Here is a 72,089-nt window from a genome sequence, read left to right as displayed (position 1 = left end):
TATCAGGTCTCTTACCAGAATAAGCCTCCTCGGGTGTACTCATGCCAAGTATCCTGTGAGGACAACGGTTCTGCACATATACTACAGTATTGCATGCTTCCACCCACAAGTGAAGGGGTAGGCCCTGATCATGCAACATCGCCTGTGCAACACCCACCATCGTTCTGTTCTTCTGCTCACAAACTCGTTCTGCTGCGGGTTATGGGGAGCTATGAGCTCTCTTCGAATCCCTTATGCACTGCAGAAATCCTTGTACTCACTAGAGATGTATTCACCACCATTGTCGCTCCTAAGAGCCTTCACCTTCTTCCCCGACTCCTTCTCGACCAGTGCTTTGAACTCACAGAACTTTGAGTATGTCTCGCTCTTCTTCTGCATAAATAAGATCCAGCACTTACGAGAGAAATCATCAACAAAGATCACATAATACCTGTGTTTTGTTGTTGAAGCTATTGAGAAAGGTCCACACACGTCTGTGTTAATTATCTCAAGGATCGTCGTGGTGTGAATATCCTTCTCGTGAAAGGTGGTTTTCATAAACTTTCCCAAAGTACACCCCTTGCATTGATCTGACTGCGCAAGAGTGCCTTTAGGAAGCCTAGTAGTGATCTGCTGCAGTATCTTCAAGGCTCCATGGTGAAGGTCACCCAATCTCCTGTGCCACAGCTCGCCATCATCTCGGCTCACCAATCCTTCTGCCTTGCATGCCATTGCTGTGCAGCCATCTACATGCAACTGATAAAGGTTCCTGACTCGAACCCCTATCTTCTGGGTTTCTCCAGTTGTCTTCCTGCACAGGAAAGCCTTTCCCTCGCTGAAAACAACATCATATCCCTTGTCTTCTAACATCGCCACAGAGATAAGATTCTTCTTCAATCCTAGAACATGCATCAATTCCTTCAATACAAAGGGTTTACCAGACTCCCTCTCAAAGGAAATGGTACCGATACTGGTCGCATTGTATTTACCATCATCACCCATCTCGATGTGCAATCCAAGATCTTTCTCCTCCAGATCAGAAAAGAAATCTCGATCTCCTATCATGTGAAAAGACGCACCACTGTCCAAGAACCATACCGATCCCATCACACTTGATACCAAGCATGCGATCAATGAAAAATCAAGCTCAAACTGCGAGGCTAAGGCCTCTCCCGCTGCAGATCTAGTAGCTTGCTTGTTCTTCTTCTTCTGCGGACAATTTGTGGCATAATGTCCGTGCTGGTGACAGTGAAAGCACTTCACCTTGGACATGTCCTGATTCTTGCCTTTCGCACTAGAATGAGAAGCTTTCTTGTTCATCCCCTTCTTTGCTTTGGCAATCAAAGCGTAATTTTCTTCATCAGGTGCCTTTGATGAAGATCCGTCCCTGGTATTCCACCTGATATCCTCCTGCACAAGATCTGACCAAAGTATCTCCCATCCTGGCAATTTCTCCCAACCATTAACAGAGTCCTGATAGGAATGCCAACTCTTTGGAAGACCAAGGATAGCCAAGCTCACCAAGTCCTCATCATCGACAGTCACCCCCACACTTCCCAGCTCATCCCTGCACTGAGTGAACTTCGTGAGATACTTGGGCATACTGTCTCCCTTCTCGCATTTAATGTTTCTGAGTTTATCCTTAAGCGTCAGCTTCCTCTGATCTCTCTTGCTTTGGAATAGATCTGTCAACGCTTTCCACATCAAGTATGGAGAAGCCTTTCCATGCAGGTTGGACATAATGTGATCCTTCACGCCCTCCAACGCAATCCTTCGACACTTTGCTGTCTTCTTTTGCCAAGCATCAACTTGCGCAGTATCAGTAGGCTTTGGGACATCTGCTCTATGAACTCCTTCAGCCCATTATCATCTAACACCGCCTCCATCCTGTCCTTCCATGCAATATAGTTCGAGCTACCCTCAAGAGCATACTCTAATCGCAATCCGTTGAAAGACATTGCAACGTTGACACCAAGAAAACACTACTGCAAATTCGAATTCCACCAACTCCAAACTCAACCGCCTCTGATCTAAAATTCGTGAGAACAAAGTATTTCTCATATAGATATTGACTGTATGGGATTTTACCGGATATCTCACCTTCCAAAGGAAGGATGAATCCAGAGGCTACCTGGCTCGATTACAGACTCTGCCTGAAGAAATAAGATGTAAACACTTTCTGAATAATAGATATAATGATCAACATCTCTGATACCATGTAGAAATTTTGAATAATATGACACTTATTCATAGAGATTATCTCGATTATACACTATTGTAGAATACATGCACAATACATAATCTCCTCTACATTGATCATCAATTTAGCAGCATTAAAAACCATGAAACATCAATCACATGCACACATTAACACAGTATGTAACCTGGGGAAAGCATACAGCTGAAAACCCCACACTATCTGTATATTATAATGATGGAGAACATGTAACAATACACAGTACAATACTCCTCACAAGTACTCAGTACTATCTCCACTTGTTACACACAAACTAGCTCAGATCTGATGCCTCAAATCTCCTCCACTGTTTGCCTGCCTCCACTACACAATCCTGCAAGAGAATCAATCACTCTGTGAATTCGAATTCCCTTGGTTATACTACGCAAGCCTCATGGGAAATCTCCATCCATGCATGTGCAAATCTCATGCACAACTATAGTCACAACTGATAGCAATCTCAACCTCTAACACCTGCCTCCACTGAACTGTACATGCACTGAGTTAACTGATGTATTCTATAGTTGATTTATGAGTTAATAATTAGTGAATTAATTAATATTTAATTCACACAACTCATCACTAGTGTATTCTTTAGTTAGACTAAAATACAACTAGTTCAACCAAGTCAAACTGAACACAACTCCATCAACTCAACCGAAACTCAACCACATGAGTTCTAACTGAAGTCTTGCATGAAATAGCTCGACTAACCCACAAAGAAAGCGTATTTCATTTTGACAGCTGCATGTGCCACATCTGTAGCTCAAACTGAAGTGCTCCAAGAGGATAAGATAATGTTTATAGTCCAAATATTATTATGAGACAATAATATTCGACTGTTCTATTTTTAGCCTGGAAGCCTAAAAATAGAAACCGCCCATATGTCTAAAAATAGAATTCCATCTATTTTTACCGACATGACCAATCATCCACAAATAGCATCCTGCAACTCATAGACAATGATCCATATGTCTAAAAATAGACTTTGCGCCAAAAATAGCCTGCGGGCCCACTTAGTGAAGGCGACTTCTTTCCACTAAGCTCCATCATCTTGTTGCATTCTCAACAATACTTAACCTCCACGTGGCATCCACGTGATACCTGACAGAATTCCCTTGTGGTGTTATGCCACTCGAAAAGCCTACATGGAAGGTGCGACTACCTTGTGGTTAGAATTCAACCCTTCCTCGTGAAGCCATCAAATAATGAATCGAAGTCTCTAACACTGACTATATTTCATTCCAACTCCAAAAACTACTTTCTTCCCTTAGAGCCCCACTCTATTTATACATTCCCATGGCCCGTGGACCATGGGTAGGCCGACTAACTCCCTATTATTCTATATTATTTCTTTGGGCAGACAACCCTTTGACTCGACTTTTTACATTTCACGCTTCACATATTTCGAAGTTCTTATCCTAACTTATAGGCTCTCAACCCCAAAACGGTTATGCAGGACCTCCGCTACCCAACAATCCCCCAACATAATCATCGTGACTCGTCTTGAGTCACTCATCGGTGCGGTGAGACGCGATGCCTTGGCTTCGCAGTTCACCTCCCTTTGAGTGACGCTCTTTGTCCTGTTGCTCCTTCATTATAAATATTAATATTGGATGGAGTTCATGAAATAACGCAATGCACACACGATCAACGGCAACCTTGGCGAACGCATCATGGGGTTGACGGCACTTGCCCTCGCCCTCGCGCTTTCCCTTGCCCTCGCCCTCGCGCTCGCGCTTGCCCTTGCCCTCGCCCTCGCGCTCGTGCTTGCCCTCGCCCTCGCACTCGACCTGAACCTCACCTTCGCCCTCTCTCTCGCCCTTGCCCTCACCCTCGCCCTCGCCCTCCGAAGACGACGTTTCCGACATCGCAGCTCTCTGGAGATCTTTAACGACGGCAGACGACGCTCCCCTCCGAATTTTGATATCTCCTCTTCGAATTTCAGGTACACTGACATCGGTTTTCATTTCCAATTCTTTCATCATTTTCATGTGCCCCAACTGTCGAGCCGCGATATAGACAGCACCAACTTGGAGGCCCGGAGCATTCTTGCCCTTTATATAACCCCCATGCTCAGCGAATTCTTTATAAATCTCCACAGCTCTTTCCACCACCACGTCAAGAAGGTTGACGGCTGAGGCGTACTGTTCTATCTTCTCCACGTGATACTCTAGGACCAAAGGCTTCTTCTTGCGTTCGGCGGCCGGCATATTATTGTTGCCTCTGTCGCCTTTGCCTCGGCCTCGGCTTCTGCCGCCTTTGACTTTGAAGGTGATGGACGCAATTTCACCCGCTTTCCCGTCCTTTGGTTGTTGGGTTGTCTCGATCCTCTGGGCGTTTTGATTGTCTTCAAAGATTAGCACGTCATGTGCCTCGTCGATGAATTGGTCTTCCACCACCAATCCGCATTGCGTGCAAACGCAATGACCCGCACCTTCATCAACGAATATCTCCGTCTATGCCTTGCACTCTGAGCAATATGCGACCTCCCTTCTTCCCCCCATTCTCCTCTCTCCTGTTCAAATCTATTTATCTCTTTCTTTCTCCTCCTTTATCACACAACAACAACAAATTACTTGTGATGGTGAATATATTATTATTGACCACTATATATAAATATTAATATTGGATGGATTTCATGAAATAACACGTCTTTCCACAACAACTGCGTCTCATAAAATGGCATTCATTCATAAAACGGATTTACAAATTAAATTATAAGTACATCAATCATTATGTAGTAAGTTGAACTACCGTACTTTCAAATTTTAACGTTTTGCACAAATTTATGCTCATATTTCTTTTTTATTATAAAAATTAACAGTATTACTTGTAATGTTGTTCCTCTATGTTCATTTCATTTTATTAAATTGCATAAATATTGTTTCAAAATATAATGAATGACCAAGATATGAAAGATCAAAGTCCTCGGATCATATTAGTCAAAATTATGATATAATCAAATTGTTATTAATTTAAGTCCATCCAAGTTTTCCCAGACCTTAGAGACAACCAAAGCACATCTCGCAAAAGGATTGCCAATGATTCAAGAACATAGTGATTCAGAGACATGAACTTTGATGATCCACGTTGAAAGGAAGACTTTAGAAGAGAACAATAGTTTGATTCTATAGTATCTTTGTTCCGTAACTAGGGTTTTTAAGGGGGAGTGAAGATAATCATCTTTAACTATGATCACATTGCATCAAGCGATACAACAAGTTGTTTTAAGTATTTGGTTTGCTATTGTTGCTTCCGCAAATAGAACAAATCGAGATGCTTCCTACTTTGTATGGAAGTGACAAATCCAAACCAACAAAAAGAAATCATTGATTGTGTTCCACTTCATTAGGTTAAATGTAGAGGTGTTTTAACTTCTATTCTTGAAGTGAAGGGATAAATATGAAATTGGAGACATCTTATCCAGCGGATCATACTAGATAATTGCAGTATGTTTATGTCTTGGAAATCCTGCAGACATTTATCTCATTGGTTGCGGGGAGTTATCCCACCTTTAGAAAATGGAGCATTTTCTATTGTTTGGTGTGGTTGTAGTCCATCAAATAGCAACCATGTTTTAGAAGATGCTAGGCACTCCCTCAACAGTAGGGAATAAATCAATGGCATCTAAAAATGGGTCTGCAAAAATAGATGCCATTCCAATACCTTCTTCAATCTAAATACTAGAATAGTTTTGTCTCTAAATACTTTGTTTCCTCCTGTTCATCATGCTTTCCCCCTCCATTGTCAACATTTCTGTTCAATTGAGCTTGAAGTGATAACTCAACATCCTTCTCAAAACTCAAAAGTACATGACCAATCATCAAAATATGCCCATTAAATTGCAGTGTAGAAATGCTTATCAGCATAAATAAATAAGAATCTAGTTCGTCCTTTGAAGGAAAGGAATATATACATTAGTTGCATATCTAGGAATTTTGTGAACTAGTTTTTTTTCACCTTTATTTTTCTCCTTTGACCATTTGATTGCACTTTTTATCCTTCCGGTCATGCCTGTGATGAACCATGGGAGCGTCACTCACAAACCAATATTATATCACGTGTGTTCATATTGGGGCATTAAAAATGGAAAATTCAAAAAATAATATATTGGGGTTATAATGAGGGCCTAAAGGGTTTTAATATCCCATACAACAATATATATATCCTAAGGTATTTTTTATACAATTTTTTGGCCAAGCGAAGGGGAAAATATCAGGCTACATCACAGGGGCGGAAGGAAAGAGTTGGAAATGATTCATTTTGGAGTTGAGGTGGAGTTGAACCACTCTACAACCACTCTGCAACCCTAGGAAAAATATCGGGCTACACGCACTTGGCTCACACTCGGCTACACGCAGGGGCGGAGGAAAAGAGTTGGAAATTATTCATTTTGGAGTCGAGGTGGATTTGAACCACTCTCCAACCCTAGGAAAAATATCGGGCCACACGCACTCGGGCGGAGGGAAAGAGTTGGAAATGATTCATTTTGGAGTCGAGGTGGATTCGAGCCTCTTTGCAACCACTCTGCAATCCTAAGCCTTTCTGCTTTTGAACCCTAAGAGGAGTTTCGTTTCTGAGTTTGAACCAGACAGGACCACTCCTCAAATCCTCACCCTACCTCTTGCTTGTTCGAACCTGTGTCCAACTACCCTACTTCTCCATAACAAACACATCAACTACGTCATAGTAGTGAGCTTCTCCAACTACAGTGAGCACATGAGCGATACCTACCAACAGAGACCCAGTAAGCAGGAAGGAGCGCTTGGATGGAAGGATACTACTAAGAAAGGAAGGCAAGGCAGGCTTTTGTCACTGTCGATCGATCCAGAAAATCAAGATGAGGTGGGGATGATCAATGAAATGGATACTCAGTTACAGAAAGAGATATAGAAGGAGATGTGTTGCCATACCGGGTGGGTAGTGAGATTCATCGAGCTTGGTTTTGTCTAACCGCCTTTCTGCCTTTCCAGCTTGAGTGAGACTTACTGCTTTCATTCGAATCTCTGAGCATGTTTTCTTGCTTTTACAACCAAGCTACCTTATTTTCACCCACCTAGATACTCTCTCATTCTCATTCTGAAGGGAGTCCATAACCTAAAATTAATGTGTTTTGTCCAGCTACGGTAACCTTCAAGATCAAGGATTTAAAAAGTGATGGGTTCTACGAACACCCAACACAAACAGAAAAAGAGGTGAGGAGTCGGCTTGTGGAGTGAAACAAGCAGTATTAGCAGTTGATTCAGAGGAGTTGGCTTGTGGAGTGAAACAGGCAGTATTAGCAGTTGATTCATAGGAGTCAGCTTATGGAGTGCAATAGCCAGTATTAGCAGTTGATTCAGAGGAGTCAGCGAATCTCTATAATATACAGGTACATCCTTAAATAATTCTCTTGGCTCCTTCACAAACATGTTAACAATTTCGACTTCTTTAAAGAAAAATTGATAACTTGAGACTTTATAATTTTAGTTTCTTCAATTTCGATTTTGACTTTGCAAAACATTCTCAGAACTTTCTTCATGTAGCTTGAACTTCAAAAATTTGGTAACCTTTGACAGTGGTCTCAAAATAGGACTGATGCCCAACATAGACCTTCAACTAATGCATAGGACTAGATTTTTTGGAGATTATCCTTCTAGGGCTTATGCACAGAACCATACACAAATTTCAAACTATAGACAAAGGGTTTTACTCCTTTATAGGATTGATATAGTTGCCAATAGGAGGGCCTTAAGTGCCTTGCAAAACTAGAACAATCCATTCTTAATAATTTCACTGATCAGTAATGTACATACCAAAGTCTGTGTATATGTTCATAAATTCGGTGATTTGGAAGATTCAGACCTAGGGGGCACCTTTTTGTTTTTTGCTCCAATGTGAAGAGGTGTGGCTTCTATTATGCTGCTAGATAATTCCTTTGACTCTTCACAAATATGGTCCTTACGCCTTTGCTCTAATAAAGAAGGTTTGCAGTCTTGATTGTAGAGATAAGAGGACTTTGTTGATTTCTTCTTTTCATTGTTCAAGACTTAGGGAAATTGGTGTACAAAATAGAAATACTTGTGTTCCTCTAAAGCAACAAATTCATCATTGAGGATTTCATAACTTGTGTCATGTTGATACTCATTATCAGAAATGCCAATGTTTGGTGCAAAATCCTTATTGTTGTCATATTTGGAGCAAAGTCTCTCGTCCTCGGAGGGATATTCTATCCTCAATTCTTGTGACAAGTCTAGGGAGGTTATTCTAACACTTTTATAACATGACATAGTCTCAAAACCCTCATGACGGATTCTTGTGAAGGGCTCATAAGTGGCTCAGAATCAAACTTCCCCTCTTCTTCGTGATCACTAGACATTGATGGTCCATGCAAGTAGTGTATAGGACTTGCCTCTTCCTAACCCAAAATATATGGTCTGATGATTGATCCATACTGATGAGAGGATCATTATGAGTGTCTAGGCTTATGTTTTCATTATTATGATTATCATGTACATAAGCCATAAGAGAAGGGAGTGTTCTTGTTTTTATTTGTGAGCATAAATCCCACGCCAAATTCATCTCAAAACTACTACTACTTTCTTCTTTTGTATCTGCAACATTGTTTCCTATGGGGCAGCCAAAAAAAACATCACCAACCTGATGCCAATCCTCACTAGAAAGAGTGACATGTGTATCATTTGAAGGTGGTGTAATAATGCCATCACATTTTTCATGTTGGTACTCATTTATGTGTTAAGAAATCACTTTAGATGCTAAAATGGCCCTCCTTCCTACCATTGTTTCCGCAAGGTTGTTCGTGTTACAAATATCTAGTGTTTTCATATTCAAATTTTGAGCATAATCCCTCTTCCATAGATGCTCCACTTTCATCCCCAACAAAGTTATCATTTCCTTCAAAAATACCAAGGAGGCCTTCCTCTTGTAGGGTTTTCAACAACTCTTGATATGTACCATCAAATTTTTGAACCTTGGGTGGTAATGCTTGAGGAAGATTTCAACTAGAGATTTGAGAGAATGTATGTTGTTTGGGCTACAAGAATGCTTTAGCTAGCCACCATGCCCTTGTCCTAAAGAAAGCATAAATAACCTTATCATGGAATCTTCATGTCTTTCCATCAATTCTCATATATGCTTCATAGATTCTAGGACATGTGGGGCAGTATAAAAAGTGTTCCCCTCAAACTGTGGAAGCTCCTTGCTATAGCTAGGAGGACAGTTTTTTTGTGTGATAACCTATTATTCTATGATACAGGAAAATAAAATATGCTCAGAAACTTAAGATGTGTATAAACTCATCACATGAAACTCCTATTCTATAATCTCTCATACTGCCATGAAAATTTCATTACAAAGGTGAAATATGTATAGTGTAACCTACAACTACCTTGAGCAATGTATAAGATATTCCTTTAATAAATTGTGGATGGAAACTTCAACCATACTTGCACCTAGAGAAGTGAGGTGATCTTACATCCTAGTTGGAAATCCCATAGAGAAGGAAACCACCTGTATCACTTTGAAATGAGATCTTCTAAATTGTCAATATAAAGTTGAAAGAGTATGGGACCTGGGCAACAATGGACATATTTGCTTTGACATGTATGGTTCTATGTATTCCATTTGTTTTTGATGTGAAAATCACTCGTGAATGATCTCAGTTAATTAATGAAGGTATTATACACCCATGTGCTGGGGTGTTCCTATGTTATTTTAAGCAACAGATCGATAATATTGCGAAATAAACAGGCACTTGAAACAGTAAGAGAAACACATCAAGCAAATACAAAACACAAAAAATTTAATAAGGAGTTCCGCCAATCCTCCTAGGCTACATCTCTTGGTCCAGCCTTCAGTGGTGGCCTTTCTATTGTGTCTTAAAACAGAGATTTTACAATAAAGAGCTCAATTTGAGTCTCACTTAACAAAGAGTGATAAGTAGGATTGTACTTGGATCCCCCAAGTCTCTAGAGTACATAGAATCCCCTTACTAAATCTCGACCTCAAATGGTCTCAGTGGTATGAGTCCAATTTGGTACTCAATACCTGACAAGAATACACAAAGGAGTTGCTTGAACCTCTCAAGCCTTCTTTGGAGTTCACAAACTCTCAGACTCTCTATGTTTTTTCCGCTCAATGTTGCCTTTGCTCTACAGGTCAGCTTGGCTTCTTTGTTCTCTGCAATTCACTTCTTTCTCTACTTCTGTCTCCCCTTGCTCTTTGTCTGTTCATGGCTTAAAGCCAATCTGCTCTCTGACTATTCATTTCCGCTTCTCGACTCTCTGGATCACCTACCTCTGTCCGCTAGAATTCCCATGCTTTGCATCATCATCACTGTGTAACGCTTCACAGAGAGGTGGCCACCTGTTTCCCCACGAACTGAGTGACAGTTCTCTTTGAACGGTCATTTTTTCTGTTACTTCAAGATCGCTCGCGAAACTGATTCCTCTGCCAGCTCAGTGGTCATGTTGGACCTCAAATCTCATGTACCTAACTCTATTTCCCCATCAAATTTGGTCTTCCATCGGGTTGATTCTCTGTCGTTGATCTGGAGCCTCCAAATCTGACAGTCTCCGTCTATATCACGCGGGTAATTTGCTCGAGCATTACTCACGCGATGTAAGTGGTTTTCTCTCTCATCCATTGGACGCGTATCACTCGGTGTGTGGCATCGCTCTAAACTCGACCAAACCCAGTTACTGCTTGAAGTGCACGCGATATCCTACCGGTATTGGGTGCGAGACCCGCCTTCTGACGGTTTCCACACGGTTTCCTATTTTCCTCGTGACCGAGCGCTTGGGGCTTTCCTTTACTGAGAGTTTTTCCCTACGATACATGATTAACGCTTTTTGCGCTAATCACATATCAGAAACTGCCTCTGTTTCTAGATCTGGGCTTCCAATTGCCAATTTGCATCCATGTGTGGTATCCATGGGCCAACAATTAGCGCACTTTGACCAAGGATCCTCGTTGTTCCGTGTTGGCACACATTGTCATTGTCCATATGTCTTTTCTGATAAGCTCATCATTCATAAGATTTTGAAGCCTGACATAATTTGAAACAATCATGGAAATGTTTAAGAATCCAATTCGGATCACAGCCTTCCCATTGAAAAAGCTTTTGTACCACCAAAAGTTGGTTTTCAAGCATCAACTAAGTGATGGTATAGCTGTCTCACTTGTCCAATATCTATCCATTTTGCACTACTTGGCTTTGAACCCTGAGTCCAACCGTGAGGTACTCGACATCTCCCCTGTGCATATTCCTCACCTTCCTGTCCAGAACTGTGTCTTCCTGCAATTCGTTAAGATATTCAAGTAATAGATCATCAATATAAGGCAATTGACTCTGCTCTTTGGGATCTTCAATTAATGAAGGTTCAAATAGTCTCAAGATGTCTGTATTGACAACTGAGTAGTTGTACATGTAAGCTGGTAAATCAAGGTGAAAACAATTCTCACTAATTTTGTCAAGAATCTTGAAAGGTCCATATCTTATTGGCTTAATATTTTTACCTTCACCTTGCATTCTGTCCTTGCTAATATACAGCCAGACTTGATCACCAACTTGGAAACTATTCTCCATCTGATGCTTGTCATGCCTTGCCTTGTATTTGGCTTCGCTCTTTTCCAGTTGTTCTTGTACTGCCTGGTGAATCTCTTGGATTTGTTCAATGAAATTTGCCTTGTCCACATCATTGTGTCCATCAACTGCTATGTCTTTACCAAAGACAAAATCCAAGGGAGACCTTGGTGTGAAACCAAAACAGGGCTCAAAAGGAGATCTCTATGTAGAAGAATGTTTTGCTCGGTTGTAAGCATGTTGTACATAACACAAATGTTCATCTCAAAGTTTGGGATGCTTGCTGCAATAGCCTCTGAGCAACTGGATCACTGTCTTGTTGACTACTTCTGTCTGGCCATCTGTTTGTGGATGAAAGGTTGTGCTTTTCTTCATTTTGGTGTCCATCAGTTCCCACGAACTCGACCAAAATTTCCCAACAAATCGGGTGTCTCGATCAGATATAATGGAAGTGGATAATCCAAAATGAAACCATACATGCTGAAAGAACAACTTTGTAGTTTGTTCAGCTGTAATTTGTTTATTACAAGGTATCAAAATACACATTTTGCTGAACCTATCGACAACAACATATAAATAGTCATGACCTTTCCTAGATTTAGGCAGTCCTCCAACAAAGTCCATGGAAAAACATTCCCAAAAATGAGAAGGAACTCGCAATGGAGTGTACAAGCCTAGTTTTCTATTGCTGGGCTTACTTTTAGCACACATGGTACACCTTCTTACATATCTAGAAATTGTCTCATTCATTTTTGGCGAATAACAAAATATTTGCAGCTGTGCAACCATTTTACTTACCCCAAAGTGACCTGATATTAGAGAAGTGTGCGCTTCTCGAATTATATTTACTCTTTCAATTTGTGGGACACATAGCTTCCCACAATGATACAAGAGCCGGTCTTTAACATGATAATCCAATTCTTCTATTCGTTTGCCTTGATTTAAAGTTGCATATACATCTTTAAAATCTATATCTTGAGCATATTGTTCAATGTAGCTCTCATGCAGTACTGAATTATGCTTAAGTATAGTGGATGCATTTATAATAGGTCTAGATAACATATATGAAACTTTATTGTGTATCTCTTTTTATATATGATGACTAAATGAAACTGTTGTAGAAAACCCATCCATATATAGTGTCTTGATTGTTGTAACTTAGTTTGGGAGTGTAGATATTGAAGTGGTTGATGATCAGTGTGTATAATTGTCTCTTTGCCCATTTAGTAATGTTTCCACTTTTTCACACTCTGTACTAATGCATACAATTCTTTATCATATGTGGGATAGTTAACTACTATAGAATTAAATGTCTCATAATGATAACATATGGGTTTATCATGCTGTATCAACACTGCTCCCATGGAATAGTCACTGGCATCTGTTTGGATCTCAAATGGTATTTGAAGATCAGGTAGTGTTAGTACTGGCGCTGTACTAATATTTTCTTTCAAGGTGTCAAAGGCTTTCTTTTGTTTGCCTCCCCACTGAAACACCTTGTTCAATCCTATTAAAGCATGTAAGGGAGATGCAATTAAGGAAAATTTAGAAATGAACTTTCTCCAATATTGTGCTGCTCCTAAGAAGCTTCTCACTTCTGTAGCAGATTTGGGTTTATGCCAGTTTACGATGACTGCAACTTTAGAGGGATCTATCTTCAGTTCACCACCCCCTACTATATGACCTAAATAATTCAAAGATGTTTTGCCGAATTCACATTTTGAGAGTTCAACATAAATTTTTTCTCTTTTCAAAACATCTAGTGTCTGCGTAACATGCTTTAAATGTTCTTCCCACATTTTGCTAAATATAAGAATTTCATCCAAATATACAATAACAAAATCATCAAGAAAAGGCCTGAGTACATCATTTATTATTCTCATGAAAGTAGCAGGAGCATTATTTAAGCCAAAAGGCATAACCAACCACTCATACAATCCCTGCTTTGTTTTGAAAGTAGTATTCCATGCATCTTGCGCTACAAATCTGACCTCGTGATACCCACTATGCAAGTCTAACTTGGAAAAATAAATAGCTTCTTTTAGTTTATCTAATAAATCATCTATGTGAGAAAGGGCATAACGATTTTTTATCGTTATTTTATTCAGTGCTCAGTAACCAATGCACATTCTCCACAAGCCATCTTTCTTTCTCACCAAAACGATTGGAGACCGACATGGTGATGTGCTAGGTCTAATGAACCCCTTCTCGAGCAACTTCTACACATGCTTCTTCGATTTTTGCATTCTCTAAAGCGGACAACCTGTACAATTCTGATGTTAGGCAATGGAGCATCATGCTACAAATTAATATCATGCACTATTTCCTTTTTGGGTGGCAGACCTTTAGGTTCTTGAAACAATATATCATACTCTAAAACAACTTTTTCTAAATCAGCTTGTTGTTTAGCATCACAACCCTCAAATACATTAGTTTTATCAGGTTTCTTTTCCTTTACAACCATCAGTAAAAAAAATTTGTATGAATTTACAATTCGTTTCATCTGCCCTGAGTTTATGAGTGTAATTATTCTTGAGCTTATGAGCCCTTACAAAGTATTCGATTCTATATTTAACGAGTAGATACCTATTCTCAGATCTATAGAAAATAGCTTTTCTATCATACAAGTAAGGACTTCCTAAAACAATTCCACATATATACAAGGGAACTATATCTAACTCAACCTCATCTACAAATGCTGACCCAAAAGAAAACTGAAGTTTACATTGTCTAGTCACTTGTAGTTATGCTTTATCACTTAACCAACCTAATGGGTATGGTTTCTTGTGAGGTGTAGTCAGTAATCCCAACTTCTTTACAATTGCTTCAGAAATTAAATTTATTTGTGAACCACTATCAAACAAAGTATCAATCTTTTGAAGTTTGGAAATAACTCGAATATGGAAAAGCTCATGTCTTTTTCTCTCATATTCTTCATCATTAATAGATTGTGCATAATTACTAGTAGATGATTTAGAATTTTTACCTTTTATACCTGTGACTGCAATGGTTGTTTCATCTCCTGAGTCCGAACCCAAATCTTTCTGAATAGCTACATCAGTCTTCTTCTTCTTGCCCTCGAACTTCTTAGGTCTCAGCTCTGGACGCAAAATCCAACAATGATCATCATCATGCCCATCCTTCTTACAGTGAGTGCATGAAGACTTTGTCTTTTGTGCAGTATTGGCCTTTCTTTCTTTCCATTTCTGTTTTCTTTTCTCCTTATTCTTGCTTGCAATGGGTTTGGATGATCCTCCCACTTCTGGGTTCACATTCTTTCCTCTAGCTTCTCGATGTATAGCTTGAACAGATACCTCATCTATACTAGTGGGATTAAGTGGTGAGCTCTAGCATTGCAGCAATAATGCTACAACTCCTGGGACTCACTTATTTACTTTTATCAACCTGGTAGTTCGTAACAAACTTGGAAGCGACGGTGTTGTATGCACAAGTACTAGCTCTTACCGCAGCTGTCACCTGGTGAGCTGGCACATGTCTGCTAGGGGCTCAAGCCAACTTCTATGAGCTCTGAGAAGAAGCTTTTTAACCGATGGGCGAAAGCTACTTTGAATAAGGCTGACCTACTTGCATAAAGACAGTGAAAAGAAAGGAAACGCAAACCCTAGCAAACCCTAATTCTACCAACTAACCCTACTGATGCAAGGAAGAGGATGCAAGCTACTGAAAGAAATTCCATTGACTTCTAGGAATGTAAATACATGTATTTAAGCTACTTCTATAGTAACATCTAAAAGAACCATCTTTTTGTATTTTTGAATAAGTTACCAGAGTTATTATACATATGATTTTACTGTTTTTGGGTTGTGCAGAGGTGGATGGGCAAGAGGAAATGTTTGGAGGAGGTCAAGAAGGTTCAGAGAGGGCCTAAGGGGTCCCTAACACCCTTCCCTAGAGTTTCACTGAGTTTGGCTATCAAGAAACCTCATTCGTGAGCCTCTACAGGAAGTTTGCAGGGGTTCTACAGGATGTCTGCGATTTTCTACAGGATGTTCTGTAATTTTCTATAGGATGTTCAGAAATGGGATTTTGGAGGATGGATGGAGGAAGAAGGATGAAGGAGTGGGTATGGAGGTGAGATAAGGGTGTGAGGAGTTCCAATACTTGGGGAACGGAGTTGAGAAGTGGCAAGGATGGTTGGATTTGTTCAAGGAGAGGTAGAGCAATGTTGCACAAAAACTAGGGTTATGTGAGAAAATGGAAAACGTAAGGCAAGAAGCTGAGTTGATGGATGGAGCAGATGGGTTTGATGGAGTATGGGTAGGTAGAGAAGTGGTACAGGTGCTTTGCAAGTTTTTTTTCCAACTGAACCAACGAAGACTTGTAAAATCAAAGACCTAGTTACGTTGACCTAATGTGATCTAGCTGACAGTAAAGAGAATGAACAGGAGTTTGAACTGCAATGAAACCATGTTACTAACTTATGCAACTAATCAAGCAAAAATCTGAACATGTAACCAACTTCTACAAATGAAAATCAAACACTAGTGATTGCATGGCAAAGCAAAGTCAGTGTTTTTGTGGGCAGCAAGGTCACCTTGATCCCAGCTCCTGATCCCACTGAGGGAGAGGTGAAATCAGAGGTGTTTGATGGCCCTTTCTTGAAGATATTCCCTGTTATTAACCTACCACTAAATCTGAACATAAAAATACTTTTTAATCATCAAAAGCAATCTAAATAACAAAGCAAGATTTAAATCTAAATAGCAGATTTTATTCTAAGAATGCAGTAAAAACACATAAAGGTAAAAAAAGGAGGTACTGGGCACTTGAGATGGGCCCAACCCAAAAGCTACAGCCTCCTAAGAGCGATTTACATCTGGTGCAAAGTTGGGTTCATCTTTATTGATCAAAAGAATAGTTACATTCCCAAAACTGTCCACAAGGAAAAGCTTGAAAATGTGCTGAAATGCAAAACTAACCTACTGCCTAAAAAATGACTAAAATCGAACTACAAACTAGCTAACTTCAGCCTACAAAGTGACTAGCTGAAATGAGGCCCTAAGCCTCCTTATTTATACAAATTGAGGACCCCAACAGCCCTCCTAAACTTTAGGAACTCGGCTGCCAAAACTTGTAGTTAATAGCACTTTTACTAGCACTTGCTCGGCTGCCCTTGTGATAATTGATTTGGTGGCCCTTGAACTCCGAGCTGATGGTGGAGAATTCGAGGTAAGGGCCCATAAATGTAGGGGACACCTTCCTACAAATCCTCTCCCTTGTTCTTCCACGAATTTGGCTACCAAGTGCTCATTAAAACCTTTGATTTTGTCTCAAAATTGACTAAAAATCTGCACAAAGCACCCATTAGACTTGTTGGAATAATGACTAACCCAATTCACTCTGCTAGCATAAATATAATCAAAAACATGCAATAACTAATGAGAATGGTGGATTAAGTCGAATTAGGAGGTTGAATGAGCCCATATAATTATCCATTTTTGGGGCTCATCATCACCCCCATATTGAAAGTGTTGCTCATCCTCTGAGAAACTAATCTATCTCCTCATCTTTGATGGCCCTGGTGGCCTCCCTGTCATGCCAAGCTATTGAAGATGTCCTCTTCTCGTTCATGAAACCATGCGTTTCTCTCTACTTCTTCCCACTACCTGTGCTCCTTTTCCTAGAGAATTCTCAGCTTCCTGTAGAACTATCTCAGCATCCTGTAGAGAGGTCTTTGTGTCCAACATTTTCATTCTTTCTCTCTAGGTGGATGTCTTCGGGTTTCCCCATCCATAGGTGATGGATGCCTTGGAGGGAGACCTCTCCTTTTGTGTAGCTAGGGTGTCTACCATTGTAATTGGCTCCTTTGACGAAGGCTGGGGTCTGCCAATCTTAATCCTTACACTCCTTCTTGCCTTAAAATACAGGGGAGGTTCCCTCTTTCACTTTTCCTTTTTCTTGGGAGATGTGCTTAGGGTGGCTAGCACAGCTGCTGCCTCCCTAGCTAAAATTTTCGGTGATTTTTCCCTCTGTTGCTATGTCTTCAGACTTCCTGTAGAAAGTCCTGTGCTGACTGTTTTCTGTCTTCCTGTAGAAGCAATTTTCGGGCTTCCTGTAGAAATAGTCTGCCGACTTCCTGTAGAACCGGTTTTTACTGATTTGTCTTGCTTGGCTGGGGGTGTCTTCTTCTTCAATTTTGTTGTGGTTTCCTTGGATGTGCCCTCACTTTCTTGGACCTTTTCAGTCCTTTCTGCCCTGATTTGCAACCGTTTCTCCCTTGGCATTTGTGCTTTTATCTCACCCACAGCTTTGGCCTGAGTAGCTTGGCCTTTTTCTTGTTTCTCTTCTTGTTTTTCCTGTTGTGGCCTGTCTTGGGTTTTATTACCCTTAATTTCCTTACCCTTAGTTAGCTTCTCTGCCTCAATATGCTCCTTTTCCTCACTGCTGGATGAAGTGAGTTCCTCGGCCAAAATCCGGATATCATCATCCTTGGTCATATTGCGAAAAATCTCCTAGGAGATAGGGACAATATAAGTATGGAGGGCATCTTCTACTAGAAGCTTGATAAGCCCATGATGGGCCAGCTAGTCTGGTGTCCCCTCCTTCAGTTTTGTGCCACACTCAATCAATGACTGTAGGAGGAAGTATGGGATGCTCAATTTTTTTTCTGAGGGCAAATCCATCTTATGCCTGAGCTCAGTTAACAAGCGGAAGTGATAACCATACACAATACTGAATCGCCCCTCACAGGTAATATATTTCATAATCTGAAGGCTGACCTCGCTCCAAAATGGCTGAAGGCTGGCTCTCTGAACCCCATTCTTATCCTCTGAAAACTGTTCTTCCGGTAGGAAGAATTCCTTTTTGGCCTTTTGGCCCAATTTCCTTTCCTCTTTATCCCAGGGTATCCCCAATGGCAAATCAGTGACCCGACTAATGAGTTGTGGGGTGAGTTTCAAGGTCAATCCTCTGAAATTTACAGTGGCCAGTGTTTTTGATTTGGGCTGCAGGGACCTTAGGAACTCCTCCGTTATTTCATCATTGTGACCTTGAATTCTGTCATAGAAGGTCATCCACTTTGCATGGGTAAACAGGTTTACCACCTCAGGAGTTTCTATCAACTTCTTGGAATCCGAGGGTTCCTTTCTGATAAACCCTCCTGGCATGGTGAAAAATACTCAAATACTTTGCTTTGGCTTGAGCTCTGGTTAGAATGGAAATTTTGATATGGTTTCCTCCTTTGATTCTTAGGACAGGGTTTCTCAGCTGTCTGTATCTCCCACTTCACCAATTTCCTGGTTATACTACTACTGTTGCCCAAAACTCGACTTGTCAAAATGAAATTAGGCTCTCATAGACAGAGTGCAGAGCTTGATTTTTATCCCCAACCACATGAAAGTCACATTTTTTTATGCACAGGTTAGCCCTTACAGTGGTTTATCGTGTATTATAGGAAGAATTTGTTAACAGGAACCGTGGAGGAGAATGTGACGTAGAACCAACTGGAAAAACTTTGTGTATCACACAGGAAAACTACTATTCTTGACCCACAGGCAGATTTGCTTCTAATTCTCCTACTCCAGACAGTTTAATTCACCGCCTTTCGAAATATCATGCATGAGAATGGTGTTTTCGGGCCTACCTCTTTCGGGACTCCCAATTTGTTGAAGAAAAATCTAGGCTTTTCTGCTCTGGAAGGCTTTGATGTACTTTCCTGTAGAACGTCTTCCTGTAGAATGCTGGCCGGCTTCTGTAGGACGTCTCTGCACCTCTGAACGATCTTGGTATGCGGGAGAATTTTGAACAGGCCGAAAAACATGGAAAAGGACGTCGGTTTAATAGAATTCAGAGGCAGAGGACGCGTACTTCTTCCGAAGAGGTTTGCAAGTGTAAATGAACAACAATTAACGTGAGTCTTCAGCCAAGCATTTTGAATTATGGCGCAATTCATGGCGAGGGGATGAGGTGGAAAAATGTGTGTTGTCTTTATTCAAACTACAGTGATGTTATGAACTGTATGTTCTCTTCTATTTGTTAATCATTTGATGTCATGTGCACTGGAGTTCAACACGTCTACCACTACCTGTGTTTTTCAAATTTCACGTGAATGACTATACACGTATGCTGCGTGATTTTTGCCCGAGCACTAGAGAACTGGATGAGGCTGGCCAGTTAGCTGGCCACCGATTTTTTAATCACAACCATCTCATTACTCATGCAGTTTTCAAATTACATTCATGCAATCAGAGAAACGAGTTTAGTCACGTACCTGGAAGTCAAATGGTTGTTGTGAGGTGCTTTTTGCTGCTACATGCATTTTTTTCGGTGGTTGCATGATGGCTTGACTGCTGATTCATGGCTATTTTCTTGTGCAGGTATCCCCTGGTCGGATCCACACTGCAGGAGTTGGCTTCATGTTCAGATCTGCACCCTCAAGCTGCTGATGTCGAATTTTCACAGGACCGAAACTTGTTTTCACCATTGCTCCCGAACGATAGATCGGATCGATCTGAAACTTGCTGAGCATGTTCCTATCATAATTATGCACCTCCCATAGAAAAATTTCGATCAATGGATGCACAGATTTTGAGAAAAACGGAAAATGGCTGAAGATTTCAGAGATCAATTTCTCAGAAACCATGCATCGGAATCGGCTGAAACTTCTTGGGTAAGTGACTATCACCCATATGCATCTCGCCATTAAATATATTTTTAAACAAATGCACAGATAGGGAGAAAATGCAAAAATGGCTGGAGGTGATGGAGGTTGATTTCTTGGAAACTGTGCACCAGAATTGGCTGAAATTGCTTAGGCATGTTGCCATCATCCCTGTACAACTCCCTGTGAAATGGTTTTGCAAATGGATGCACGGTTTTCAAGCTAGGGAAAAAACAAATTTCAGCACTAGGTATTTTTGCTTCAAGGCATTCTGTAGTTTTGTTGCATGGTAAGAAAAATGAGCTCAGTTATAACGTAGACTTGAAATTCATTGATGGAGAGTCTAGATGGAGCTTGGACAGGTAGAGCGTGCAAGACTTTGTTGCTTGAATTGTCACTTAAGAATTCTTGCTGTCAATCTGAGGCAAATAGGGTTTCTTGTATGACTGTGAAGGAACACATAACCAGGAGGGTGCAATGGAGGTGGAAAGAGATGGAACAGGGCGCCACATGGTGTTGGATTGCATAAAGGTGTGGCTGTAGGCCTAACAAACTGATCCCAACCATCATATTCCCTTCAAAATTGAATTTGGCTCGTCCGAAGGTTCTATAGGATGTTTCCTGTAGAAATTCAAAACTTCCTGTAGAAACACCTAGAACTTCCTGTAGAAAGCCCAGAACTTCTTGTAGAAAGCCTAACCTTGACCTGAATGTGACCAAATCCTAGGAGAGGTGAGTGGCCATGGAGGGAGTCCGAAGGGATGTCCTAGAGCCTGGTACAAACTTCTTTCCTCATTTTGCGCACCCCTCTTTTCCTGCAAAGTATTCACTGCAACCTGCAATTTTCCACATAGATTAGTCCTGCTTTATTTTTTTCTTTTTTCTCTTTTTTTTTTGAAAACAACTAGGGCGCCTCATGGAGGTTTTCACCCTAATTACCTGCCTTGGGCGCCTCCAAGGGAGGTTTTCACCCAGGGATCTTATTTTCTTTTTCTTTTCTCTTTTTTCTTCTTCTTTTTCAACCCATTGACCGCCTCATGGAGGTTTTCAATCAATGAGCCAATCTAAGGCGCCTCTGATGAGGTTTTCACCTTAGATTTTTCCTCTTATTTCCATTTTTTCATTGTTTTCATTTTTGTTTTAATTTTTATTTTTTCTACCCTACCCTAATTGAAAAACAAAATTCTTTTCAAGTATAAGAATACTTCCAATGGAGCCATGTGCACATCGAGATTAGAGACAAAATGTTGTGGAGGCTTGAAATGCATGCTTTGACAACTATCAGGATTTCAGAGACCAAATGATCTGACTTTGAAGGGATCAAACATAGCTAAGGAAGAGATTACTGCTGCAACTTAGTGACCGTCTGAAACCATATTTCAATATAGCTCTGATATCCTTGGTCCTCTTGCTGATCTGGATCATTCTTCATGTCACCTTCTATCATGACCTTCTCATATTCCTCTTTTTGCTGATTTTTCTCTTGACTACATGGAGGGTTTGATGGTAACCATGAGGGAGCTTTCTTGATTTCTGCTTCTGATGTTTTCTCTTCATCAAGTGCAGCCCATGGTTCTTTGATCTTTTCTTTTGAATCTTCTTTTACCTTTGGTCCTTCAATGTTGTCAATATAATCTTTGTTTTGCAATACTCTTCCTGAGCTATGGTGAAGATCATTGAGCTCAAGAGGAGTCATTTGGACATGTTGTGCCTCAACTTTACAATTGGGTTGAGCTACTGCAATGGGCAGGTGTGGAAATGGTGGTACGGATAGTTGAGTGGGGGTGTATATTCGAGATGGATGTGGATGGGGTTGTGGTTGGGCAGGAATTTGGGGATGCCTTGGTGGAGGAAGAGGCAATGGTTGCGTTTGAGCAGGTGGTGGAGGCAAAGGAGTGGGAGGAGAGTTGTACTGGGGCCTCCACCCTTGATGAGGTGAATTCCACTGAGGCTGTGGCTGAGCATAAGAGTGATATGAATGAGCAGCTGATTGGGCATAATATGGAGATGGATCCGACCAAGGAGGGGGTGTGGACGAGGAAGGATGAGCAGGGGGACCCAAAGAAGGCATGGAAGTGGCTGGATAGGGGTCGTAATAGGTCTGGGATGTCCCTTGCATTCCCTGCTGGTAAGGTATGGGTCCATGTGGCCTCCTTTGGTTCAGATAATAGAGTGGTTCAGTGGCTCCTTTGGCTCTCTGGTATGCAGCTTTAAGTCCAGGCACGGAAGGGCACTGATTCGTAGGATGGTATTCTTCACAGACGAAACACACTTCTAGAGAGTGCATTGGACATTCGTTCCTAGGATGCTTTCTAGTGCACCTAGGAAAAAAAATGGCCAAATCCCTCTTGGCTTCTTCTTGCTTCTTTTGGATCCGCAAGGTATCCATTTGCATGGCAAGAAACTGCCTTACCTCGCTCTTGAAATCTTCCATCTGATTTGCAAATTCATTTTTGGACAAGGTATTTCTCCCAACATTTCTATTAGCCATTTGCTCCAGAGGAATGTTTTCTTCTTCTTCTTCCTTTAAGGTTCTTCAAATATGTCTTGCGGTCCACCTAAGGGTTCTTTAATCACAACCATTAAAGAAGAGAGAAGGTTGGCTGTGTGAAGCAGTGGGGATGTTGTGCAATCATTTTTTTGAATTATCTCTATTCCTACCAGGCATGAAATGAAATCTTTTTGGTTGATTTTTGTTTCTTTTTTCTGCTTGTACCTGCAAAAACTAAAATAGATTGAACTGCAACTAACTATCTTGATGAAATGAAAATGCGAAATTGAAATGAAAGCAGGAAAGGACTAATCTATTTTGCTCAAATGAAATTGCAGGAATGAAATGCTAGTCTATGCTTGCAGAATTGAAGTTGCGGAATTGAAATGCTAATCTATGAAAGCGGGAAATGCTAATCTACTTTTGCAGAAACGAAATTGCATAATGGAAATGAAATAAACTACTTAGCAGAAGGTTGTAGTGGAAAATAGAAGAAAAGCAGCAATCACCAATACTCTGACGCTTCCCCGGCAATGGCGCCAAAAAGAGTGGTGAGCTCCAGTATTGCAGCAATAATGCTACAACTCCTGGGACTCCCTTCTTTACTTTTATCAACCCAGTAGTTCATAACAAACTTGGAAGCGATGGTGTTGTATGCACAAGTACTATCTCTTGCCGCAGCTACTTGGTCAGCTTGCACAAGTCCGCTAGGGGCTCAAGGCAATTTCTATGAGCTTTGAGAAGAAGCTTTTTAACCGATGGATGAAAGCTACTTTGAAGAAGGATGACCTACTTGCAGAAAGACAGTGAAAAGCTAAAATGAAACGCAAACCCTAGCAAACCCTAATTCTACCAGCTAACCCTACTGATGCAAGGAAGAGGATGCAAGCTACTGAAATAAATGCCATTGACTTCTAGGAAGGTAAATACATGTATCTAAGCTACTTCTATAGTAACATCTGAAAGAACCATCTTTTTGTATTTTTGAATAAGTTACCAGAGTTATTATACATATGATTTGACTGTTTTTGGGCTGTGCAGAGGTGGATGGGCAAGAGTAAATGTTTGGAGGAGGTCAAGAAGGTTCATAGAGGGCCTAAGGGGTCCCTAACACCCTTCCCTAGAGTTTCACTGAGTTTAGCTATCAAGAAACCTCATTCGTGAGCCTCTACAGGAAGTCTGCAGGGGTTCTACAGGATGTCTGCGATTTTCTACAGGATGTTCTGTAGTTTTCTACAGGATGTTCATAAATGGGATTTTGGAGGATGGATGGAGGAATAAGGATGAAGGAGTGGGTATGGAGGTGAGATAAGGGTGTGAGGAGGTCCAGGACTTGGGGAACGGAGCTGAGAAGTGGCGAGGATGGTTGGATTTGTTCAAGGAGAGGTAGAGCAATGTTGCACAAAAACTAGGGTTATGTGAGCAAATGGAAAACATAAGGCAAGAAGCTAAGTTGAGGGATGGAGCAGATGGGTTTGATGGAGTATGGGTAGGTAGAGAAGTGGTACAAGTGCTTTGCAAGTTGCTTTTCCAACTGAACCAACGAAGACTTGTAAAATCAAAGACCTAGTTACGTTGACCTAATGTGATCTAGCTAACAGTAAAGAGAATGAACAGGAGTTTGAACTGCAATAAAACCATGTATACTAACTTATGCAACTAATCAAGCAAAAATCTGAACATGTAACCAACTTCTACAAATGAAAATCAAACACTAGTGATTGCATGGCAAAGTAAAGTCAGTGTTTTTGTGGGCAGTAAGGTCACCTTGATCCCAGCTCCTGATCCCACTGAGGGAGAGGTGAAATCAGAGGTGTTTGATGGCCCTTTTTTGAAGATATTCCCTGTTATTAACCTACCACTAAATCTGAACATAAAAATCCTTTTTAATCATCAAAATCAATCTAAATAACAAAGCAAGATTTAAATCTAAATAGCATATTTTATTCTAAGAATGCAAAAAAAGCACATAAAGGTAAACAAAGGAGGTATTGGGCACTTGAGATGGGCCCAACCCCAAGAGATGCAACCTCCTAAGAGAGATTTAGAGCTAGTGCAAAGCTGGATTCATCTTTATTGATCAAAAGAATAGTTATATTCCAAAAATTGTCCACAAGGAAAAGCTTGAAAACGTGTTGAAATGCAAAGCTAACCTACTGCCTAAAAAATGACTAAAATCAAACTACATACTAGCTAACTTCTGCCTACAAAGTGGATAGCTGAAATGAGGCCCTAAGCCTCCTTATTTATAAAAATTGAGGACCCCAAAATCCCTCCTAAACTTTAGGAACTCGACTGCCAAAACTTGTAGTTAACAGCACTTTTACTAGCACTTTCTCGGCTGCCCTTGTGATAATTGATTTGGTGGCCCTTGAACTCCGAGCTGATGGTGGAGAATTCGAGGTAAGGGCCCATAAATGAAGGGGACACCTTCCTACAAATCCTCTCCCTTGTTCTTCCATGAATTTGGTTGCCAAGTGCTCATTAAAACCTTTGATTTTGTCTCAAAATTGACTAAAAATCTGCACAAAGCACCCATTAGACTTGTTGGCATAATGACTAACCAAATTCACTTTATTAGCATAAATATAATAAAAAACATGCAATAACTAATGAGAATGGTGGATTAAGTCGAATTAGGAGGTTGAATGAGCCCATATAATTATCCATTTTTTGGGCTCATCATTAAGCATGAGGATAGTGTTCCTCATGTAGCTGTGTAGACCCCCTATGTACTTCAACAAAGTCTCAGGCGAGTCTAATGAAATTCCTAGAATCAAAGCTCTCTTCCTAAATTCTTGGGTGTAACCCTGTACACTTTTCCCTTTCAATTGGCGAAGAGTTTTCCATCTCATCATGGCTTGCTGCATGTAAGCCAGTGGATAGAACTTTTTTTTTATTGCAAAAACAAATTCACTCTAGACAGAAAGAATCTTACCATGTTTCTTCATGTCAGCTTGGGTCCTACCTTCCCACCATACCAAGGCAGTGCCTCCGAGGTGTAGGCTGGCCAGCTGAATCTTACTCTTGTCTGAGTTGATACTCTTCACTCTGCAATAAACATCAATTTGTCTTATCCAATTATCCAGCTTCTCTGCATTCAGCTCTCAATCATATATTGGTAAATCAAATTTAACATCTAATTTAATCAAGGAAGTCTTCTTTTTATGTTCAGGGCTATTAGAAAGTGTGAGAAAGCTTTCTTCTTTCCCTTTTCCTTTTGAGTGGTCATGGAGGAGCGATTCTTCTTCTCCTTTTTCTTGTTTGGAGTCTGATGAATCTTCATCGTTATGTTTCCTGAAGTCCTTATACATTTCCTCTACCATGGACCTCATGGCCAGGAAATTATCTATAAATTGGGGATTTGGTCCCAAGGGAATTTCTTCTGAAATTTTATTCTGAAGATAGACTCCTCCAATCTCTGTGTTAGTTTCGACCAACTCTCCTTCTCCTAATTTAAGCTTTGATCTAGTTAGCATTCAACAACAAAATCCAGCACAAGCTTGTCTAACCTTAAACAACCTAGAAGCTCTGATACCACTTGATCTGAAAATCACTCGTGAATGATCTCAGTTAATTAATGAAGGTATTACATACACATGTGCTAGGGTGTGCCTATGTTATTTTAAGTAATGGATCGATAAGATTGTGATCACTTGAAACAATAAGAGAAACACAGCAAGCAAATACAAAACACAACAAATTTAATAAGGAGTTCACCCAATCCTCCTGGGCTACATCTCCTGGTCCAGCCTTCAGTCGTGGCCTTTCTATTGTGTCTTAAAACAGAGATTTTACAATAAGGAGCTCAATTTGAGTCTCACTTAACAAAGAGTGATCAGTAGGATTGTACTTGGATCCCCCAAGTCTCTAGAGTACATAGAATCCCCTTACTGAATATCGACCTCAACTGGTCTCATTGGTATGAGTCCAATTTGGTACTCAATACCTGACAAGAATATACAGAGGAGTTGCTTGAACCTCTCAAGACTTCTTTGGAGTTCACAGACTCTCGAACTCTCTATGTTTTGTCCGCTTGATGCTGCCTTTGCTCTGCAGGTCATCTCGGCTTCTCTGTTCTCTGCAATTCACTTCTTTCTCTACTTCTATCTCCCCTTGCTCTTTGTCTATTCGTGGCTTAAAGCCAATATTCTCCCTGATTGTGCGTTTCTGCTTCCCGGCTCTCTTGATCGCCTGCCTCTGTCTGTTGGAATTCCCCTGCTCTGCGTCATCATCATTGTGTAACGCTTCATAGAGAGGTGGCCACCTGTTTCCCCACGAACTGAGTGTCAGTTCTCTTTTAACGGTCATTTTTTCCATTGTTCCAAGATCGCCCATGAAGCTGATTCCTCTGCCAGCTCAGCAGTCATGTCGAACCTCAAATCTCAGGTACCTCAGTCTATTTTTCAAATCTAGTCTTCCATTGGGTTGATTCTCTGTCGTTGATCTGGAACCTCCAGATCTGACGGTCTCCGTCTATATCGCGCGAGTAAGTTGCTCGACCAGTACTCACGTGATGTAAGTGGTTTTCTCTCTCATCCATTGCACGTGTGTCACCCGATGTGTGGCATCGCGCTAAAATTGGCCAAACCTGCTTACCGCTCGAAGTGCACACGGTATCCTGTTGGTTTTGGGCGCAGGACCCACATTCTGGTGGTTTCCGTACGGTTTCCTGTTTTCCTCGTGACCGAGCGCTCAGGGTTTTCCTTTACTGAGATTTTTTCCCTGCGATCGCCTATCAAAAACTACCTCTATTTATGGATCTAGGCTTCCGATTGCCAATTTGCATCCATGTGCGGTCTCCATGGGCCAACAGTCAGCGTGCTTTGACCGAGGGTCCTCACTATTCCGTGCTGGGCACACATTACCATTGTCTAGAGGTCTTTTCTGATAAGCTCGTCATTCATAAGATTTTGAAGCCTGACATAATTTGAAATAGTCATGGAAATGTTTAAGGATCCGATTCAGATCAGTCTCTCTTCCTTTCCACTAAATAGTTTAGTATGTATGATTTATATATGATAATTTTATTGGTTTTTGTGGGATGGAAGTGGCACACCAACTTGGGTTTTTCTCACAGACACCAGCAAAGGGACAATGTAAAGATAAGCAAGAGAAAATTATAGTTTCCAAATAATTTACATAGCATAGGTCCAAGGAGATAACAGTGTCCAAATAGTTCAAACAACGAAACTCAACATCCAAGAGAAATATGCTCACCCAGAGAGAGACAGAGTAGTAGCCATTTTGTTGAACACCAACATTATGAACCCTGGGCTGGAGTAAAATCATAATGAGTTTCTTTTGATTTTCCTGTGGAAGTTTGTTCGAGCTTTAGTTCTAGTCACAATCATCATTTTCAACAACAGTTGCATCATCCTGCTCTACCATCGTTTGGGTCTAGGATTTTGCACCTAATTAGATCTATTTTTCTGTAGAGGAATATACCGATCTCTCTTTATGATTCACCTTCATCCTCCTTGTTATAGAAATTTTTGTGCCCTACAGCATGAAGCATGAAATGTCAATAATCTAAGGGATCCAAAGTCCCTAAACATGTTGTTCTTACCCCTAGAGGAACAAGGTCAGCAAACCACAGCACTGAATATCAGTTCTCCACCTGAAAACACTCAAAAACAAGCTAATTCTGGATCATGTCAACTTCTCCACTGAGCATCTGCGCTGAATGTCAACTGCTCCACTGTCTACCTGCGCTGAATGTCAACTACAAGGAAGGCTACCTGCGCTGGGTGAGTTGGGACATGTGGCACAGTCATTCCTCAAGGTGTCAATGCCCAGGAAGCTTCCAAAATGACACTTGGATCAGAGAATTCGATTGGTGATGAGTAAGAGGGTCTAGATCTCCAAGTGGAAGCAAGAACCTCCAAGTGGACTCAAGAACTGAAGAATAACTGAAGTGGGAGAGGACACTAGTCAGCTTCATGCCAGCTACAAGCTGACTCATCCTTTCTCCAAATCTCCTATATATAGAGCTCTCTCGTGAGGTCTATGGAGGCTGGAATCTTGTGGATGTAAGGAAGTGTTGTTGGTTTAAGTATAGAACTATTGGGTGATTTGATTTGAAGGCGGTGAAGAGGAGATTTCTTTCTGCTGGGAGGTGATGCTGGATTGGGCCTTTTATGGTTGTATTACTTCCTGAACTTTACTTCTTCCATTAATAAAGCATTTGAGGTTCTTCTATATGCATGTGTCTCAATAATGTGTCGTTATACTTGTGTATTTGATTTATTCTAATCCTTGAATCAATTATGAATGTATGCTTCTTGTAGTTTCCCTCTATTGTCATTTTGCAGGATCTTGGTGTAGCTGGGCCAGTGAAAGAGCAAGGAGCTGGGAGCAAGCAAAAAAGAGAGAAGATTGGATCAATCATTAGCGGAAGACATCGGTTAGTGGATCTCTTTCTCCCCTCTCTTACATCTCATAAAGAAGTAATCTCAAATAGCTTTGCTTTGATTGTTGCTGAGGTACTATCACCCTTAGAGTTGGATAGGGTCATTCCGTATTGGATACTTTTCCCAACAACACTCCTCTATCTCCAGAGAATTTATTGCATCTAATCAATCTCCTGTTAATGACTGTGTTGGGTGTTAGAAAATTATATATTACAGAGCAATGGAACACATAAAATATTGCAAAAATATAAACCCAAAAAATGCATAAAACGAGAGAGACACAGATATACGTGGTTCACCCAGTTTGGGCTACATCCACAGAGAAACAGCTAGTCCTTCTTTTTATATTATCCAGCAAAGTGAAGAGATACAATCTACAACAAATCCGTTGTAACTCCCTCTTCGCTCTCAATCTCCTCTCTCTTCCTCACTCAAAGTACAGATATACATAGACGCAATACAATTCCATCATATATAGTGATGGGTGGCATTCTAGGGCAAAAACCATAAATTAAACATAACTTCTACCTTCAGATCATCCGCCTAATGAACAACCCAGATTGACTAGAAATTAATATACTTTTACAAGGCAATTTTACATCTGTTTTTAGCTTCGGAGGCACTGCCCCCGAACCCTCGTCGGGGGACTGCTGGCCCGCGGACCCCCCAGCCAGTGGGGATTAGCCCCCTCATGTGGAGGGGTGTACAATCTTCCTAGGGTATACATCCAGCTAAAACCTTTGAATACAGAAGATAATCAGGCTCCACACCCAACATTGGGAGCTCTATGGGATATCTTTCAATAAGCCATTGTCATTAGCACTGTCTAGGGAAAGTATTGTAGCAAACTTCACTGCCCAATAGAAAGACATTAGCTTTTGATTCTTCCACCTATTTTATTTTCTTAATTCTTTGAAAAATCTTTGGTTGGAATTTACTCTTCATATCACTTTTCCTCTCATTGCCCAAAATCTCAAAAATTTTATCCCAGGGAAGCCTCCCTTGAGCAAGGGAGAGGCAGCTTAAAGTGTAAAGGAGAGAGGGTTAAGTGATAATAGTCTCCCTCTTAGTTACATGAAAAAAATTCTTGATCTTTAGGACTTTATGACAAACAATGTGGGTTTATGTGATAAAAATATCTAATGAAAGTGTTTCAACAATGCAATTTTGGGGCAATTTATTTTATTTTTAGATAATTGTATCAATGTAAACAATTGTGCTTTGTTGAACACTTTTAACATATGTATGGTGATTGGTTTAGCACCCATTCATTATTCATTGATTTCAAACCCTAAGTATATGATGTCAAATGAGGGCTCTTTTCAACCCTTGACAGCTCTCTCCAAGCCTTTACTTCTAAGATAAGTCTCTATCCTTGCTAGAATTCTGGTACCTGTAATGACTGCTAGAAATAATTTGCTAGAATTTTAATAAATCCTCTCTCATGGCTCTACGCCACTCTGATTCCTTCAATAGGTCAGAGTTAACCTCTAATTCCTCGCGCTTTGTTTCTAGCTGTAGGGTGAAATTTGTAGCACAATTATATATAGTTCAAGATTTAGACTTGAATTATGAAATTACTATGACATCGGCTTTAAATACTCTGATATGTCATATACTTATACTTATTCCTAGAGTATATTTAACTATTGGATACCATCTACTTACATGCTTCAGCTCTGCTTTTTCACTCTCACACACCTTAAAAGAAAAAGGGTTTGAAACCTGATATTTAAACATTATGGAAAATTTACATTATTCATCTACAAGGAATATGAAAAGTGATAAATGAACTTGAATAGTCTTTGCGAATCCCAAAGGCCTCTTAAAAAAATAAAACTCAAAAACTAAAAGTCACATAATATTATACTATATTTGAATCTATGTATCTAGTTAAGACTTATCCTTCCATTTATGTCTGCCCAACACTTTTCTTATCCAACATAATCTCAAGGACTCTGTGAAAATTAAACATTTTGTATACTCCAAGAATAGAGCAGCAACTGAATGTCTTTAATATAAAATTTCAAGCACGTTTATCTCATACACCTTCACTTTTGAACTCTGAAAATGGTGGAGGCTCTCTCACAGGTTTTTGAGTTTCCAAACTATTTGATTGAGGAGATGTTAACATGTGTACCAACAGAATATATTTGGAAAATGGGCACCCTCCACGAGGAATGGAACAAAATTCCATGGTTGATTGTAGGTGATGTGGACAACAATCGAGATTGTTGGGCATACTCCACCCACTCAGGAAAATGGCAGAGCACCCCTCTATCCCTTCCCTTCATGAAATTTTATCAAGAAGATGCAAAGAAAATTCCTGCTCCCTTTAGTTACCTGGCATCAACCACAGGCTTGTTCTTGTTTCAAAGAAATGTCAGCCGCTCCAAATATAGTTTTAAATTTTGGAGAAGGCATTTATCTTAGCAAGTGCAGATTCTGAAATATTTGAGAACTTTCAATTACACCATCAAATTTTCAAAAATTCTCTTTTTCAAATTTGGATTTTGAAATATTTTAGAAATCCAAAGTATATCATCAAATTTTCAAAAATTCTTTTTTCTTGATACAAATTCTGAAATATGTCGAAAATGTTCAGTACACCATAGGAGTTAAACTTCCTCCAAATAGTTCTCTGAACATCATGGCTGGCTAAGACTTGGTTTCCATAGGAGCTGCAATAATGCTACAATAATTTTCCCCATAGGATCTGTCCAAAGTGGAATTTGGCCCTAGTTGTCACTTTTAACAGTTATTTACATGGTTGAAACAATTTCAATATGCACAGATGTTTGGCCTATCTAACTTAATAATGGGCATTTTTAGAAAAGCATTTGAAATTCTTGTTACAAATCATGTTAAGATTATGAATTAAAAATAGTTGTGCAATGTTTTTCTGAGTTCTGGTGCAACAATAAATCAACTCTCAAATTTGCTTTTGTAACATGTTTTATTTCTAGTTTCAGTTCCATTTGAGGAATCCACCGATGGTACATTTTGAATCAAAGTGTTTCATCCAAATAGTAATATTTCTTCATGTCTTTTGGAGCACTAAATTGAAATTTCATACTTTGCTTCCTTGCTCTTTTTTTTATAATAACTAGTATACTTGTGGAGTTTTACTTACTTTTTCATTTATTTATGTGCAAAAACAGATGGATTTGTTTTATAAAAATGCTACCGATGAAGAAAATTCTATCATTGGCGTGGTCAAGTGTCAAGAAGGTTGTACATTTGCTGAAATTTGTGATGAAATTATCGATGATGAAATCGTTGGATATCCTTTTGATTTTATCCAGGATGGAACATGTTTAAATCCAAAGCAAGAGAAAAAATGGAAAGTTTGTACAACACTTGTAGGCATCAAGAGGAAACTAGGCACATTTGATGTGGAAGAATAGTGTTCAAATGTAGTGAAAACAATATCGATATTTTAAAACATTGAAGTGAATGTGGAGGGACCTATGCATAAACAACCAAGAGTTGAAAATATGTCTTTGTCAGTGGAACAAGCCATATTTGTTGATCCTATTGTATTGGCATCTTGGGAAAAAAAAGTTAAAAGTTTAATGGAAGAGTTTGTCAATGAGAAAATTACTCTCAAAGTATATTCAAAAAAGGGAGAATCTAAAATAAAGATCCATTGTGAAATTTGTGGCATTGATTATGGAACAGGTGATGTATCCTTGGCACGCAAACAACACGCAACTTCAAAAACCATCATATGCAAACAGGGGCCCATCAACAACGCCTATCAATGCCAAGTGGTAGTGAAATTCCTTCATGTAACGAAGTACAATAGACAGTGATGGTTGGAGATCAATTTCATATTGATCAAGCAATCAAACTTCTAGATGATTTCAACAAGACACAAGAGCCTAATTTGTTCAAGGTGGTGGAAGCAACACTTGCTGACTATAAGGACATGAAAAAAGTGAGAGTGGAATGTACACGATGCAATAAATGATTTTGTTTAGTGCTGACAAGTGGTAATATTGTTAGTTCTATAAATGAACACATGAAATCAAAGAAGCACAATGCTACTACTACAAATGAGGGTTCACGTGAGAAGATTGGGTTGAGGAGTGGCACAGTTGGGAGACCAAAAAGGCCTACCAATGATAAGTCCCAACAAAGTTTGACTAGGTTCTTGGTCCCATTATCACCATCAGTATTACATAGGGGTTCTACAAGTTCAAATCCTTATACTTCATGTATGTTAATTAACAACTTCTACTAAACTTGAATATGAATTTGTCTATTATTTTATTTATCTTACTTCAAATTATTTGTTTGTTGTCATCTTATTACAACTCAATTATCTCCCTTGTTACTACAACATTGGGGGTATTGGTATCCTTATATTGATAGAAATGGGGAGAGATTGGAAACAAAGGTCCTAATGGATGATCAAAGGGGTGGAAAATTATGGGCCATAAAGAAGCATACCAAGATCATGTTATGTTATGAGGGTATTGAATGTTGTATTGATGGTACATATAGGAATATTCATTGCTAGAGGGCTTCTGAAACAGGGATCCCATTTGATTCATTAACATGCGAATTGTGTAAGTTGGTTCTAGAATGTGATGACTTCAGGATGCGATTATATCGTGAATCAATGTGCACGAATAAAAGATGTGAATGAGATACAGGAAAACGTAGAAGACTCGACTATTTGATTCACAATGAATTGAAGAATGATACAAGGGTTACAAATGCTAACCATAGATCAACAATGCGAACTCTTTGGTGGGAGAGGACAAAGGTTGCTACACTCTCTATTAGAATGAGATCCCTAAAGGAAAAGTTGTTTGAAAACAGAAAGGAAGGATGTCTTTAGGTTTTGCAAGGATGTGTGTGAGGCACATAAGCAAGGAAAATTATAAGGTAAAGATGCAGTTTGGGAATTTTTCAAGGATATTTTTCATAGCTTGATGCATGCAAAAGCAGGGAGAAGGTATAGTAAATCCACAAAATCCCTTTATGAGATGATCAAGTTATGGGGAGGCCCTAGATTACATAGCTTTATTAGCTTGAATCTAGATGGTCCTTCAATATCTACAACTTTAAGGAAAGTTAGAAATTCATTAGCATATATCCCAGGGGAGCACAAGCATATTTTTGAGGTGGTCATAAAATTTTATGCTTCTTATAAAGCCAAGCATGGTATAGATAGCCCAATTCCTGTGTTTCTCGCTGAAGATGAAACAGTTGTGAAAAAATATGTTAGGTGGGTAGCAAAAAGTGATACACTAGTGGGGTTTTGTGGTACGAAAGAAGAACATCAATGCCAATCACATTTCTTGGTGAGAGTTGGTGATGGAGTTGTAGGCTATGAGATTATAATAGATTCTTTTAAGAATAATGTTATTGGCTATTACACACGTGTTATTATTGCAAACCCTTTACATGAAAGGCTTTCTCGTTTGGTTGTGGTTGTTCATCCAACATGCAATAGGTTCAATGCAAATTTTGTCTATCAACAATGGGAAAAGGTAGAATCTATGTGGAAGAAACACGTGGAAAATAATTTGGTACCTATTAGTGGTCATTCCTCGGATGGGGATAACAGAAGAAGACAACTTATGTTGAAGGATTATTCTTCAACATCAGGTCTTCGATATCAAATTCCTTGGGAAGGTTGGAGGCTAACCGGGTTGTACAATGGTTGCAATGTAACAGGATTGCATGACCAATATCACATCCACAATGGAAAAAAGTTAGTGAATCCTTAGTTTAGCGGTCAATGAGAATTGGTTTTAGGAAATGATTACATAAGTTTTGTTCATGTCAGAATGGTTTATCACACTTTTAAAGTGGATGATCGCAAGCTTAAGGGTGAATATATAGAGAGGATGGATCAAAAAATTTGGGGATCCACACAACGCATTGCTTCAAGGCATGTTTAGAGGTGTTTGAAAGAGTTGAGAAGTACACCTAGTGGAAAGTTAGAGAAGACACTAGCTACAGAAAATTATCTAATGATTGTTGTTGACTACATTGACATCTTTATGTCTCATAGTTTGAGCCTTTGGGAAAGGGTGCGAAATGATTCACGATTTCATCATTTCTTGACATTATGGTTATGTTGGGTACAGAAACAATCTCATACTAATGTCAACATAAATTTCATCAGCAAAGAAGCATATTAATATGTCAAAATTTCTTGCCGTTTTGCAGTTTTGTTGATGAGATTGTTTCTAGATCATTAATCTAACTTTCCATGTGTTTTGCACTTCCCTGGGTCAGATGTATGTGAGAAATTCTTTAGTAAAGTTGGTGGGATGGTTGGAGTGGAGAGGGCCTATGATTTCACTAACTTGCTTCATGTTGTTGGAACCCTTAATAGAGTTGCTGAAGAAGAATGAAATCCCCAAGGGCTTCATTTTAATAAATCTCATAAGAAGCAAGAAAGCATTTGGAATAGATTGCACCAAGAAACAATACAAAACATTGATATATTGTCGCAATATGATTCAATATCCACATATGCTAAAATTGTAGAAGCCCTTAAGATTGGATTTAAGGATGCACAAGACATTTTATCAACTCTTGGAATGCAACCAGAAAATTACACTCAATCTTCTTGGTGGGTTAAACCATGGATAGAGGAACAAAATTATCCAACATTTCAAATTGTATATGAAGTAGTTGATGCTTCTCCACCGAGTTGTTCCAACTCTATATTCGAATCTTCATCATCATTGGTATAGAATGAAAGTGAATTGCAAATAATGGAAAGTGAGTGGTGACACGAGTTGGATGTAATTTTAGATTCCATTGATGAAAATGGAAGCAAAACAATAAATCTAGTCATGGATCTTGATGGTAAGGATATCTTAAAAGCATTTTTGGTTAGTGAGTTGAATGGAAATCTGACATTATCGAAAGATAGGTTGACAAAGGTGAGAAATGGGGTCTACTTTAGGCGAAATGGGAAGGATCCACAAAAGGGTGTTTCAATTGGCTTTGGAATTGGATCAGATCGTGGGGTGTTGTTTGAAAGCAACTCAATTCCCCCCACTGAATATACTGCAAGAAAAGGTGTTCCTCGAAGTACAAAACAAGGTGTTTCTTGTGGAACGTGGTACATTGGAAGGGTTCAAAGAATAAGGAAGAAAGATGGTAATAGGGTGTTTGATTACCATAATGACATTGACCTTTTGGATAGATTAGAAGGCATCGAGCTTCAATTATGTTGGTATAGTAGAATAAAGGGGCAACGCATGTATAAGTATGATTTTATAAATCATGCATTTGTACAACTTGAATATGTTATAGCAATCAAAAACTTATCATACAATGCTAGGAATGATACATACAAATTAGAAGAATGTGATTGCAAATTTTTTTTTCAGATTTTGTGAAATTTTTGAATAAGGTGGATTTTCAAAACATTCTACTTTCTCTTTCCTTATGTACTTCCATATGTTGGATCATTTATAAATAATTATTGATTGTATTTTTGTTGATTTGTTTGTATGAATATGATGTTAATTTTGTCTTTTTGGTTTTAGGTCTAGTGAATAGTTCAAATGGTGAATGTTCGAGACGTGGTTTAGGATAACTCAACCTTTTTTTTGGTGTAAGTTTCTTTCACTAGTCATTATCCTTTTGTAGTTGTGCTTCATTCAAATCTTAATTTGGTCCCTCTGAAGTTGGTCCATTTAATCATGAAAAACAAGAAGAGGTGGTTCCTTTTTCAGGAATATGTTTTGTGGATAAGTATGTGGTTCTTCTCATTAATGTTAATATTTTCTTTGAATTTTTATATTAATGGTTCGCTTGATAGAAAGGATATCAAGGATATGATGGCACAAGCTTCAGGAATGATGGTTTTTGCTCACTCAAGTCAACAAATTTACACCATAGCAACATCTAGCACATGAAGTTCATTTTATTTTGAATTTTTATGTGGTAGTTGGCTTTCCTATTTTTTAAATTGGACATATAAATCAGAGCATGTAATTCAAATGTTCCATCAAAGTCTTTTTGGAAGTATTTATGTTTTGGCCATCCACACGGGGTCTACAACAGTTAAACTGCATTTGGTTATTATTGTCAATTGAGTCCTCAATCATATTTTGGGCATTTCCTTTTAGTGCTTTCAGTAAATGACATTAACGTTAATTGCAATCTATAAAGGCTTTTGGACATGTGATGGTAGTTTGTTTTTAAATTATTTGCAACTTTATTGAGATATGTGCTTCTGGTAGATTGTTTGAGTGATGGCACTTTGCTTTCTTATTTTTGCCTACATTGATATACATGTGTTTGATGGGACTTGTAATGTGTGTGTATGATCCAAGGTCTATTTTAAGGTGAATGATATCTGATTTTTTGCAACTTTTGGATTGACAATAATTTGATAGGGTGAATGGTATGCAAATTTTAATTGATTTTATTTTTCCAAAGAAAGATTGCATACGTTTTTATTTCATGGTTTGGAAAAGGAAAATACATCACAAAGTGTTTATAGCATGACATATCACCTCCAAAAAGGAAAATAAGACCACTTGGTGGCCACTTTTTAGAAACTTTCATACAAAATATACCTATGATCTCTCCTAGGAACATAACTAGAAGAAAAAAATATGCATTGTTGAGTGAGGCAGGTTGTCAATGGGAGGTGATGTAGAGCGAGTTCCCAGTTTTTTGTTGCTTATTGGTCTCTCCTATTGGCATTAATATGTATGTGTTGTACTTGATGGCAACTCTCTTGTAGCAGAACAACTCTTGTGTATATGGGAACTAGATGAATCTACAAAAGAGATATCAGATGTGATAGAATGCATGACAGTAATGTTTACAGATGAGATGAAATGCAGGGTAGCTTCAAGGAATCAGTTCAGAAGGAAACTCACTCAGATGACAGATCAAAGTACTACAAGTTAACAACATAGCGTTATAGATCGGGCTACTCAAAATGAAGAAAGAGAGGTATACGCAAGTTCACCATTGACCAAGTCACATATACAGGCAGGTTCATTGTATACAAGTCGCGAATATGTACACACACACTTTCACAAAACGAAAAGCACGTATACCATGGAAAACTAAGTGTTTGGTCTGAAGTATTTGGTCCATGGTATTTTGATCCATGGTATTGGTCCAAGGTATTAACCCTAGATATTTGGTCCAAGGTATTGGTCCTAAGTGGTTTTGGTCCATGGTATTGAGAAAAGCCTACAAACTATAAAAGGAGGAGAATATCATTAGGCCAAGATGTGCAAGTATTGAATATCTAATGAAGTGTGAGATCAAGTATGTAGGTTATGGGTTTTTGATTTGAAAAAAGGATACACCTATATGGTGGATGAAGGTTGATGGACCGAGATCATGAAGACTTAAATGTATTATCATTATGTGGTTTGATCTTGAACATTCTAGATCTAAATACTGACACATGTTTTCATTATGTAAATGTGATGATCTAGGTATGAGTGAAGTCTAAAATAGTTGTGATGCTTTAAGTTAGCATTTCCATATCTGTACGCAGGTTGGCTTTGGTAAAATAGCGTATACACATTGGTTCAGCATACAGAAGTAACGTATACATCACAAAATGGAATTTGTAGATCTATACGCTGGTTCCCCTTGGTAAAAGGGCATATACATGCTGGTTAGGGTTATGGACGTAGTGTATATCTTCTGAAGTATGATCTATAAGGTTTATGTGTGTTGTTGTAGTGTTCAAGGTTCTGCATTGTGTTCTAGTGACTATTTTTTGGTGACAGTATTCTGCATATTCAGATTGGTTGATTGTGATTTTCTTCAGTGTTGATAAATGAAATCTAATGATGGATCAAGATCATAATGACTTATCATTATGTGATCTGATAATGGATTTGCTAGATCTAATCACTAATGTTTTATCTGAAGTCTGAAGTGCAGCGAAGTATTTGCAGATCTATACGCTGGTTTGCTTCAGGGAAGATGCGTATACACACAGGTTGGCTTTTGCCAAGCGTATACACTCTGAAGCATGGTTTTAAGGTTACAACTGATTCTGAAGAATAATGTAGTGATGTAAATTCATATCTGTGTACTGGTTATAGTGATCTATCTATTGATTGGTTGAAGTTGATTAAGTATGAATGGTTGATTCAGTTGTGTCAGAGGTTCAGAGGTTGTAAATGATTGATTGAGTTTGGTTGACTCAGAGAGTGATGATTGAGTTGCAGTGATTAGTTGATGCAGATGTATTTGATGGTTGTATTGCAGTTATGATTTGGAGCTTCAATGCTGTTTATGGGTCCAGTATGAAAATTGGATGAAACGTGGCCTTCAGATTATGATGTTGTTGATGGATCTAGTCTGAAAATTTATGAAACATGGTCCCTAGAGGAAGAGACAAGGTTGTAGCCTTCTGTAGGTTGGCGCCTACATATTAGTAAACATATCGTCTAGTACAAGAGCCAAGGGGTTGCAGCTCCCTTCCAGTAGAAGCTAGAGAACGAGAGAAGGTAGTAAACTTCTGCAGGTAGAAGCCTGTGTACTAGTATGATTCTCCACCAGTACAATGTTGTAAACATTTTTTTCTTATTATTAAAAGAAGACAGAGATGACAGCTGTAGGTGGTTTTCACCCACATTGGGTTTTCACCTTAAATCTTGGTGTTAATTTGTGTTGCTTATGTGTGATGGTTCACTCTGTTATTAACTAAATATGGTTACTGTTTAATGTTTAATAAAGAACTGATGCACATACTAAAGATCAACATGATGAATTAACTGAATCATTAGTTTTCTAGATATATGCTTGTTTCCTTAAACACAGTTGTGTGTACACGCAGGTTGCCCACATGGAAGTAGCGTATATAAATTTGAGTATGAAAAGAAAAAGATTATTGACTTGACTAATACTAATTCAGCACACCCCCCCCCCCCCCCCCCCCCCTGCCTGCCCTATTAGTATTATTTCCAACATCTCCATTATCCCAGAATCTCCAAGATGGATGGTAAGATTTTAGAATTCTTGAATTTATGTTTAAGGTTAGGATCACGCTCAGTTATGGCTTCCTTATCAATTTTGAAGGGATTTGATTGTTCAATAGTTACTAAACGCTTTGTTTTTGTATTTTCAGCAAACCAAAATTGGAATCGAAAATAGAGTGGTGAAGCCCAATAGGCCCATGGATAGCAAAGGTATTTTATAGTATTTTGTTGTCCAAAAGGATTGGAATCTAACCCTTCGACTGTAACACATTCTTCTTGTATGTGTTCAACCACTTATCAATTTATCTTATTTATTTGTATGATGTGATTATGTTACAAGAGATATAGTTTTCTTATGTTATAAACAAAATATATTTATATGGGTTTATTTTGCAGGCTCTATACAAACATTCATGCATTGAAGTCCAAATTGAAGAGTAAAGTGGCAATTTCAGAGTCTATTTCTTTAAATGAAGGCCAAAGAAATACCCTCGTGACCTCTCCTACTCCACTTCTACCATTCCAAACAAAATGAGAATAATATTCAAGATCCAAGCATAAATGTCACTTCAACAGAAGCTATAGGAGTTGGTGCATTTTACATTTCACAAGAAGAAGGATCTAGCTTCTACCAGAATGCACATTGATAAGAAAAAGTTGGATTCAATTTAGGAGGGCATGTTAGATTCTGAATTGTATGATATGTATTTTTCAACTATAATAGATGAATATTCTAACACCAGGCTTTGTAATGTGTCTTAACAGTGATATTAGGTTTTTCACAATAGTCATAGGTTTTCTCTAGTGATTTTACAAAGCTTTTTCTGACCAGTTCCTAACAAGATGACTTGGCTCTAGGTCTATGGATTTGTTTCATAGATTCAATTTTTTCTAGCATGATGATATGCAGGTGTTTGTTGTAGCATGGTTTCTTTTGAACTATAGAGGCCATCTAAAACCTCTTTGTTGATTCATTTCTAGTTCAAAGATGGGTTGCAATCAGTGTTATTTTGGTTATATACCTTTAGTTGTTATATATAATAGAAACTTTGCATATTTATGTATAACAGTTTAGATTCATATTGATGTACATGAATATTACATTTTTTTGAAAAAAATGAATATTTATGTAATTTTTGGTTCACTAGTCTTTTGGTTTGGTTTTTCTCTGGTTATCAATTTTGGGGTCAACTGGTTTGATGACTAGTTCAATTCTGATAACATTGGTTCATTGTCCATTGATTATTTTCAGTTTTAACTTTTGAGTCTTGATTTTTGATACTAATGACCTTAGACCAAGTCTTTGACTCATCACCTTTTACTATTTCTGAGTTTGAGTAATTTCAATTTACTAGTCTAATATTTAGACTTTAGTATCTACTATTGAATCATTTATGATGTGTGAATCAATATATTTCGTTATTGAATTTAAATTTGAATCGTGTTTATAACACACACACATATCCTGACATCTCCCTATCCCCTTGAATCTTGGAAATTAGGTGGAACCTTAGTTGTAATTGCTTGATATGTGCTCACTGAATGAATGCTACCTCTTGGGTATGACTCTATAGTATTGATTTTAGTGTCATGGTTGAGTGCATTGGTTGATGGGATATGTTGTTGATGATGCCACTTTGAGTTTAGAGACCCAACCTTTATGATAAGCTTCATATGTGGAATCCTGAGTTTTATAAGAAGGCTAAATAATTAGTCTTCATAGAATTGTTGAGTCCCAAACCTGCACTTCCCTATATATCCTTTCAGCCTTCTTTTTCCATTTACTTCATCCACCAAGCTGTCAAATAATTGCATATTAGTCTAAAAAGAGCTTATGAAATGGTTTCCTAACTATGTTTATGACTGTTGTTTGATTTAGATTTTTGTTCAAACAGCTGCGGAAACTTATCACTTTTCGTAGCCAGCTCAAGTTTCCACAGCCATTTTGTTAAAGGCTATGTTACAAATGTCCAATGGAGAAACTGGCCACATGGGCAAGCTGCAAGTGACGTGTACATGGAGTGTGTCCCCTCAGTTCAGCCAAATCACTCATAAACGGTCATGGTCAACGATGGTCAAAGGAAGGGCCAAACAAGGAGTTTTGTGGTGGAACGGCTCTGTTTTGCCCACATGAAGGTTTGCGTGGCACGATCCTCAGTTTCCGGAGGTATTGGAACACCTGTAGATCAGCCCGTGAACTGAATCGAGCAGCCACCACTCCATGGATTCAACTGTCATGATGACCATAACGCTAGATCTCAGGCCGTGGAGATTTACATGTCTCTTGGCAGCATAAAATCTAGGAATTAGTTGCAGCATTTTCACTTATAAATAACGCGTTGGTATACACTGGATAGCTAGCTTTTCAGATGTAATTTTTACTTTTGTTATCATCCCACTGTACTATGCTTTATTTTTTCTTATTACTGCACTTTAATATATGAGAAGACAACATTACTGAATTCAATTTGTGACTAAGTAATTGACTGGCTGAGGTTGCAGAGGGCGCCTGTACACCAAAGCTCTGTATAGTTTCTTACTTGCTTTCATTTACTGCTTTTATAATCATTGATTGTATATATATTGCGTTGTTCTGATGTTCATTGTTGTCCATATTTCCTTTATGTTTTCTTCCATAACTGTTAGCTGATCAGTGCTTCTTTTACATGTTTTTTGTAGGCAGCCTAGGCAAATTTACATATTTCTGATAACTACTGACATGAGATCATCTTGTCCTTTCTGCTGATTTTCATTTACTGAGTTTAATTCTAGCATTGTCATTTCTTTCAGTTTTGTTTTGCTTATTTACTTTTCTGCCACTTAGACATTGTATTATTCATCTGTTTATGATTTCCTTTCTATAGCCAAGCGACTCAATTAGTAAGGAATCAGAATATTACTTGTTGTAGTATGATTTAGTTTGCTTTCCTGCAAGTTATAGATTGAATTACTTATGTCATTTTCAAGAGTTGAAATATGAATGAGTAGTTAAATCTTAGTTTCCTTTTATGCAATTTAATTTCCTGCAATTTAGATATCATATTACTCAACTTGTTTATGATTACTTCCTATAGCCGGAGCGAGTCGAAAGGTGAAGGGTCTGAATGTGGGTTGAAGTAGTGTGATTTAGTTTGCCTTGCTTTCAGTCTTTGAGTTGCTTTAAGTTCAGTTTTTATTTTCTTTTTCATACAACAGTAAGGATATTGGGCCATTGTCACTAGTTCACTATTTTGGTACATTTACTTCCTTTTGAGAATTGATTTCATTACAATCAGTTTGAAACCTTCTTTTTTAGAACTTTTAAGTTTGGAAAATCATTGTAGAAATCACCATTACCATCCATACTTAACTTTCAATTTCGCCATCTCATATTAGGGAATCCACAGAAGATAAACCCAAAAACAAACTAAAAAACTCAAAAACGACAAAAGATTAAGAAAAAGGTTATCTTACACATACAGTGCACTTCACTTCATCAGTTTACGACTCCCGGATTGACATTTTAAATACAATTTAGGACACACTAAATTGACCAAACATTTTGGCGTCGTTGCCGGGGAAGTGAAACTGGGTAGCCAATTTCTTAAAAAAAAATAAAAAAAATAAAAATTCAAGAAAGGAAAATTGATAACCTCTCAAAGTATGCTCTCCTCTTGCACTTAGTGTGACATGGAGGATCAGAAAAGAGAAAGTTATTGGTTTAATAGTTTCTTGAGTATGCTCTCTTCTTGCACCTAGAGTGACCTAGAAGATCAGAAAGAGAATTATTAGCCTGACTTGAAGAAAAATAAAAAATGACATGCATAGAGCAAGAGATTCTAGGGGAAGGTTTTTAGCTAGAGCCAAGAGTTCGATTTTCACATCTCCATCTACTTCAAGGAATAGACAAGAGACACCTCCATCATCTCCAACTCATACTCCTAGCCTTAGGATTTGTGGAATTCAAGAGGCAGTAGTTGAAGTAGGAGACTCTCCCACACCATCCATCGAATCTGAATTAGGAAAAGATCCTTTCTTTCCTTCTACAGGGAGACACATTGTAATTGAAGAAGTAGAATCACCTAAGGAAGAAGAGGGAGAAATTCCTCCTCGTTCACCATTAGTACAGGAACCAGAGGACTCTGAAGTCTCTGAGGAAGCTATCATGACAGAGGAGGTAGTTAACGGATTTGGTAGAGGTAGAGGTAGAGGAGGGGGAGGAGGAAACAATTGAGGAGGTAGAGGTAACAATGGGGGAAATAGGGATGGAGATCTCATTCGGATTTCCTATAGTCGATGAGGATTCTCGAGCAACAATGAAAAATATTTCACCATCTGTCCTCCCAAACTTTCATGTGTTAAGAAATGAGGATCCTGAAACATTTCTATTTGAGTTTGATGTTGTGTGTCGAACTTATGATTATCTGGAAGACTCTCAAAAACTCAAACTGTTTCCTTCAACATTGAAAGGAGCTTCTTTGAAATGGTTCATGGGATTACTCACCCAATCCATTAGGACTTGGAATGATATGAAACAAACATTTTTGGATAGATACCTGGACTATTGTATGCCCACCAATCACAAGGATGAAGTATTCAAAATGGTGCAAAGAGAGGATGAAAACTTGGAGGATTTACTTGAAAGATTCCAATACAACCTTAAAAGAGAAAAAATGAGTAACTTAGATGAGGAAACCTTGAAAGCCCTTCTATTAAAAGCCATTAGAGATGAATGGATAGATATTTTGAACATGATGGGAAAAGGAGATATATCTCAACTTCCACTTCATGATATAGCAGAGCTATGTGTCCATGTCTCAAGGGGAAAATCTAAAACTGGAAAAGGGCCTAGAGATCCTTCTCTCATCAGAGCAAACAAATCTGCAACTGGATCAATAAGTAGGGCTGAGATTGGCAATATGCCTGATGAATTCAAAACTTATATCTTAGGGAGTCTTAGTGAGCAACTAGACACCCTTAAGATACAAAATAAGCAGAAAGTAGAAGCTGAAGCTTTGGCCATCTTTTGCCCAAAATGTAGAAAGAAACATGCTCTAAGGGAATGTCCCTTGGATGAAAAAGTTGTAGAAACATGTGTGATTTGTTCATAGAATCATGAGACCAAGGATTGTCCTTCAATTCCTGGGCTCAAAGCTGTCTTTCAAGAAGATCCAAATACAATTGAGTCTCTCTGTTTTGTTGCAAGGAGACCTTGGCAGGGGCAATAAAACCAAGGGTTTAACAACTCTATGAACAAACCCCACCAAATTGGAATCCTTGGCAACAACCTTGGTCCCAACCTCAAAATCCTTTTCAATCATGGGTACAAGGTATGCAAAATCCTTATGGGAGATTTGCTCAATTTTATCAATATCCTCCATCTTTTCAAAACCAACAAGCTCCACAACTTCCAAATCAAAATCCACAACTATCATTGGCATTTCCACAACAACAACAACCTTCTCAACAGAATCCAAATTCTCAACTCTTGTTTCCATTCCAACAGAATCCAAATCAACTTCCTTCCCAGCCATTGCCAAACCCCAACAATAAAAACCCTCAAAATGCTTACATGGTAGAAGGTCAACAATTTCCTACCTATATGATTGTTCCTCTCAATGACGTACAACTCAGATCTGGTAGAGTTTTAGATAAACCTTCTATAGATGCCCAAAAGCAAAGCATTTCTGAGGAAGATTCTCTTGAAGCCAATAAAGGTTCTGAAGCATCTCTTCAAAACCCAAGCACTCAAAAAGAAAAAGAAAAAGAGTTAACCCCCACAACTCCTATAGTTGAGCAACCTGCATCTTCATCGACACCTCCTTTTCCTGAAAGATTACAAATTGACAAAGGGGTGGAAAAAAAAATCTTGTTTCCTAACTATGATTTTCTAGATGAATTGAAGAATGTCTGTATCACGATTCCCTTGTTACAAGCCATTAGAGAGATTCCTATTCTAGCAAAAACAATAAATGAGTTGAGTCTTAAAAGACTAGGAAGGAAACAAAGAGATACAATAAGAATCTACCTGGTAGGAAAAATTGCAGATATCATGATGGGAAAAATTACTATGCAGAAGTATGTAGATCCCGGTAGTCCAACTATCAAAACACATATCAATGGGGTAGAAATTCCAAATACTTTGATTGATTTAGGGGTTGCTATCAACATTATGAGTAGACAGACTATGGAACAACTGAAACTTCCTAATCTTCTTTTTACACCTACTTTACTGCACTTGCAGATCGATCAACTATCAAACCAGATGGTGTATTAGAAGACATTTCGGTCTCCTTAGACTCTTGGGAATATCCAATAGATTTCATGATTTTAACTCCCAAGAGTAATTTAGGAGGACATCCTCTCATCTTAGGAAGACCTTGGCTAGCCACAGCTGATGCTTTTATCAGTTGTAGGTCTGGCGATATGTATATTTCTGATGGTAATTCGACAAAGAAATTCAATCTGTATCCTCCAGCAAAAGCAATTACAGAAATAGGAGATAATGAGTGGGTTGATGATGAGGATACTATACAACCTGTCTTTACCATTTCTGAAGTCAGTGAAGATAGTCAAATTTTGAACACATTAGAAAAATTTGAAACATCTTCAGAATATGACCACACACAATTTCAGTTAGATTCTGAGATTGAGTATCTATCATCTAGACAAATGTCTCTTTTCTCTATGGAAGAGTTTGGTAGTTCCGCCATTGAGATCTTTCCAGGTAAAACATTGAATATAAACAAAAACTTGGAAAGATCACAACAGGGAGAGCTAACCAAAATCTTGCAAAAAAATTCTACTGCATTTGCATGGGAGTATACTGATATGAAAGGTATTGACCCTAAGACTTGCATTCATCACATCTACATCGAGGAAAATAGTAGACCAATCAGACAACCTCAGAGAAGGATGAATCCAAACCTTAGGGAGATAGTGAAAGAAGAGCTCCAAAAACTACTCAATGTAAACTTCATTTATCCAATTTCAGATAGCCGATGGGTTTCTCCTTTGGTTATAGTACCTAAAAAGAATGGTAAATGGAGGGTATGCATTGATTACATGGAATTGAACAAAGAAACTTTGAAGGATCACTTTCCTTTACCCTTTATCGATCAGGTATTAGATACTTTAGCATGAAAAAAGTATTTTTCATTTTTGGATGGTTTCAGTGGCTATAATAAGATTCAGGTAGCGCCTGAAGATCAGGATAAGACCACATTTACCTGTCCATGGGGAAATTTTGCTTACTGAGTACTTCCTTTTGGATTATGTAATGCACCCGCAACATTTCAAAGGGCAGTACTAGGAATCTTTTCTGATCTAATCCATGATTGTGTAGAGGTTTATATGGATGATTTTACAGTTTATGGTAATTCGTTTGAAGAGGCATTAGAGAATTTGGAAAAAGTCCTTATAAGGTGTAAAGAAACAAACCTATCATTGAGTCATGAAAAATGCTTAGATGTTTACGGAAGGGATTGTTTTAGGACATCATATTTCAGGGGATGGGATTAAAGTTGATAGATCAAAAGTTGAAGTCATCTCCAAGTTGCCTATTCCAAATTGTCAAAAAGATGTTAGAAGTTTTCTTGGATTTACTGGATACTATAGAAGATTTATTGAAAACTTCACCAAAATAGCATCTCCACTCTTCAAATTACTTACAAAAGACTGTGAATTCAAATGGGATCCTGATTGTCAATCTGCATTTGAAACTTTGAAAACAAGAATATCTGAAGCACCCATTTTGAGAGGGCCAAATTGGAAACTTCCTTTCCATATTTCCACAGATGCTTCAGATATAGCTCTAGGAGCTGTGTTGGGTCAAAAGGATTTAGTTCCTTATGCCATTTACTACACCAGTAAAAATTTGACTCCCACTGAGTTAAACTATACTGTGACTGAAAAAGAGTTCTTAGTTGTTGTTCATGCAATCAATAACTTTAGGCATTATATAACAGGCTATGAAACTTTTGTCCATACTGATCATTCTGCAATTAGATATCTAATGAACAAACCTGTTACTAATGGTAGAGTTACAAGATGTCTCTTACTTTTACAAGAATTCAATATTACTCTGTTGGATAGACCAGGGAAACAAAATACAGTAGTTGATTTCTTGTCTAGAATCCAAAATACTAATGAAGAATCTCCTGTAGAGGATAAGTTTCCAGATGAGTATTTATTTGCAGTAACTACTAAGACTCCTTGGCATGCAGATATTTCTAACTATTTGGTTACAGGAAAGCTACCTCCAAATTTATTTCCTAGTGAAAAAAGAAGAATTATTCAAGAAAGTTCGAATTATTCATGGATTTCTAATGAATTGTTTAAAACAGGGCTAGATTGTGTGATCGGAAGATGTGTTCGGGAAGATGAAATGCCTGACATCCTCAAGGCATGTCATGATGAACCATGCGGTGGACACTTTGCTGAAAAAAGGATGGCCTACAAAATCCTTTCTTTAGGATATTATTGGCCTTCCCTTTTCAAAGATGCAAAACAATATGTCAGAAGGTGTGACAGCGGCCAAAGAGTTGGGAGACCAACTCTTTCAAATGAAATGCCATTACAACCACAGGTACTCATCGAACCCTTTGAAAAATGGGCTTTAGATTTCATTGGACCCATTAATCCACCATCTAAACAAAAGAAGTATATATTGGTATGCACTGATTATGTCACTAAATGGGTAGAAGCCAAAGCATTGCCTTCTACCACTGAAAATTCAGTTGTTCAATTTCTTTTTGAGGATATTTTTACTCATTTTGGTGTCCCAAGAGAAATTGTGACAGATCAGGGAAGTCAATTTACATCTAACTTGATGGAGAAGCTGATGGAAGAATACAAAATCAAGCACAGAAAATCTACTCCTTACCATCCACAAGAAAATGGCCAAGTGGAGTCTACAAACAAAGTTCTTGAGAACATCATCACCAAAATTGTCCATCTACATAGAAGAGATTGGGCAGAAAGGCTTCCTGAAGCCTTATGGGCCTGCAGAACTACATGGAGGAATACAACAGGACATTCTCCCTATGAACTTGTTTATGAGAAAGAAGTCCTGCTCCCCATTGAGTTTCAAGTCAAGACTTTCAAGATAGCAGTCCAGTTGGGGATGAATCTATCAGAAGCCCAAAAGCACAGAATGGAGCAACTAAATGAGCTAGATGAGATCAGACAAGAAGAAATTTTAAGGACTGATCTAGTTCAACATCAAAGAGCTAAGTGGCATGACAAATACATCAAAGAGAAAAGGTTTCAAGAGGGAGATTGGGCGCTACTGTTTGATTCCAAGTTTAAAGACTTCAAAGGTAAATTTCAGACCCATTGGCTTGAGCCATATGAAATTGACAAAGTCTTTAACAATGGAGCGGTAAGAATCAAGACCATTGATGAATTTCAGACTCCTCTTATTGTGAATGGCCACCGATTGAAAATTTATCATAAGCCACTCTCAAAAGAGGAATTTGTCAAGATGTTCCAAGAGAATTCTGCAATAAGGCTAGTGGAGAAGAATCATTCTTCCCCACTAGCCTAGCCTTTGTTTCTTTCAGTTAAAAAAAAAAAAAAAACAAAAATTGTATAAGCCTGAAAACCCATCATAGATTGGCGGTCTTATACAGAAAATATAAAGTGAAAATCAGGGACACCTGACACTCTATATTTTCCAAAAAAAAAAAAAAACTCTCCTCTCCTTCTTTTTCCATCTTCACTCCACCTCATTTGCCATTTCACTCCATCTCCATCTCATTCATATTTTCGCTTCACTTTCACTCCATTACACTCATTTCATTTTCATTTCATCAATAAAAGTTCCTTTCAGGACTATTTTTCACTCAGTTAGTTCTTTTCTAACCATCTTTGTTCAGCTAAGTGGGTGTTGTCCTAGTTTCCGCAGCTGGAAGTAGTTTCCGCAAACAGAAACAGTTTCCGCAGCCAGAAACAATTTCCGCAGCTACCACCACTCTGTTTTTCAAATTCACAGTCAAAATGTTAGTGCAATAATCATGAAAATGCAGGTGTAATTGAGCAAATTCCATGAAGACATGGAGCATCTCCAAGACATCAAGAAAGAATAGTTGGTTAAAAGCTATGAGCAAAGAAATGACAAAGTTTCCAAAGGTATGAGCAAGATTTTTTATCAAATAACAATTAAAGTCATGATTATGCATAGTTATCAAACCATAAAAAATTCTACTATGTGTAATGATTCGATATGATAGCTCCATTACCCACTCCTATTCCACGATATTACTCCACACACCATGCATTCATTTCTTAATGGTCTCATGATTGATTTTCGGGTTTAAACTCAAGTTGACTACACTTTCATTTTCCACCTGCACTCATGAGATGTGACCAATCCCTTTACGGCTCCTCTCCACCGTATTTCCCGCAGCCATCCATCAAAATGTGTGATATCCCGTATGCAGCTGTTAATTCAAAAAAAAAAAATCTTGACTCCACTCCGTTCACTTACCATTTCATTAAAGATAATCCTCTTCATATAAACGCATTTCAATTTGTGAACTTATTTATGGCTGCTTATCCTCTGTTCCTCCTGTAATCTGAAGCATTCCCGTTACCTGCTACCGATTGCAGCCACTGCATTTTACCATAAACCCTGCAACCGAGCTACCTTCCCTCTGTTAAATCCTCACACGCAATTGCATCCTCAGTTGAAATTCAAAACAGAGGAAGGAATGGGAAAACTACTAAGAGCAGAGCCAGAAGGACCGAAATATCTAGAAGGTTACCCTCAAGCAAAAGATTTGCTGAAGAAAGCCAAATGGTTACGCTTCATCCAAAAGTTTAAAGGCTATAACAAAGAGGTAACCAAGGCTTTTGCACGGTCTTTCGATGGTCAAATGGTGGAGATTGGAGATTTGAAGCTCACGGTGACTGAAACAACAGTAGCAGCTGCCACAGGCTTACCCCAAGAAGGTGAGCGATGGTTCAAAAACAAAAGCGTAGATGAACAGGCATGGAGAATTATGCTAAGAAACCCAGGTATGGACACCATTGTGTTTACTAAAGGAATTCCTATTCATGCATTGAAGGAAGAATGGGCCAGTCTGCTGTTAGTTATCCAAAAATTTGTCACTTGTGAAGGACGTTTTGGTTCAATGTACATGTACCGTGCTAGACTGTTGATGAATTTCTTAGAGAATCAGACTCTTAATTTGCCTTATTTCTTACTGTTGAGTTTGAAGAATATGAGTATTACAGTCCAAAAATACATAGGCAATATAGAACCTCATCTATATCATCACGGACTTGTAAAAATTCTCATTGAGGACCAACTGAAGAAAAACAAAGATACCTGGGAACAATTCTTGATAAGAAACTACTTCCAAGAGCCATCTGAGGCCTCTAAAAGTAGTACACCAAAGACACCAAGAAAAAGTAGGAGAAGAGAAAAGAGTACCATAGTCCAAGACTCCCCTACTACAGAAATTCAAGAAGTTGGTCAAGAAGAAGAAAACAGACCTAAAGACAAGAAACAGAGAAAAGAGGAAGGCAAAAGGACCATCCAAGAAGTCTACCAATCACCTGAGCCATCCATAGAGGAGTATTATCAACCACTGTCAGAAAGATTAGTACATCTTCAGGCTGCTATAGCAAAGAAAAAGGGAAAAGGGAAATTGAGTATACAAGAAAAGAGTACTAGTCCACCATACTTAAGGAGAAGCACCAGGCTAAGAGGAAAGGGGAGTAAAACACAAATAAAACGGCCCCACTTCATCGACTTGGGAGGAGAGACACCTAAGAAACCTCCAGCCAGCCGTAGTCCACCTCGTCCTCAGCCAAGCATTGAAACTAGTCCTCCACATGATGGAAGCCCTTCTCGGCCAGAGCTAGAGAGCAGTCCTCCTCCTCCATAAGATTTTGAACTCAGTCCAAGAAAGACACCTGAAGTAGATCCCAATCAACAGGAGGTATATGAATACTTGGAATCATTAGAAAAATCAGTTGCAGGTCTGAGTACCACTCTGCCACTAGATGCACAAGTTCAGTCCTTAAAGAAGGAGGTATTTGAATTAGAAGTCCTAAACAGGCATATCAAGCAAGAAAATGAAGCACTCAAGGAGCAAAGCAAAGTAGATAAAATTATTCATGATAACACTATGCTTCATTTGGGACTATGGCAAAAGAACAACAAGAAACTGAAGAAAAAGTGCAAAAAGTTGAGCAGAGAATTAATTAATCTCAAATTCAGATGTCTAATAAGGAAACCAAGGATGGTGGTAGCACCAAAGAAGAAGAAAAGAGGGCTAGATGTCCTAGCAGAAGCATCAAAACATATGGATTAGAGGGGAATGACTAAATTTTGGTTGCATGAGGACATGCAACACCTTCACAGTGGGGGTATGTTGAGTCCCAAACTTGCACTTCCCTATATACCCTTTCAGCCTTCTTTTTCCATTTACTTCATCCACCAAGCTTTCAAATCATTGCATATTAGTGTAAAAAGAGCTTATGAAATGGTTTCCTAAGTATGTTTATGATTGTTGTTTGATTTAGATTTTTGTTCAAACAGCTGCGGAAACTTGTCACTTTCCGCAGCTAGCTCAAGTTTCCGCAGCCATTTTGTTAAAGGCTATGTTACAGGTGTCCAATGAAGAAACTGGCCACATGGGCAAGCTGAAAGTGACATGTACATGGAGTGTGTCCTCTTAATTCAGCCAAATCACTCATAAACGGTCATGGTCAACGACGGTCAAAGGAAGGGCCAAACAAGGAGTTTTGTGGTGGCACGGCTCCGTTTTGCCCACGTGAAGGTTTGCGTGGCACGACCCTCAGTTTCCGAAGGTATTGGCACACCTGTAGATCAGCCCGTGAACTGAATCGAGCAGCCACCACTCCATGGATTCAACTGTCATGATGACCATAACGCTAGATCTCAGGCCGTGGAGATTTATGTGTCTCTTGGCAGCATAAAATCTAGGAATTAGTTGCAGCATTTTCACTTATAAATAACACGTTGGTATACGCTGGATAGCTAGTTTTTCAGATGTAATTTTGACTGTTGTTATCAGCCCACTGTACTGTGCTTTACTTTGTCTTATTACTGCACTTTAATATATGAGAAGACAACATTCCTGAATTCGATTTGTGACTAAGTAATTGACTGGATGAGGTTGCAGAGGGACCCTGTACACCAAAGCTCTGTATAGTTTCTTACTTGCTTTCATTTACTGTTTTTATAATCATTGCTTGTAAGCAGCCCGGGCAAATTTACATATTTCTGATAACTACTGACATGAGATCATCTTGTCCTTTATGTCGATTTTCATTTACTGAGTTTAATTCCAACATTGTCATTTCTTTCAATTTTGTTTTGCTTATTTACTTTTCTGCCACTTAGACATCGTATTACCCATCTGTTTATGATTTCCTTTCTATAGCCAAGCGACTCAATTAGTAAGGAATCAGAATATTACTTGTTGTAGTATGATTTAGTTTTCTTTCCTGCAAGTTAGAGATTGAATTACTTAAGTCATTTTCAAGAGTTGAAATATGAATGAGTAGTTAAATCTTAGTTTCCTTTTATGCAATTTAATTTCCTGCAATTTAGATATCATATTACTCAGCTTGTTTATGATTACTTCCTATATCTGGAGCGAGTCGAAAGGTGAAGGGTCAGAATGTGGGTTGAAGTAGTGTGATTTAGTTTGCCTTGCTTTCAGTCTTTGAGTTGCTTTAAGTTCAGTTTTTATTTTCTTTTTCATACAGCAGTAAGGATACTGAGCCATTGTCACTAGTTCACTGTTTTGGTACATTTACTTCCTTTTGAGAATTGATTTCATTACAGTCAGTTTGAAACCTTCTTTTTGAGAACTTTTAAGTTTGGAAAATCATTGTAGAAATCACCATTACCATCCATACTTAACTTTCAATTTTGCCATCTCATACTAGGGAATCCATAGAAGATAAACCCAAAAACAAACTAAAAAACTCAAAAACGACAAAAGATTAAGAAAACAGTTATCTTGCACATACAGTGCACTTCACTTCATTAGTTTATGACTCCCGGATTGACATTTTAAATAGTAATTTAGGACACACTAAATTGACCAAACAAGAGCATCTGAAAATGAAATCTAAAATGTTCACCAATGCACTCATGTTCCTGTAAGTTTTGTCTAGGGGTCAACTGTAACTCTTGAGCATTGCAGGAGTGTTACATTACTCCTTAAGCTCACCCAAGAATTCTATCAATATTCCTTAGACTTCATTCTTGAGTTAAGCATAGATCTGGGCAAAAGAGCTATGGAAATGTATTGTAGATTGGCTGGAATAGTGAAATCTTTGATCTCTACCTTATGGAATCCTCATACCCTATCTAACGAGAATCCTGAAGGTTTTTGTTCTACTTTGGAGTCTTGGAGTGCAAAATTTAGATATGACCATTTATATGCTTATGGCCCAGCTCCTCAATGTTTATACTTGCTTGGATGAGGAATTATTGTTATGAATTATCTTCAGTAAAATAGACCTTGGAAATCTGAAATTGACATCCATAGGCCATAATTGGGTTAGGTTGAAACTATGAAATCAACGTGACTAATTAAGATTGGTAGTATATATATGTGTGTATTTATGTATGTATTGAAATTAGGATGAAAATCCAAGTCCAATACCGTTTGGAACAACATGTATGTTCACCTCTCATGTATATATAGGTATTTTTCTCAGACAAAATGCAGACACATGCAGCCTAGAAAATTGTAGTTGATGGGCCATGAGTTGGAGTGCAGGTTGGTCATGGAAGATTGGATGTGTCCTCATGCAAGGCTTGCAAGCATAATTATGTATGTATCCTTAAGCTAAGGGAGAGCATCCCATTACAACAAGGGAGAGCATTCCATTACAACAATAATGTAATGGGTGTTAACACCAAGAACTTCATGGATGAAATGACAAATTTGTACTCACACTTGAGGGCTTGTAAGTATTTCTTTGGTCTTATTGTGGTCTTGCTACAGGTCGGCTACGCATGTACTTACATAGCTAAATAGGCTATCATATCATGGAACTTCTCACTCAAAAAGGAATAATAGTCACACTAGACCTATTTCTCCTCGTCAAAGTATCTAATAGAGACTATTCTGTGATGGTTTCAGAGGCTTTTTGTGGGCTTTCTTTGGTAAAAATTGGGTATCACCGTGGCATCACCCAGACCTGGAAATGAATTTGCATTGTGGGAGTCCACTTCCAATGCTCTTATGCCTGAAGAAAGTGTTAGCTATCTAAGCCAGTGGATTCAAAAACTAGACACAAGCTGTAATGGTGAAGATTGTCTCTTGCCTCAGAAAAGTACTCATGGCATAGTTATCACTTGCATAGTTATAGTTTTGCATATGCATAAAATATGTAGTTAGATTCTATTCCTAGAGGTTTCATTTTAGAATTAGCAACACTAAGAGATGCATTGTGACCTGATAAGCAGCTACAGTAGCATGGGAGCTAAAAAGCCATTAGTTATTGAAGAAACTCAAGTATATCCACCACAGGCTATGGAAATGTTTGGTCAGTTTAGTGTCCTAAATTGCTCTACATAAATTATCAATCTGGTTATCGCAAATTGGTGAAGTGTAGTGCACTGTTTGTGCTAGATAACCCTTCTTACTTCGTTGTTTTTATGTTTTATGTTGTTTTGGGGGATTTTTGGTCTTCTAACACCTAATGATTTACAATGTAATTATCCAAGAAACTTAAATCTAACTTTTGTAAGGACTACTCAAAATAAAAACAGAGCTTTTAAGAAAGAAATGAAAATATAGCTAAGAAAGACTTGGAAGCAAAGCTTAAGCAAAAAATGAAAACAGAGTTTCTATTCATGTTTTACCACTATTTCCAAATCACGAATTAAGAACTGAAAGTGAAAATTGTAACTGATGCCTAACTAACTACAAAAATAAAACTAAATGAAATACCTAGTTACTCTGCCCCTCAATTTTGAGAGAAAGTCTCCTTGGGATGACATATGAGGAATTTCGTACTTCATTAATCTAACAGAAAGCAAATACAGAGATGCAACAAAGACTCATTGCATAAATGAAATGCTCAACCACTTAGATTAGGATGAATTATAAACTCGAAGGGTTTTTAGAGACATTCATTAACACTATGAGTTAGTAAACTTAAGAAATGGCAAAGACAGTAAATGACACTGATCAATTTAATTGAGAATTTAAAGACTAGTAAAACAATGAATGAAGAAAACTATACTACGTTACTAAACGTCATCTTCTAACTACTAATAAAAACTAGAAAGAGATTAAGCAAATGGAAGCTACTCTAAATTACAAACATTGTTAATAAGAAAATGATGAAAATTTCATTATAAACATGGTTTAGTAGGAAAATGGTTAATATAAACACTGTGAAAGAAAATGATGAATTTACAGTTAACAGGAAGAAGAGAAATAAAATGAAATGAAACCTTTTTCAATGCAGGGGCCTTCTACAACTGATTAGGCTACACTTGCTCGATCAACTTTAAGGAAACTCCTTAAAATTCTCATAAAACATGGGGTCTTCATATTGAAAACAAGGACACAAAATGCCCAGAAATTAGAGACTTCAGAACTTGATTTCACAATAAAACTATTACTATCATTACCTAACTTTCTCGGTTCTTTACACGAGTATTTATAAGAAAACAATACAACTGTTTGTGGAGAAAAATATGCTACAGTCAAAACACATAGAATATAGGTACGTGCAATTTCTTCCTCAGCTGCTGGAGGCATAAATCCAAGATGGTCGTTGTTGGACTCAATTGCACAGGTGGCTGTTGGAATCCATAGGTTCAGGTAGTTGCTTCAGATAACACTTCCCATTACTGTGAAACGTGTTAGTTAACCATGAAACAGAGTCTTTTTACCTTCAGTCTCTTTGTTTGACTTCTCCGATGACCATAGTATTATACCAACTTCCTTGTCGACCTAGGCTAAGTGAATAGGACAGGGTCCATGTCACGATGATTTCCAAGCTACCCATGTAGTTAATTTCTCCTTTTGACACCTGGAACCTGTTAAATCATGAAGTTAGTTGTCGAACAGCCAATTAGCCGTAGAATAGGTTGTGTTCCGTAGCTAATATACAAAAACTTATTCAAACAACAAAACATAAAAGCATAATATGTAAATCTCTAAATGTACTCCTTAAGATAGTATATACCAGTCATTGGTGATGAGAATGCATCTTTCTCATGGAAAAACAAGGAAAAATAATGAAAAGGGTTGCTATGGAAAGAGTAATTTTGAGGCTCAACATACCCCTACTGCAAAATCATTGCATGTCCTCAGGCAATTTTTCCAAAACTGTGAATTCTTTTCCCTATTGCATCTGCTTAGATACCTCTACCAATATATCTCACTTTCTTCTCTTGCTTTTCTTTGAAGTAAAAACCATCCTCGGTTTCTTCATGAGAAGTTTGTACTTGAGGTTGATCACTATTTTATTCAAGTTTCTATTCTTCCTTTTTAACTTCCTATTTTTCTTATACCATAGGCCCAAGTGAAATATGCTATTGTCATAAATGGCTTTATCCAATTTTCTTTGTTCCTTTAGGGCTTCATTTTCTTTCTTAATGTGCATGTTCAATATCTCCAACTAGTGTTACTTGGGAGTGGGAGCAAAAGCGGGGAGTGGGAGCAAAAACGGGAGCTGGAGCGACATTTTCTGAAGCTCCCATTTTGAGAGTGAATCAAGGAGCGCTTATATATATATATATATATATATATATATATATATATATATATATTTTGATACATATATGTCAACAAAAACATGTAGAATAATGAATTAGATATAAAAAACACAAAAAAAAAAACATAGATTGAACCATATAACAACAATCATCTACAAGTTATAATCTTCATCGACCACTTCCACAAGTTAGTAACATAGTAAAATACAACATATTGAGTCTCATGATTCATCAATCTTAAAGTTTCAAGCTTTCAAAATTCAATATATAACATTTATCATCATTGATCACCAAAGTTGTACTTCTAAGCTAAGTGTAACCATTACAACAAATAATATCTAACATGAAATGAAATGTTATAAAATGAAATGAAATGTTATAAAATGAAATGAAATGAAACAACTTTCAACTTTCATGAAGCATCATATTCATAATTCATTACTAATGAGTTATAATTGCCAACTTCAAACTTAAATTGTCGTATATTGTTTAAAAAAATATCATAATAAATATGAAAGAGTCAATAGTTATAAAAGCTACTAGAAACTAGAAAAGAGAAGTAAATCTATTATCTGTTTCTTATGCTTGGGCCTCTTGCCACCACGAGAAATGTCTACTTTTTTAGTCTTGTTGGAAAATCAGGATCTTTGTCATTATTATCACCCTCTAAGCATTAATATCCAGAGGTATCTTTGTCATTACCTCTGTATCTATATAGGGGTCATTGTCATTAATATCACCCTCTAAGCATTAACATAAGATAGAAAAAGCATAGCATGTCAAGTCAAGATTTTGTTTGAGTGATGCGTACATTTTTAGGAGGGTCATGATAGAGGAGTTTGAAAACTAATGTCACTAACATCAAGGTACATAGAGCGATTGGTTCTCTTGATTAAATACGAATTCCATACCCTAATACATGATAAAATTCAATGGAAACATTGCAATCCCCCAATCCTGAAATCCTGAAAAATTGATAAGTCTGCTAGATTTTGAATGAAATCTAAAATTCTACTTTCTCCATATGAAATCCAATGAGGCCGAAACCACTCTCAAACATCCTGAGTCATTTCATGGTAATGTTAAAAATTTAGTAAAAGGATGAAAATGAAGATTAAGGAGAATGAACATTACCATGAATATCATATCAATACTAGGGCCTAGACTTGATCATTAAGAGCGCATGTGTTGGGACTTGTCCATCCTCTTCTTCTAAGCATGTCTAGGTTGGGATTGCACCCTTGATTTGAGATTTGGGGCCCCAACCTTGGTTGTAGATAGTTTTCTTGCATCTAGAGGGTCTAGACTTGTGCTTGAACACCTTATTTGGTACAAACCTATTCATGAAGATTCATCAATTGGTTTTTCATCATCATATAGATCAATTTATATGTTATTTTATATACATGCACATAATCAATCTTCCTAAAACACGGTTGATCTTTGTGTGTCTTAGACCATTAAATGCCACAAATCATAGTTAGATGTGCTTGAGTGTGGGTTAAGTAATTGCATTGTGGGAGAACTAATATGCATTTACAATGTATATCAAAAGAGGAAAGGTGCATTTTAGAATGCATGTGGGGTCATAAGAGAGGAATCGTGTCACTATGCAAAGGATATAAAAATAAAAGGGTATAAAAAATGTGAACAAAAAAAATGGATGCATACAATATTTAGTGAAAATAGGGGCTTTTTAAATTGGGAAGGTGTATGGGATTTATATTGGTAGGGGGTTAAATAATGTGATTTTTAGAGTTATTTTCCAATATGAAGTCAAATTAAGGTTATTGTTTAGTATGCCACGAACGCACGTACTATGTCATAGGTTCAGTGAATGAAGCCCCTGTGTGATGAACTCTTCCTTTGTTAGTGCTCGATCTTCTTCAACTATGTCATATTCATACATCCATTTGTCAACTAAATTATTGTTTCGATTTCTAAATTGAATAACCTGTGACATTTAACCCATTGACATAGTGTTAGTTTGTTGGCTCTACTTGGGTTCAAAAGTGTTTGACAACTTAAACATATAGAGTGGATTTAATTCGTACTTTGCATATTCTCGAGATAGTTTTAACTTTTGGCTTATCTTAGGTTGGTGGGATATAGAGAAACTAAATATCTAGAGATCCGGCATGTAGGTATTTTCTGTGTCGTTCTTGGCCCCTAGGTGGATGGGAAATAGGGCATAAGTTTAGTTTCCCACTGACTGATATGTCTGTCAACACACTTCCGGGCTTGAGAGCGTGACATAGGTTTCATAATATTCCCCTTCCAGTGAATAGTGGAGTATGAAGTTGAAATGAATGAGAGCATTCCAATAGACCCATGGTCTTCACGAAGCAAATGGAACAATAGTACGATTCCTCAAGGAAGGAAAGAGGAAAAATCTTATAGTCAAGTCTCAGGTTTTGAGGCACTACTAACTATGGCTCCCATATGTCCATAACCAAAGCCTTAATCATGGCCTCCAAAGGTACGCAGCCTATAAATTAGCCAATAATTGTGCTCTTTTATACATTTTGCAGACATCTTTAGACTCAAATGATCATACATGGGAGTTTACTCGGGAGAATTATCATTACCTTGTGATAAACCTTTGAAATGAACTTCAGAAGTGCGTTGGGTGGGACAAAAGTGTTTGGGACTACCAGCAACAATTCTATTGTGAACTTTCAACTTCCACGGTGGAAACCAAATCAAAAGATCCATATGTTGGCTCGGGGGGTTGCCAAAAAGGGAACCCAAGGGCCTCACGATTGATTGAGGTGAGCCAGTTCGAGCCAACAAGGTGAAAAGAACAGAAACTGATTTCATGCATAAGTTTATTAAACCCTACTTCTGTAACTAAAAATGTATTGGAAAAGGAATCATAGATGAAGTTTTTCATGAGAAAATAAAAATAAAAATAAAAATAAATCAATCAATAAATAATTAAATAATTAAAAAAATAAAAAATAAAATAAAAAAAAAAAATAAAAATAAAAAATAAAAAATAATAATAATAATAATTAATATAAACGTAAACATATAATAATTTCAACATACTTAACATAGATGTAAAACCATTTTGATTGAAAAGGATGAACATTAGCACCATGTAGACTAGGGTCAGGAGCTTCCTCTTCTCTCATGGTAGAAGAAACATATCTCTCCTTTCATTGTCATCCATGGTATAAGCAATATTTCTCTCGTTTTATCTCGGTCTTAATTTTCTAGAAGATTATTTTGTTTTCCACAATGACTGGACCCAAGGGTTTCTTTCCTGGTCTTGATGTAAATTGGTAGAGATAATGTTGTTCAATTTATTCTTTTATGAGAAGTCAATTGTTTCAATACCAGGTTGATGCCATTTGTGAAAGTAAAAGTTTTAGAGTATTTTCCAACAAATAAAGAAGAATAAATGTATAATTCGAATGAGAAGGGAAAGTTAGTTCATTACGTAATTTATGATGACATCATAGTTATCTAGCAATTAGTAAATATTATATGTTGTGTTTGTTTTCCACATGCATATTCAAAATGATAAGGAAACTCAATGAACATTGGAAAAAAACCAGTTTCATGAGATGGAAACTCAACTGAGAAAAGAAAAACCATCCCATAAGAGAAGGGAACCTAACAGTCAAAGTAAACTAAAAAAAAATTGCAGAAAGGTAAACATATATGTGTGCAGTAATTTCAATTATGCTATTGTATTGCCATCATTCATCTAGCTATTCAAAATCAATGGGACTCTGCTCAACAAATAGTGAATCCTCATAAAGTGTAACTCCACCATAATAAATTGTAACACAAGAAACCATCTAGGAAAAATTCAGTATTTGTTGGGGGAGCATGCAAGGAGACGTTTGATTTTAGTCTGGTTAGTGAGTTAGAGATATCTCAACTATATCTATGTATAACTATGTATAGAAGATCTACATTTAGAGGCAAGACAGTGAGTAAGGGTTTTCAAAAAAAAAATCTCACACAATTCGGGGTTTGTGTAAAGGGTTAGTAATGCAACCAATTTTACCAAAAAACAAAGCTGCTTTGTGCAAAGGGGCAGTAATGTAGCTAGTTTTAGCAAAAAAACAACACCTTAACCAGTTACCACAGTTTACCACCAAAACAAATTAGCCATAGTCGTTTACCATTTGGGGGAAATGCATCTTGATGACGAATTCCGAGAAATAAAATCTGAGGAATTTATACCCTATGCTAATTGAATGGAACATGAAACTGTAGTGGTACATGAAGCTACACGCCAAAACTTTCCAATTTAAAAGTTACACTTGTAATGCATGCAAAATATAGAAGTGTAATGCATACAAAATATAAAAGTGAAAAATATAAGAGTATTATTATTTTTTTAAATGAATAACATAGAAGTGAACAAAGTGATAGAACACGTAGCACGATCCATGCATTGCTGCGAAATATGACATGATAGCAAGGATGTTTTGGAGGCTTTCTCCTTAATTAAGGGATATGATAGGATATCAAGAATGATAAATATTTAGGTTATGAATTGAAAATTTCGCATAATACCGACGCCCCCAACCCCTTCTTCCCCACCACGTATGACATCTACTCCGTGAACTTCCACTGCCGGAAAGTGAATTGTAATGCATTGCACACTCGATCAATGACAGCCTTGGCAAATGCATCATGGGGTCAATTGTGCTCGCCCTTGCGCTCGACCTGGACCTCGCCCTTTCCCTCACGCTTGCTATCACTCTTTGAAGACACTGTTTCCACCATCATAGCTCTCCGGAGATCTTTAACGATGGTTGATGACGCTCCCCTCCAAATTTTGATATCTCCTCTTCGAATTTCAGGCACACTAACATTGGTATTCATTTCCAATTCTTTCATCATTTTCATATGCCCCAACTGTCAAGCCGTGATATAGACAGCACCAACTTGGAGGCCCGAAGCATTCTTTCCCTTTATATAACCCCCATGCTTAGCGAATTCTTTATAAATCTCTATAACTCTTTCCACCACCATGCCAGAAAGGTTGATGGCTGAGGCGTATTATTCTATCTTCTCCACGTAATCCTCTAGGATGAAGGCTTCTTCTTGTGTTTGATCGGCATATTATTGTTGCCTCTGCCTCTGCCTCTACCTCCTCTGTCGCCTTTGCATTTGAAGTTGAAGGACGCAATTTCACCTGCTTTCTCGTCCTTTGGTTGTTGGGTTGTCTCGATCCTCTAGGCATTTTGATTGTCTTCAAAGATTCATACGTCATGTGCCTCATCGATGAATTGGGTTTCCACCACCAAACCGCATTGGGTGCAAATGAAATGACCCACACCTTCATCAACCAGTCAGCACCTCATAACCCTCAACAGAATGGGATGGTTGAGAGGAAGAACAAGAGTATTGTTGGAACAACTAGAGCTATGCTGCATTATTGAGATCTCCATAGGTTCTTGAAGGAAGAAGCATCTAATACTATAGTATTTCTACAGAACGCGAGTCCACACAAGGTGCTTGGACAAGCTACACCAGAGGATGTTTTCACAAGCAAGAAGCCTGATGTGTCACACTTATGAATCTTTGGCACAAAGGTCTACTGTCATGTGTCCAAGGATAACAGGAATAACTTGGATTCCAACACCAAGAAGGGTATATTTTTGGGGTATAGTGAGACATCTAAGGCATACAAGGTGTATCTAACAGGATCCAGGACAACAATTCTCAAGAGAGATGTGAGATTCTAAGAGGATCACGCTCTGTGATTTTCCTTAGAGCATGAAAATATTGTAGTGCCTAAGGAGGAGCTACTCACTCTCAAATAGGAGGAACAACCAACTCCTCAAAGTCATCCAAACCCACAGTCTAATGGCAAGAGGGTAGCATAGAAGGATGAAGAGGACAAACTAGGTTGAGAGCAAAAAGATCAGCCATATCTAGCTATGACAGGGAGGAAGAAGGGCAGGTGGGTTGAGAGGATGATCTAGGAGGCTCAAGAGTAGGTCAAGGCTCCTATCACCGTATTTAGGAAGAGTAAACAGCCATAGATGCACATATGTTATATGGAATTGATGACAGATTTGGTGGACACTGAGCCTTCTTCTTAAGAGGAGGCAGCTTCTCATCAGGTTTGGAAGCATGCCATGTTGGAGTATTCCTCTATCATGAATAATGATGTCTGGGAGGTTGTTCCAGGACCTTAGGGGAAAACCGTAGTTAGATCTAAATGGGTGTAAAAGTTGAAGCATGGAGCAGATGGGATTGTGGAGAAGTTCAAGGAAAATCTTATGGCCAAAGGCTTCTCACAGATTGATGGCATAAACTGTGAGGAGACATTTTCCCCAGTAGCAAATTATTCATGCATTGGGACTATTCTAGCACATGCAACATAGATGGGGTGTAAGATCCACTAGATGGACGTGAAGACAACATTTCTCAATGGAGTTGTTGAGGAGGAGATCTATATAGAGAAGCCAAAGGGGTTTGAGAAGTTCAACAGAGACACACGTGTGCAAGCTGAAGATAGCTATTTATGGGTTTAAGTAAGCTCTGAGAGCATGGTACACTCAGATTGATAGCTACCTTTGAGGATTGGGCTTCACTAAGAATAAGGAAGATGCCAAATTGTACTACATCATGGTTGGAGGGCTTCTACTCATTCTAGTTCTCTATGTCGACGACCTTATATTGAATGGAGATGAGAGCTGGATCCAGGATTCCAAGGAGGACATTCTGAAGGAGTTTGAGATGAAGGATATGGGGCTTGTGCGCTATTTCTTTGTCTTGGAGGTTTGTCAGGGTGATGGTGAGATATTTTCTAGATAGGGAAAGTACATAACAAATACTCTCTAGAAACATCATATGCAAGATTGCAAGCCCATGGCCACACCTCTAGTCACAAGCTGGAGGAAGGTTGGTGCTACTACAACATAACGAGTGGATCTTAAATTATACAGGCACCTCAGTGAATCAATGATTTACTTGGTCAAAACATGAATTGATGTGTTTTGCAGTCAACCAACTCAGTCAGTTCATGGTTGAACTAACCAGAATGCATTGGGTTGATATAAAGCATGTGTTGAGATATATTAGAGGCACAATAGACTATGGATTGTGGTAAAAACATGTTGATTGTGTGAGGCTTGAAGGCTTCAATGATGTATATTGGGCAGGGAGCTCCATAGACATGAATAGTACTTCAGGTGGCATATTCAACATTGGGTCAGCTACAGTTTATTAGTACAACAGGAAGCAGAGATCAGTTGCACTCAGATCATTGGAGGCTGAGTACATGGCTGCTAGTTAGGTAGCTTGCAAGGATATTTGGATGAGTAAGTTTCTTGTCATACATTTTAGACAGAGGATGGAGCCTACCATGATACATTGTGATAATAAAAGTTGCATTAAACTCTCATAGAATCCAATGTTTCATGATCGCTCAAAGCATATCAAGACCCTGTATCACCATCTTAGAGATTGCGTGCAAAATGGGATAGTCAAGCTATAGTGCATTCCAATAGGGGAGTAGACATCAGGCATCTTGACCAAGGAATTTGCAAGAGGTAGTTTTGTTCATCATAGAGATAAGTTGGAGTTGTAAAAAATCCCTTCCTTGATAAGAGCGAGTGTTGAAAAGTAGTGAAGGAATGATTCATTGATCTGTGCCTTGATTCAAGGAATTGATTTGGAGATCTTCCTTGACATCTATGATTTCTAGTGATGAGTACGATTTCAAAAAGTAGTTTGACTAGTGTGAGTTTGTGGAGGATGAGTTATATATCCACTAGTGTGACTTAAATTGGTAACTGAGTGAATAAGTGGAGTTAGCCTCCTAAATTTTAGGAGGATCCACTTTCCTAAGAGTGTTGACTTTTGTTAAAAAAAAAAGCTCCAATTCAACTCCTAATCTAGAAAACTCACTAACAATAGCCTAATTGAGAAGCTTATATGGAGATCAAAGGCACATAATTAATCAATCAATTCTTGAGCAAGAGAGCTTATGGAGAAATGAGTCAAGTGTTCCTTGCACAGATTAGTGAGGAAGGAAATTTTCTCTTTGGAGTGTGCATAGAAATATGGGAAATCCATATTTAATAGGATCCTAGCCAATGATAGGAAATAGGAGATTATTTCCTAAGATTTTGTGTTGGAAAATCAAAGGCTCTAGTGCATATAGGAGAAGGAAGCAGGTCAGCTATAAGGTAGAAGTTTTAGGCCTAAGACAGGGAAGAAAATTCTTCTATTTTCATATTAGAATCATCTTGTATATGTATCAGATATGTTACTCAATTTTCCTTAATAAAATTATGAAGCAAGTGAGGGTTTCCATATTGGGCCCCCTAGAAGCATTTTGTGTTTTATTGTGTAAATTTTGTGAAATTATTTTTGTTCTACTCCATTCCTATTTGGTAGAGAAATAATGTGTCTATGTGAAAATAAAATTTGTTTTAAGATTGTTCATAATAGCATATCAGAATTTCGTGGAAAATCTAGAGTGAATGCCACATTAAATAAATAAATAAATATGATAAACTTCTATGAAAATAAATCCAATGTGATCTATTGGTTAAAGAGGGTATATCTTTATCCCTGAAACAAAGTCATTCATTTATGTAGTTATAAAATTTACAGATAATTTACAAGAAATATATTTGTCTGAAATAACCCAGACTATGAATGTTTCCAGGATGTCATGCCAAAGGCTCAAGAGTACCTATTTGATGAAAGGGCAGTAAGTTCAAAATCCTATCAATTGTGTTCCAAGTTTCTTTGTAGCAAACATTTGTAGAAGTGTGGCCCCATGAGTTAGTAGATGTCCATGCCATGTCATCAACATTGATTGATATTATAACAGGTAGGGATTCCTTAAAAAGGCTTGGTGCATTAATAATAAATTTTTGAAAATTTGACATTGGTGAAACTTCACAAGTTTAACGGTGTCATCCCAAAATTTGTGTCAATGGAATGTATAAGGGCTGACATAGTTTTTTTTTTTCAAAACTAAGATCATCTAATTTTCACATTTCTATATTGATGCCATGGTTACTGTAGACATATTTTTCTTATCCTATTAATATTAAAATGCATTCGATTTCAAAATATAGTATTAAAACCCTACTACTATAAAGAAGCTCGAACAAATAAGTAACACAAAAAATAAGTACATAAAAGAAAAAAACCACAAATAGTGTCAGATGTGTGAAACAAACCTCTACTGCATCTAGCTAGTGCCCTTCATAGTTGTACAAAACTCCACAGTTCGTGAGAGAACAAGAATTCCGGGGATCAAGCACAAGAGCTTCTAAAAAGAATTTAAATTCCTTCGAAATGAGACCTTGTATTTGGAGACAAATTCCATTTCCAATGTGAGCCTTGACCATGATAGGCTCTATTTCCAGAACAAATTCATAGAGACCAAGTGCATCTGAAAACTTATTCCTCGATTACAATATATTAACATATGACAATGCATATTTCCCTTGAAACCTTCTTAGTGACGAGGATAAAGGTGATGAGACAAGAAGAAGAGCATAAATAGAAGTATGGTTGCTACTAGAAGTGTTGCTCATTGAATAACAACTCATTAAATAATGACTCACTACTCCATCAACATCCGAAGGTAATGGCCTCTATGAGTGCTCATTGTTGCATGCAACATCCCCACTCTCTTCCAACATTCACTCTCTGAGACTGAGTGAATTAAGGTTCTGTCACTGCCATAATTGGACCCATTCCACTCTTCAACGCCCCCAGTTTTCCATATTGCTCCACTTCACAACCCTACATTACAAAAATGAAAACACATGCACATGGTTACAAACTTATTTCAAAAATTCAATCATATAGTAATCCCACTAAAATAAATTACCAATGATTGATTAAATCCTCGAGGAACCTCACAAAAAAATTATTAGAACACACCACATTCAAAATAAATATGCTAATCAAAATCTAGCAAATGCATTCAGCATTTGAGATTCAACATTTGGGATGATTACCTTACGATCGCGAAGGACAGAGTCTCAATGGATACCTGTTCAACCATGGAACAAAAGCAGTCGAAACATACTTTGAAACCATGAAATGTTAAACTCCCACCAAATTATTAAATGTGTAGATGGAAATATAAAAGCAAAAAGCAAAGGTGAGATCGCTTTAAAAAAAATGAAGAGGGAAACTAAGAGCACTTTGTTAACTCTTAATTGGGTGACAAATGGGTAATGAAGAGAATGTTAAGATTATAATAAGGAAGATTTAACACATTATATGACTTCTAAATATGAGTCTTTCTTTTCTTTATTCATTTTTCTAGTCCTTTGATTTGAAGAGGGTCATATAGGTTGTTAGAAGGAAGAGATCACGCATTGTAGATTTCTTTTAAATAATATTTCTATTTTCTATTCATTTGTTTAGTCTTTTTCCTTTTTTCTATATTTCTATGTTTTTTTATTGACTTAAAAATAAAATAAAAATCTATGATGTTAAGAAAATTTAAGTAATAGTAAAAAAATTCCCCCTAAACTAAAATGGTTAAAAAACAAAATTCTAATAGATGTTGATATAGAGGCATGGAAATAAATTCTTAGACAATTACAAGAGGAGGAAAAGATCACAAGTGAGAGTGTAACATGAGGAGTGGACCTTAAGATACTAGCATGCATGGTGGAAGATTTATATCCCTTGCACCTTGTAAATTGTTAATTTCATATAACTAGATGGAATTATTTGATTAGTTTAATTTTATTTTATTATGTTCTTTCAAATTAATAAATGTTAATTGTGAAAACAAACCACTTCCCTATGTTCAAGTTTTCTTCTGCATTAATCACATCTCTTCTCATTTTATGTATACTTATATATTCAATTGTTAAAAATTAAATGAGGGTGAAAATGCGATGGTGGTGATAGTCATTTAAAAGAATCATGTGTGTGTGTGTGTGTGTGTGCGCGTGTGTGTGTGTAGCACTTCGTGTGTGTGTGTGTAGCACTTTTTCTATTTATGACGAGGATATTGACCATGTTAATATTTTTTGAGGTTAATCATTTTATTAAAATGATGGGCAACTTCTATGTTGGTTTAGTAGTGTTTTTCTTTGTTTTTTAAGATTCAAACATATGACCTTTTAAAGTCAATATTATTCCATTGAACGTTGAAGCTCAACTTCAAAGTTAGCCTATAAAAAAAAGTGTGCTTAAGGAATTATAATCTTTCAGCCACTCTATAATAGCCTTTGAACCCTCTATCTCTTGTGAGTATATATTGTTGAAGTGACCCAATAAAAATGCCTAACATAAATGACTAAATCATATTATTGTAGTGCTTGTTAAGTAATCATATTTTTTTTGTAGACTAAATTAGTCATTCATGTTAGCCATTTTTAGTTAGTCATATATTTTTATCCCTGAACTAAATTAGTTGTTTATGTAGTCATTTTTAGTTGATTCACTTAATATTTGATCATTTTTTGTAATACTTCACTTGGAAAAGTTACAGTGACTAACTTTTTTAGTCACCTAGTCACTAATTTCTCATTTTATACCAGTGGTAGTGGGTAATTTTGTTAAATCTTAAAACTCTTTAAGTTTGGATGTTCCAAAAACAATATTTTTTTCAAAGGTTTGGTTTCCCCATTGGCATACAAATATAGACAGCATATCTGTGGTAATGTTCTTCCTTAACGTTTGAAATATAAATTTTAATTTACAAATAATAATAATAATAATAATAATAATTGAGGTTCACTTGACCAAGGATGTTATTCTACTACCAATAAAGATCCAATTTTTATGGAAGCCTCAAATTTGATTTGCATTCCAAATGACAGATTCTTGTTAATCAATATTTTTTAGTTATGTACATTTTTATTTTGCCTTTTAAGGTAGAATTTAATCCAATATATCTAAAGCTCTAGTAAAATATTCAATAATTCTATTAAATCTTTGAAACTAAAAAGCACCATTCATTGTGACCTCTCGTTGGCGATTGAAACTTCATTCAAGAAGCATTGGAAATCATAAAGCAGCCTAAAAATATATGCAAGGATGGGGGAGTCGAGGTTAGAAAAATTTGGCTCCCTTTTCTCACATAACCAACCCTCATTTCTCTTTCTTTTCTTTATTTCACTCATCTATATTTTATCTTTTACTTCCTCCCTTTTATATTTTTCCTCCTCCCTCTTATTCCTCTCTTCTTGTTGTCTCTCTTTTCCCTTCCACAATTTTCCTTCCATTCTTCTCTGATGCTTTTCCTCTTCTTGCTTCCTTAATTTTGTTATTTATTGTTTTTTTTAGGGTTTATTTTTTCCTTGTATTTTATTTATTATCTTTCTCTCCTTATTTTCTATGGTTCTTCTATTCCTTTTCCCTTTGCCCACCTTAGTCTCTTTGTTTCCTCTCTCTTCCCGTTATCCTTCTCTTTTTTTATTTTAATTTTTTATTTTTTTAGAGTTCTTCCCTCTTTTTCTCCTTGTTTTTCTTATTGTTTTTATTTTTGTTTTTTCCTTTGGGCTAACCTATCTCCCCCTGTTTTCTTTTCTTTTTATTTACTTTATTTTTTTATTTTCTTTCTAATCTTACATTCTCTAGGCAACTTGTTGTTAATGAATTTAATATTATTTTAATGAAGTTGCTTACTCTATAAAATATATTATATGAGTTTGGTTTCTTTATTTTTGTGTGTGTGTGTGTTTTCAATTAACGTCCCCCACAAAATTATATAATGTGCCGTTTATAAAAAAGTATTTTATAATTTATATACATATGATATTGTCTAAAATTTATATTATTTAATACAACAGAAATAATAATAATAATAAATAAAATAAATAAATAATATAGATGTGTGTGTGTGTGTGTGTGAAAAATAAAATATTATTTGAAATAATAGAAAACATTAATAAAAAGGGAAAAATATGAATAGATTTCTAAATTGATTTTAGATCATGAGATTACCTTTGTTTTGACTAAGTAAATTAGGACTCAAACCTTTTTCTTATTTAGAAGTTTAAACTTTAGAAATTTACAATTCATGAGGTCATCTACTACTCATATAAATTTTAGCAATTTAAGATTAATGAGGTCATATGTGAATCATATTTTGATGATAATAAGTTAATGCATGATCATATTTTTTAAAATTTTGGCAAATTTATGATTAATGAGGTCATTTTCTAATCTGATGATTATTTTAAAGTAAATCAAATCAAAGATATTTATGAAATGAGATTATTGAAGGCAAGGAAATAAACGGATTTTAGAATGGATCCCATTATGTAATGTGATCTAAGATAATTTCATATTCTTTTCTGATTCCTTGGGTTCTTTGAAGATATTTGTGGAGATAAGACTGGTGAAATGGGGTTGCAACAACTTGTAGGCTTCGTGGATAGTGATCCTTCCCACATAGTGGTTGAAAATGGCCTTTATATCATTGTCATGCCCAAAGAGAAGGGAGAAATTCCACACTATCACACCCACAAAGGACGTTGGATGCATATAAACCCCTAGCCCCATATTCCCGACCCTAGCTCCAAAGATCTAAGCACTAGATGTATTACTCTCTTAAGTTGTAACAAGGCACTAGTTCATCCCCAAGATCTAGGGTTGAAATCATTGTCTACATTTCTTTGGCAATAGAGTCCACCATGTCCAAGTGTTGAACTTGGAAGCTTTGATACCACTCTGTAACATACCCTCTACTAAACCTAGTGCTAACCAAGGTTATGAGAAAGCAGTTACTATGCTAACCCAATCTCCATGTTCTCATTATGGAAATAGGGTCTAAAATTCCACTCTTTTCTTCTACTTCAGAACTTGAAATGGATAATATCATTGTGTTCATGTCATCGAGACCTTTCCAATAGTATAATTTTTTCCTCAACCCAACTCTCATGTCAAGAGATTTAATCATTTGAGCCTCACACTCTAAATTCCACCATGTCATACTTAACCTCCACGTGGCACCCACTTGATACTCGACGGAATTCCCTCGTGGTGTTATGCCACTTGGAAAGCCTACATGGAAGGTGTGCCTACCTTGTGGTTAGGGTAGACCCTTCCTCGTGAAACCCTCAACTAATGAATCGAAGTCTTCGACCCTGACTTGGATGTCGGCCTGACTACCTGCCTGACTATGTTATCAT

The sequence above is a fragment of the Pinus tabuliformis genome, chromosome 9 (genome assembly GCF_031772625.1).
Source record: "Pinus tabuliformis cultivar Carrire ecotype Pingquan chromosome 9, CPIR1, whole genome shotgun sequence".
Classification (NCBI taxonomy): domain Eukaryota; kingdom Viridiplantae; phylum Streptophyta; class Pinopsida; order Pinales; family Pinaceae; genus Pinus; species Pinus tabuliformis.
This window is presented reverse-complemented; position numbering follows the sequence as displayed.